General features: G+C 43.2%; 1 long non-coding RNA gene across 1 annotated transcript; it reads right to left on the minus strand.

Annotated features, from left to right (window-relative positions):
• Positions 1 to 14,703: 14,703 nt before the first annotated feature.
• LOC114679485 (uncharacterized) lies at positions 14,704 to 52,012 on the minus strand. Its single transcript, XR_003731423.2, has 5 exons — positions 51,742 to 52,012; positions 48,230 to 48,319; positions 44,813 to 44,901; positions 35,542 to 36,516; positions 14,704 to 15,633 (listed from the first exon to the last, which is right to left on the minus strand). It is a non-coding gene; the product is annotated as an uncharacterized LOC114679485 (long non-coding RNA).
• Positions 52,013 to 72,089: the final 20,077 nt, after the last annotated feature.

Here is a 72,089-nt window from a genome sequence, read left to right on the forward strand (position 1 = left end):
CGATGGTTACTGACAGCGGCATGCTGGAAGAATTTATTTCTCTCTCATAAGAACTTGGTCAGTTTTTTCCTACTCTTAAGATACCATCTTGCCCCCCCACCCCCACCAAAAGAAGAAAAAGAACCCCCTGGGAGTCATTCCTACATGTAGTTGTTTGGACTATTTGGTTGTCCAGGGTTGCTGATTGGGAAATAAATCCTCATCAATGGTACAGATGGGGCTAAGCATGGTGGCTCACACCTGTAATGCCAGCACTTTGGGAGGCCGAGGTGGGTGGATCATGAGGTCAGGAGACTGAGACCATCCTGGCCAACATGGTGAAACTCCATCTCTACTAAAAATACAAAAATTAGCCAGGCCTGGTGGCACATGCCTGTAGTCCCAGCTGCTTGGGAGGCTGAGGCAGAAGAATTGCTTGAACCCAGGAGGTGGAGGGTGCAGTGAGCTGAGATTGCGCCATTGCACTCCAGCCTGAGCAACAGAGTGAGACTCCATCTAAAGAAAAAAAGAATGTTGACAGATAGATATGCTTCTACCTGCCCTCTGACCAACCTGCTGAGGAGATACCGGGTCTAGAGATAGATTGCTTGTGCAAATACAAACAGGAAGTTCCAGGATGCCTGATCTGAAGCTCGACCTTCTCTCTGAGTGGACTCCAAACGACCTCTCTTTCTTGCCATTTTCACTGCTGGAGTTGGAAAGTGACTCTGAGGACATTAAATATGACATTTTTCCGGAATCGTTGATTTGAGTCATTCTACCCGTGGTAGAAAGGATCAGCTGACCGTCAAAGACAAGTGATCCCTTCCGCGGCGCACAGTCGTTGTGGGAAGGGGCTGCCCAGCCCCAGTTCTAGGCAGGACTAGTTCTTACCAAGGAAATGATGCTGTGCTCTTGTCTCCTGTGGGTCAAAGTGACTAAGAAACATGTGTGTCTTCCACACAATCGCTCTCCCTGACCCATCTGCTGAATGAAAAGAACTCTGGGGACAGAGCAGAGGGCAGAGCCACAGGATGGAGGCACCTGGGCTCTGAGTAGCCATACTGAACACTTCCCGACCAGTATGAACCAGGAAACTAAGGAAATATGTTTGTTCACTGAGATATGGTGTTAATCTGCTGCAGCAGCTAACATCACCCAATTAATACAGAAAACATATGCAGCTAAAATAGACATGAATATATATTTGGAAAAATCTGAATTCTTCCCTTCCATAAAGAAGTATACATATTTGCAATTCCCACATTCATAGATGCAGGATCCAAGGACCAACTGTCTTGAAAAGCCAACAGGTTGGCCAGGCCCGGTGGCTCACGCCTGTAATCCCAGCACTTTGAGAGGCTGAGGCGGGTGGATCACAAGGTCAGGAGATCAAGACCATCCTGGCTATGGTGAAACCCTGTCTCTACTAAAAATATAAAAAATTAGCCGGGTGTGATGGCGGGAGCCTATAGTCCCAGCTACTCGGGAGGCTGAGGCAGGAGAATGGTGTGAACCCGGGAGGCAGAGCTTGCAGTGAGCCAAGATCACACCACTGCACTCCAGCCTGGGCAACAAAGTGCGATTCTGTCTCAAAAATACAAAATAAAAATAAAAAATATATTAAAAAATAAAAAAGAAAAGACAGCAGCTTTGAATTTGCTCTTAAACCCTCTTGGACATAGGCTTCTGAGTCATGAAGGCTATAAAGTCACTGGCCCAGTGCTCAGTACTAATTGGTATCAATTAAATGTCAATTTCCATCATCTCCTCAGTTTTTGTTTTTTTTTTTTTTTTTTTTTTTTTTTTTTGAGACGGAGTCTCGCTCTGTCACCCAGGCTGGAGTGCAGTGGCCGGATCTCAGCTCACTGCAAGCTCCGCCTCCCGGGTTCACGCCATTCTCCTGCCTCAGCCTCCCGAGTAGCTGGGACTACAGGCGCCTGCCACCTCGCCCGGCTAAGTTTTTGTATTTTTAGTAGAGACGGGGTTTCACTGTGTTAGCCAGGATGGTCTCGATCTCCTGACCTCGTGATCCGCCCGTCTCGGCCTCCCAAAGTGCTGGGATTACAGGCTTGAGCCACCTCGCCCGGCCATCTCCTCAGTTTTTAATCTCTAACTGAATAGAGGGATGCTACTCATACACTCTACATTGCGGAGGCATAATCAAATATAAAGAATATAGCCACTAGCCACTTGATCAAAAGCAAAAACAGAAAAAGGAAGCCTACATGAAAGGAAGGCATAGAAACCTTTCTTGGCCACAAGTAGACAGAAACACCATCTGCTCTTGCCTGATACTGCTGTTGTCCTTCATGTATGGTTATTGTCAGACTTTGATACAGATGTTTTGTTTTGTTTGAGACAGGGTCTTGCTTTGTCACTCAGACTGGAGTGTACTGACACAATCTCGGCTCACTGCAGCTTGGACTTCCCAGGCTTCAAGTGATCCTCCTGCCTCAGCCTCCCAAGTGGCTGGGATTACAGGCATGCAAAACCATGCCCAGCTGATTTTTTAAATTTTTATATAGATGGGGTTCCACTATGTTGCCCAGGCTGGTCTCAAACTCCTGGGCTCAAGCAATCCTCCTGCCTTGGCCTCCCAAAGTGCTGAGATTACAGGCGTGAGCCACTGCACCTGGCCCTTGAAATTGTTTTGATCTCTTTAGAAATCATTTTAAGGAAGAAAAGGCCAGTTCACAATATAGTTTACATCACCTTATGAATTTTGTTTTGTGCTCCTTTAAAAAATAATTTTGTCCCAGCTATTCAGGAGGCTGGGGCAGGAGAATTGCTTGAACTCGGGAGGTGGAGTTGCAGTGAGCCGAGATTGCACCACTGCACTCTAGGCTGGGTCACAGAGTGAAACTCAGTCTCAAAAATAAATTTCAAAATATTAAAATAATTTTGATTCTGGATTATGTAACACTAGAAGTGAATAATTTTGATGCTTTTTCAATTTTTCTGACAGCCATCCTAATAAAGACATCACATTATCCCCCTGCTTTTTTCTTTCAATTGAAGCCTCTATTTCCAACCAACTTGCCAGCAGAATACGGTCGTTTTTAAAATCTTTATCATTTTTTACTATATGTAAAATGAATTCATACTCTTTATAACTGTACATTAAATTCAGACAATAGAGAAGTGCAAAAGAAAAAACAGGGAAATGGGATCATGTTATACATCTAGTTTGCCAATTTGTTTTCCCGACTAAACCATTTATCTTGGGTATCTCTTCATGTCCCTCCTTCCCATGGCAAACGCCCTCAATACATTTAAAGTCCTGAGGTTTGCCTTAAGAGGTGAAAGCGAACAAGTGATGTTAACTCCAACATTCCCTCAGCACTGACAGCTTTTTAATTCCAGCCCAGGTCTCATGAGTGTGGTCAGAAACATCCAGGCCCAAGGAACTCATCTGGGCAGGGATGTGCCCAGAGAGGTGTGAGTTTTCCAAGCTTTATTCAGAGCTGGTTCCCTACAAGGGCATCTTTGTGGCAGGAACCTGCAAGTGAATACTGCCAGGGAGAAGAATGCTAATTACTCGAGTATGGTGGCTGCATGTCTAGATAAATCACTTGTTATGGAGATTCTGGATGTGTCAACTGAAAGTTCAGAGTAATTAAACAGGGGAGCAAGACTGAGCCTCAGACACAGATGGGTACACCAGGGTGAGGATCCCTCCTGCACACACGATAGTCATCACAAGCCGTACTTAAATAAAAGTGGTGTCTCCACAAAGCTGAGATGGGCTATAGAAGCTGCTGCCAGATCTCTATATTCCACGGAGGTGCCTGCCTGGTTCTCTAAGATCTCTGGGCATTGGACCAGGAGGATGGCACCCAGGGGCAAGATTGCCTGTTTCAACAATGCCACTGTGTGTTAGGACAAGCAAAAACAGCCAAAACTCTTATACACCCTTGTCTTCCGGTTTTCTCTGCTGGAAGTGACAGCATCCAAGAATCCAGGAATATAGCTGAGGGAGGAGAGATCTTGGAGTTATCACAGAAGAAAGGATAGCAGGGGTAAAAATACATTCTCACTATAAGTTGTATGGGATAATAAAGTGAGTTAAGTTAAATATTAAGGTAAATATGTGTCTCAAGGTCGTGAATAATAATAGTAAGAATAAAAGCAGCTACCTTTTGTGATGTTCTCTCTTGACTCAGGCATATGAGATGCTTGGCTCATTCACTTTTCACAGCAGAACCTATTCAGCATTTATTTATTTTCCTTATTTGAGGAAACTGAAGATCAGAAACATTAAGGAACTTACCCAAGTTCCACTTGCCAAGCCATGGTAAAGTGGCTGCTCAAATGTAAAACTGTCTACTCCCAAATCCATGTTCTTTTCATGATTCCAGAGAATACGGAGGAAGTAAAACCTCCTCAGAACCAATGTCCTTAGAAGGGAAGGTCCCTCATTACACTCTCTGACCCATGTAGGTGTGGAGGCATCAGGAAAGATCTGAGATTCCTCAAACCCAAGGATAACATTCCTACCAATTGAAAATTCCAGTCTCCAACATCACCATCTCCCGTCTAAACCTTACAAAATATCTACTCATTTTCATCTCCAATTTTTTTTATTTCATCTGGTAAAAAATTTATGGCAAAGTGTATCAATTGAGAATATCCTTCTTGTTAAATGCCACACTAACTTCCTGGGCACAATGCCCACCTTGGTTTAATTGATCTTTACTAATTAAGAGAGAGCTTTGTAAAGTACAGTTGTTACATTTAATTGATATGACCTATCCATCTGCTACTAGCACAAATATTTGTGACAGTGGAAAGAGTTGTCAGAGAGGAAACATCCCTGGGTTTTACTACCACTGCTAAAACCCAACATAACCTAATGCAAAGAAGTCTCATCCTGCCGTTCAGTCTTCCTGCTGCTTACATTTCAGTCCCAGGAGATTTGATGGGCCTAAGGGTGTATTAATCTAGGATCATTTGGTTGCAAGAAAGAGAAACACATTAAACTAGTTCATGGGAAATTGTGGGTTTGCTCTAAAAGAGTATCTTGTCAGTTTTCCTCCATAGAAACCTGATGGACTTAGAAAGAAGCAAGTGTCCGAAAGTTCTGTTACAAACAAAATGTTAATGAAATCAGACATCTCTGTGTAAAAGCTAAGGTGTAGCTGAGGGAAAGCAGTTGTTGGAAAGTGCTGAGTGGACTGGAAGGAAGAAGAGTGAAAATAAACTTACGATACCAAATGGGGGCCAGATGCAGTGGCTCACACCTGTCATCCCAGCAGTTTGGGAGGCCAAGGCGGGCAGATCACCTAAGGTCAGGAGTTCAAGACTAGCCTGGCCAACATGGTGAAACTCCGTCTCTACTAAAAATACAAAAACTAGCTGGGTGTGGTGGTGGACACCTGTAATCCCAGCCATTCAGGAGGTTGAGGCAGGAGAATTGCTTGAACCCAGGAGGTAGAGGTTGCAGTGAGCCAAGACCACACCATTGCACTCCAGCCTGGGCAACAAGAGTGAGACTCCACCTCAAAAAAAAAAAAAAAAAAAAAGAGGGGGGGGAGAGAAGTGATGCCATCAATAATTAATGAAATGAGAAAGGTTAAACAGGTAACAATTAAGGAACAAAAATGGTGATATAACTGGAGAAGGAGGAGGGGGACTGGGAAGGTAGATCATGGTATGTATTGGTTAGCTACTGCTGCATAACAAACTACCCCAAAACTCAGTGGCTTGATACAATAATCATTTATGATTGTTCACCCATCTGCAGATGTGCTAGAATTCAGCTGATCTAGGCTGGGCTAGCCAGATTGCTTTGCTCCTTGTCTGCAAGTCTACAATTCACTGGGATGGTGTTGCCCTAGATCTTCTATCCTTCTCCCAAGACCAGCAGGCTAGCCAGATGATGACAGAGGTACAACAGAACAGACCCTACCTACTACACAAGCATCTTTCTTTTTTCTTTCTTTCTTTCTTTCTTTCTTTCTTTCTTTCTTTCTTTCTTTCTTTCTTTCTTTCTTTCTTTCTTTCTTTTTCTTTCTCTCTCTCACTCTCTCTCTCTCTTTCTTTCTTTCTTCCTCTCTTTCTCTCTTTTTTGATGTAGTCTTGCTCTGTCACCCAGGCTGGAGTGCAATGGCACTATCTCAGCTCACTGCAACTTCTGCCTCCCAGGTTCAAGCAATTCTCCCACCTCAGGCTCCTGAGTATCTGGGATTACAGGTGTACACCACCACGCCCCACTAATTTTTTGTATTTTTAGTAGACATGGGGTCTCATCATGTTGGCTGGTCTCGAACTCCTGGCTTCAAGTGATCCGCCCACCTTGGCCTCCCAAAGTGCTGGAATTACAGGTGTGAGCCACTGTGCCCAGAACCACAAGCATTTTTCTAACCCCTACTTACATCATGCCTGCAAACATCCCATTATCCAAAGCACATGATATGGCTGAGCCCAAAGTGAAAAACAGGATATGTAAGTGGGCATAACTGCAAAGCCACAAGGAAATTCTCCTGGAGATGGGTGGGGGTGGGGTGAAGCCTTGGAACTAATGGGGGCAGGAAAGATGGGTGGTGGTACAGGTGAACTAAATTCTCATCAACCAAAGCAGAAGCCAATAGATTGTCTCCTATAGGGTTGGTGGTGTAGAGGACTGAAAATTAAAATAGAGATGTTTCCTTCTGAAGTGTAGCACTCAGAGAAGGAGGGGGAAGTTAATGTTTACAAACCTTTTATTTGTTCTTTGAATTTTTTTTTTTTTTTTTTTTGAGACGGAGTCCTGCTCTGTCATGCGGGATGGAGTGCAGTGGCGCGATCTTGGCTCACTGCAACATCCACCTCCCTGGTTTAAGTGATTCTCCTGCCTCAGCCTCCCAAGTAACTGGGATTACAGTCACATGCCACCACGCCCACTTAATATTTTTTTTGTGTGTGTGTGTTTTTAGTAGAGATGGGGTTTCACAATGTTGGTCAAGCTGGTCTTGAACTCCTAACCTCATGATCCTCCCATCTCAGCCTCCCAAAGTGCTGGGATTACAGGTATGAGCCACTGTGCCCAGCCCTGAATTTTTAAACTGTATATAATTATTAAAGATGTTTTTAAAATTAATTAAAAATTTAAAAACACACTGTTTTTAACTGTATATAATTATTAAAGATGTTTTAAAAACTAATTAAAAATTTAAAAACAGACACTGTCCACTATGTACAATACAGCAGATCAAAGACTGAAAAGGCACAATCTTCTCCCATAAGGAATTCCCAGGATCATGAGGAAGATGGACTCTAAACAAAGAGCAGCAACATTGCGCCATTAAATAAGAGAGCACAGTGCTACTGCAGTGAAAAGGAGAAGGGCACTCAGTCCCCAGATTGATCACGCAAGACAACAGAGGCAGAGACATTCAAACTGAGTCTTACAGTACAGGAGCCTGAGAACAGCTTCTTTCTCCTGCCCCAAATCTTTAGAAATGGAGAACCACTTGTTTAAGCCTATACCCACCCTAGATAGGAAAAAGGAGTGCCCTTGGTGGGTGGGTATATTAGTCCATTTTCGCACTGCGATAAAGAAATACTTGAGACTGGGAAATTTATAAAGAAAAGAGGTTTAATTGGCTCATGGTTCTGCAGGCTATATAGGAAGCATAGCGGCTTCCGCTTCTGGGGAGCCTTCAGGAAGCTTCCAATCACGGCAGAAGGTGAAGGGAGAGAGAGGCACTTCAAATGGCCGGAGCAGGAGGGAGACAGCAGGGAGGTACTACACACCTTTAAGCAACTGGATCTCGTGAGAATTCTGTCATGAATACAGCACCAAAGGAATGGTGCTAAACCATTTATGAAGGATCCACTCCTGTGATCCAGTCACCTTCCACCAGGCCCCACCTCCAACATTGGGGATTACAATTTGACATGAGATTTTTGCAGAGGCATACATCCAAACTACATCAGTGGATAACTATGGTAAATAGCCCAAATGCAAGGGGTATTCAAGTGAAGAAGACACCCACAGCCTGAAACGTACTCAGAAAGCTGCTGCAGCACTTATGGGCATATACCCCAAAGAATGGAAAGCAGGAATTCAAAGAGATACTTGTACACCTACGTTCATAACAGCCTTACTCACAATAGCCCACAGGGTGGAAGCAAACTAAGTGTCCATGAATAGAAGAATGGGTAAACCAAACATGGTACATGCATACAATGGACTATTATGCAGCTTAAGAAAGAAATAAATCCTGGCACAGCCTACCACATGGAAGAACCTTCGAGACATGATGCTAAGTGAAATAAGCCAGTCACAAAAGGACAAATGCTGTGTGATTTCACTTACATGAAGTACCTAGAGTAGTTGAATTCATAAGACAGAAAGTAGAAGGTGGTTTCCAGAGGCCTGGGGAGGGGAATGGAGAGTTATTGTCTAATGGGAATGGAGTTTCAGTTGGGAAAGATGAAAAAGTTTCAGAAATGGATGATGCTAATGGTGGCACAGCAATTAAAATGTACTTAATGCTACTAAACTGTATACTTTAAAATGGTTTAAATGGCAAATTTTATGTTTTATGTATCCTGCCACAATGAAAAAAAAGCGGGGGGGAAGGTAAGCTATGAGGAAGCTGGACGAGGGCTGTGGGGAACTCGCAGCTGGGAGGCATGGTATACAAGCATGAGGGCACTGAGGGCATCTATTCTCGGGGATAACATGGAGCTTCCCAGGAGGGGCCTGGACAAGTCAACGTGCACCTCCTGCTGAGGCAGGGGAGTGTGGGCCGCTCCATTGGAACGGCAGCAAGATCCCATGCAGCTTAAGAAGGAAAGAAATTCTGGCACAGGCTACCACATGGAAGGACCTTCAAGACATGATGCTAAGTGAAATAAGTAAGTCACAGAAGAACAAATACTGTGTGATTTCACTTACATGAAGTACCTGGAGTATTCAAATTCGTAAAACAGAAAGTAAAAGGTGGTTTCCAGAGGCCTGGGGAGGAGAATGGGGAGCAAGATCCCATTCATGTAAGGGAGATAAAACACTAAGCAAGACTATGCTCCGATAGGAACACTTATCAGGGGAACCTACCCCCAATACTTCAATGTAGGTTCTTTCTATTTTTCCATAAGTGTCCATCAGCTGAGAAATAAAGAGAAAGAGTACAAACAGAGGAATTTTACAGCTGGCCTGCCCGGGGTGACATCACATATTGATAGGACCATGATGCCCCCCTGAGCATCAAACCAGCAAGTTTTTTACTAAGGGTTTCAAAAGGGGAGGGGGTGTAAGAACAGGGAGTAGATCACATGCTTCAAAGGACAAAAAGGGGAACTACTGATAAGGGTCCAACAAAGATCACAAGGCAAAGGGCAAAAGCAGAACTACTGATAAGGGTCTATGTTCAGCAGTGCACGTATTGTCTTGATAAACATCTTAAACAACAGAAAACAGGGTTCAAGAGCAGAGAACCAGTCTGACCACAAATTTACCAGGGCAGAGTTTTTCCCCACCCTAATAAACCTGAGGGTACTGCAGGAGACCAGGGCGTATCTCAGTCCTTATCTCAACTGCATAAGACAGACACTACCGGAGTGGTCGTGTATAGACCTCCCCCCAGAATGCATTCCTTTCCCAGGGTATTAATATTCCTTGCTAGGAAAAGAATTTAGCAATATCATCCCTACTTGCACATCCGTTTATAGGCTCTTTGCAAGAAGAAAAATATGGCTCTTTTTGCCTGACCCCACAGACAGTCAGACCACATGGTTGTCTTCTCTTGTTCCCTAAAAATCACTGTTATTCTGTTGTTATTCAAGGTGCACTGATTTCATATTGTTCAAACACACATGTTTTACAATCAATTCATACAGTTAACACAACTATCACAGTGGTCCTGAGGTGACGCACATCCTCAGTTTACAAAGATAACAGGATTAACAGATTAAAGGAAGACAGGCATAAGAAATTATAAAAGTATTATTTGGGAACTGATAAATGTCCATATTAAAATGAAATCTTCACAATTTATGTTTCTCTGCTGTGGCTCCAGCCAGTGCCTCTGTTCGGGGTCCCTGACTTCCTGCAACATCTCTCCCTTTCTTTTATATAAATGTGCCATGGTGATGAAGGCTTGTTCGTTCTCTCAGTTTTGATGAAGGATTCTTTGACTTGTCGGGCACACTAAAAACAAGCCGGTAGAAACATGATTCAAAATTTACTACAGTGGAGCCCTCAATAGACTTAATCCAAGTAGTGGGGTTTAGTCCAGAAAGACTTTCTGCCACCTGATCTAACGCCTCAGCTCCAGGCACAATGGATAAATGAGCTTGAGAGGCTTCAAAAATGTGTTTCTTTAATTTAGTTATGTCCAAGGATAATAGGGACACTTTCTTCCCTACCCAGAAAGTGTCCTTTGACCATCTCCCATGAATCATCAGTCTTGTTGTAGGAATATGGTGTCATACAGAAATCAGAAGTATTCCAATTGCACTGTATTTGCATGCGATGTTCTAGACTCATTAGCCAATCTCCAAGCCAAATAACAGACTGTCTTAAATCATTAATCTGATTAGCTAATTTTTGATCAATGCCTTGTTGAGAATTCCACATTTGGGTGGAATTGGCTTGCCAATCATTAACAAAATGAGCCGTTTGAATAGATTGGTGTAATGCCACTCCAGCAGTGGTGGCCAGCGCAGTGACTGTAATTAGGCCCATGATCACAGCGATTAAAGTGAAAACAAATCTCTTAGATCTTTTGAGAATTCATTGTAACACTTCATTAAATTAAATGCATTGAGGGGGAAGATTCCCAAGGTCTGGGTAAAGTTACCGGTATCCAGATTCCTTCTCCAGCTCGAACCAACGTTATACTTTTCCTGGAGTCAAAACGGGAGTTAACACAAGTGTATAAATGACAATTAATGCATTGGACAGTTTGATTGTTAGTCCAAATTTTGATATTTCCCACTAACGGCATGTAAGGAGGCTTAGCACAACTCTGTATAGGAATAGTCAGGTTGGTGGTAAACAAAGCAGAATGTTTGAATCAATGTTGATACTGAGGGAGAAGAGTGGCAGTGGCAACGCCCGACGTTCTCTGCCATAAAGAAGCAATCCGAGGTGCCCGGGGATGCTGAAGGGCTAGAGAGGGATACCTGGGTGGAGAAGAATTATCATAATGCAAACTAGAGTCCCACAATGGGGGCTTGGCATCAAAAAGAGGAAAAGGGTTCAAAGGGGATTTATCATGGGATTCAGAATCACGAATGTGAGGAGCGGTAGTGGGGACAACAGACAGAAAAGTTTCCCCTTCCCATACTTGCAGTCCGGACATGATAATAGCCAATTTCCAAAGTTCTGAGTGTTCTGGGCACAGAATGGAGAATATCACACGAGGCTTCAGGGGGTAATGTCCTTATCTTCCCATTTTAAGGGAAAGAACAAGCTGAACCACCTATGCAAAGTAGGATGATGATCCTCGTCCTCCCAATAAGAAATAAAATAAGTAGCCTCCAGGCATTCCCTTCCACTAGAGGAGCAATTGTTTTTTTTTTTTTTTTTTTTTTTTTTTTTTTTTTTTTTTGAGACGGAGTCTTGCTCTGTCACCCAGGCTGGAGTGCAGTGGCCGGATCTCAGCTCACTGCAAGCTCCGCCTCCCGGGTTTACGCCATTCTCCTGCCTCAGCCTCCCGAGTAGCTGGGACTACAGGCGCCCGCCACCACGCCCGGCTAGTTTTTTGTATTTTTAGTAGAGACGGGGTTTCACCGTGTTAGCCAGGATGGTCTCGATCTCCTGACCTCGTGATCCGCCCGCCTCGGCCTCCCAAAGTGCTGGGATTACAGGCTTGAGCCACCGCGCCCGGCCGCAATTGTTTTTTAAATAGCCCTTTGGTGCCCAGTCTATTACTAAACCATATGAGTCATTTTTTAATACTACTGCATGTGAGTTAACACAATCTTCCCAAATTAAAGTTTTAGATGGGCCCTCAAAATTTTTAGGACATGGTTTTCCTACAGGTTTATATTGAAAGTATGGGGTATCTCCTATTACTCCCCTTTTTATTTGTCTTAAAGGAGAAAGGGAGAGGCCAGAGACCAAATGTCCCCATTCTCCTGTGGCTAATCTCTCCGGAAGATAAGCAGCCCAGAGTTGAGTTTCTAGATGGATACCACCAGGTGCATGTCCAAGGCACAGAGGAAGGTATTTATAACCCATAGTAACATTAAATGCAGTGCCTTCTTCTCCTGGTTGAGTGGGGCAAAGGTCATCTGTAGCTCCAGACATCCACACACCATCGTTAGTATAGATTTTCACAGAAGCATCCATCCAGGTGAGAGGTCGAATAAGTGGAGGAAAAGGCACATAAGCCCAATAAGAATAATTTGTGTAGCAGGTAAATCAGTTTGGGGGAAACTGGTGAGACATAAAGTATAAGGAGGAGAATTATTAAATAAAACCTATAGTAAGCAAGATCCAATGCTGAAGGAGGAAGGAAGAGAAGAACAGGAGGATGTTATTTTCAGGCTAATAGAAATGGTGAGATTTTTAGGTTCATAAGGAGAAAAAGAAAGGGAATTAGGAGAAGTGGGATTAGTTAGAGGGGTCTCCACTGCCATTAGTGAGGATTGAACCAGACCCATTTTGATTTGGTGTGCCAGTTTCTGAGGAGTTGGCACAGATCTCACCACATATGAGGGTGGTCTCTGATGTGGACATCTCTTCCCTGTGGTTTTCATTGTCAGTATTCACACGAAGTTTAAGTCTCCTAGTGGGCACCCAGACAGGGTATTGATGATCTCCTGGTGAAACACAAGCATACCCTCTTCCCCATGTTATAATTTTTCCAGGTTCCTAGGTATTGGTTTGGGAGTTTTTCCATAACAATGTCTTGTCTTCATTTAGGGAGAATTTTTTGCCTGTATAATGGCGGTCAGTTGCAGTCAGAGTATTGTCTTTAGGAACACTTAGAAAGTTTAAAGTAAACAATGCTAAATGTAATTGAGGTAAATTTTGTCATTGGATGGAACACATGGCTATTTTACACTCATGGTTCGCATTCTCAAAAGCTAATATACAAAGGAGAATACCTTGAATGCACTCATCAGAGACAGATTTTTTCAACAGCATCTAGTAATGTAGCCAAAAAATCAGGATATAATTCATTGTGACCCTGTTTAACAGTAGTAAAAGAAACAGGAGCTTGGCCTGGGACGTGTAATTTATCCTAAGCTCTCATACATACCTTTGTTACTTGTTCCATGGTGAGAGCATCAAAGCCTAATTGGGTGGTAGTATCAGAGAAATTATCAGAGTCTGTGAGCTGAGCCTGAGTAATTGGAATGCCATCAGCCTGATTTAGCTGAGCCTGCAGACGGGCCTCCTCTGACCACCAGGTATGGAACTGTAAATGCTGAGATGGAGTTAGAACAGCTTTTGACAAAAGGTCCCAGTCTAAAGGAGGCAAAATGACCTCAGTACGAAGAGTCTGTAATACCATTTTAACACATGGAGAAGTAGGACCATACTTAGTACAAGCATCCTTGAATTCTTTTAAAAAGGTAAGACTGAGTGGCGCATATTGATGCATTTGTACCCCTTCAGCATTGGGAGGTTCCAGCATCACTGGATAAGCCTACGCCTCTAATCCACTTGTTTCTTTGTTGTGGTGTAATAAGCGTTGCACAGAAGTTTCAAAAACAGGCACATGAGATGGAGTTGGCACAGAAGTGACAGGAAAAGTATGCGTAGATAAGGGAAACTGAGGTTGAGGAGGTCAGACCGGTATGAGAGTGTGAGAAAGGGGCATTGGGGGAGCAGAAGAGGCAGAAGCATGCTGGTGATTATTGTCCCAATCCTGTGCAACCAGAGTGGCAGGGGCATCCATGCATGAAGAAGGGTACAGAGAAGCAGTTTGGGTGGATGGCAAAGTGACCAGTTCAGGGACTGAAATGACAGGAGGGTGAGGGGCTGCGGTGGATGGGGGAGGGCCTGCAGAATTACAGGTAAATTGTAGTTTGGTCCCAGAGCCATTAGATGGCTCCAAAGGCAAAGACTGCAAAGGTTTGGAGAGGGAAGAGTTAGCATAGATATTGTCCCGGGCTGTCCAAGTCGGGACTGTGAGTACTACAAATACCAGCTCTTTGTGAAAAGAAATAAGATCATCAGAGGGTGACATTAAGCCAAAGTCACTGGAGTTAAATATTGAATCCTCAACATCATCAGGTTGGGGAGGAGTAGGCGAAGGGAGAGGCTGAGCAGATAACCAAGGCGGAGCGGGAGAGGAAAGCTGAGGAAGAGGTAGAGGGTCACCAGATTCAGAAAACTGTGGTAACTGCAGGGGGTCACGGGATTGGTATGTCATTAGGATGGCACGTACCAAGGCCCAATCACCTCAAACAGTGATGGGAACATAATTCCCTGTTGGGACCAGTTCCCAGAATTTTGCACGAACACGATCCCATAGTTCCACATCTAATGTTCTCTTTTCAGGAAACTAAAGACAGTGTTCCTCCACTGCCCTGAATAGGGTGACCATATTTTCCATGGGCGCTCGAACTCCTCCCTGTTTTAACGAGAGTTTAATATAGCAGAGATAAGTATAATGTTTAGACTCCATGTGACCCATAGTTACCGGGGACAATACACAGATGACTCACCAATCATCAGGGAGCCGAACAAGCATTTCTGTGAACCAGCCTGATGCACCTACCAAAGGGAATCAGGTTCCCACATGCACTCAGGAAAAAGAAAACCACGCAGGCATGCCAGACATTGGGAGAACCCACTCCCAATATTTCAACATAGGTTCTTTCTATTTTCCATACATGTCAGCTGGCTGAGAAATAAAGAGAAAGAGTAAAAAGAGAGGAATTTTTTTTTTACAGCTGGGCCACCGGAGGTGACATCACATATTGGTAGGACCGTGATGCCCCCCGAGCCTCAAACCAGCGAGTCGTTTGTTAAGGATTCCAAAAGGGAGGGGCTGTAAGAACAGGGAGTAGATCACATGCTTCAAAGGACAAAAAGGGGAACTACTGATAAGGGTCCAACAAAGATCACAAGGCAAAGGGCAAAAGCAGAACTACTGATAAGGGTCTATGTTCAGCAGTGCACGTATTGTCTTGATAAACATCTTAAACAACAGAAAACAGGGTTCAAGAGCAGAGAACCAGTCTGACCACAAATTTACCAGGGCAGAGTTTTTCCCCACCCTAATAAACCTGAGGGTACTGCAGGAGACCAGGGCGTATCTCAGTCCTTATCTCAACTGCATAAGACAGACACTACCGGAGTGGTCGTGTATAGACCTCCCCCCAGAATGCATTCCTTTCCCAGGGTATTAATATTAATATTCCTTGCTAGAAAAAGAATTTAGCAATATCTTCCCTACTTGCACATCCATTTATAGGCTCTTTGCAAGAAGAAAAATATGGCTCTTTTTGCCCAACCCCGCAGGTAGTCAGACCTTATGGCTGTCTTCTCTTGTTCCCTAAAAATCACTGTTATTCTGTTCTTATTCAAGGGTGCACTGATTTCATATTGTTCAAACACACATGTTTTACAATCAATTTGTACAGTTAACACAACTATCACAGTGGTCCTGAGGTGACGTACATCCTCAGCTTACAAAGATAACATGATTAACAGATTAAAGGAAGACAGGCATAAGAAATTATAAAAGTATTATTTGGGAACTGATAAATGTCCATATTAAAATGAAATCTTCACAATTTATGATCCTCTGCTGTGGTTCCAGCCGGTCCCTCCATTTGGGGTCCCTGACTTCCTGCAACGGTCACTCATTTTTCCTAGAAGAAGATCTGGAAGCGTACCCCTGACTGTGGCTGTCTTTGGGGAAAGGCTTGAAACCTGTAGTAAAAGAAGTGATTAGCATTACCTGAATGTTTGGATTTTTTAACACTAAGAATGTATTTGGGCATTCATATAAGAATAACTTAAGTTTAAATGAGAAAAGTTGACTAGGTGCAGTGGCTCTCACCTGTAATCCCTGTGCTTTGGGAGGGTGAGACAGGAGGATTCCTTGGGCAAGATAGCAAGACTTTGTCTCTACAAAAATAAAAAGTAATTAGCCGGATGTGGTGGCCTATGTCTGTAGTCCCAGCTACTTGGGAGGTTGAGATGGGAGGATTGCTTAAGCCCAGATTTTCAAGGCTGCAGCGAGCTGTGATCTCACTACTGCATGCCAGCCTGGGCAACAGAGTAAGACCCTGTCTCCAAAAAAAAAAAAGAGAGAGAAAAGGATGGCACAATAGTTTCTTAGTCTTAACCACATACATTAACAAAAATAGCAGGGTCTATTTTATTTGACAACATCCATCCACCAAAAGTTCAAGTTCTATTGGTTTTCATATACTTAAAAAAAAATTTCCTTTGGAAAGTTCACCTTGACATATCTTGGGGGAACATAGAATGTGGAGAATCGTTTCTGTTGCTCTCCCCCACCCCACCCCATGCCAACATCCTGCATCTCTGTGCTGAACATCAGGGAGCCGCTAGCCTTGTCAGCCTTCACATTAGGCCTGCCCCGTCCCTGCTGCAGATCAGCAGCCTGTCTCGACTTGTTGGAACTCCCCCTTGGTGTGTTGGAGACATTGAGACATTGTGAGAAAAGTGTGGAACCAGGAGTCAAGGAAGTTTCAGTCCTGGCTTGGGCTACTTATTGTTCAAAATTGGCTTTTCATTTAAATGTCTGTGTTTCTGTTTCCTTGTTTGAAAAATGTTATAGTATATGGCTATCGTAAGGTTGTTGCAAAAACTCAAAGGAGAACACAGACATTTAAGATAGTCTGCTTGGGCTGGCATGGCGGCTCATGCCTGTAATCTCAGCACTTTGTGGGGCTGAGGTGGGAGGATTTCTCGAACCCAGGAAGAGGCTAGGCTACACTGAGCCATGTTCATGCCACTGCACCCCAGCCTGGAGTCTGGGTAACAAAGCAAGACTTTATCTCAAAAAAAAAAAAAAAAAAAAGACTTTTTGTCTTCTAAGTTCTGGGATACATGTGCAGAACCTGCATGTTTGTTACATAGGTATACATGTGCTATGGTGGTTTGCTGTACCTATCAACCTGTTGTCTGGGTTTTAAGCCCCGTATGCATTAAGTATTTGTCCTAATGCTCTCCGTCCCCTTGCCCCCTACCCCACAACATGCCCCAGTGTGTGATGTTCCCCTCCCTGTGTCCATGTGTTCTCATTGTTTAACTCCCGCTTTTGAGTGAGAACAGGCAGTGTCTGGTTTTCTGTTCCCGTGTTAGTGTGCTGAGAATGATGGTTTCCAGCTTCATCCATGAACCTGCAAAGGACATGAACTCATCCTTATAAAGGACATGAACTCATTTTGTCTTTGGGAAATAAATATTGAAGATTAGCCTCAAATGGACAGTGGTTTGGATGTGATACTTGCATCTCCAACTAAGTTGTAAACTTATCCAAGTCATTGTCCACCGCGGCTCCCACAAAGCTTTCAGACTTGTCTTCGCTGGTGATCTTGCTTTGATGTGCTATGAAAGGCTGTCCCAGCAGATGGCAGAAGAGAACTCAGTCAGGAAAAACCAGCATGGGCATTTCAGTGTGAACTGGGTAAAGCCTCTGCACCTTAATGTCCCTGCCCCAGTAGCTCTACGCATTGACTTCACAACCGCTACTGAAATTCCCTAATAAAGGTGGCTCAGCAAAGGCATGAGGGTTATCACTCTACCCAGACACCACGTCACTGAGACTCACTTAGGAAGAATATTCATTTCCTGAGTACTTCCGTAGTACTGGAAATGGGGATGAATACAAAACAGTCCCTGTCCCCCCCGGAGTTCACAGTCCATCTGAGATCAAATAAGGACAGAACAGTTTGCATTTTGCCGGGTTGTCCTCTAATAACAATGATTTCCTGAATGTTTTCAGGTTGCCTGCTTTAGCCATATGTTCTTCTCTGGCCACTTCTCTCCAGCCCCAGCCTCAAGTCCAACTCATCATCTCTGGCCTGGGCCAGCGCAACAACTTCCTAAGGGAGCTGCCTCTGCTCTTATCCACCTCCAATTTATTCTCACAGTATAGACAAGGTAATCTTTTAAAAATGCAAATGCAATTACAGTGTGCACCACCTACTCAAAAGATCTAATGGCTTTGTATTGACCTCATAATAATACCACTACCCTTAATCTTACTTACAAGGCTTTTTGTGATCTGATCCCTGTTTTTCTTCTAACTTATCTCACCCTGTCCTCCGGCAATCAACTCAAGAGACTGACTTTCAGTTTCCCATATGATTTTTATCCCCTCCTGGATTTACCCAAATTGCTTTTCTCTTTACCTACAATGCCTTAAAACTCAAACTCACTCCCTCCCATCTACCCATCCTCCTTAACTTGGCTAACTAGTATTTATTCTTCAACTCCCAGGTTAGATGTCCTTTCTTGTGGGAAACTATCCCTGACAGTACAAGGCTGGGCCGAATAACCTTCCTGGGTACTCCAGAGCACCCTCTGCTTCCATTCCCCTCGCATTTACCATATTTCTTCATAATGAGTTTGCATATCTTCCCCTGTCTACTGTAAGCTCCTGGCACATGAGGACCTCCTCTCACACAGCAATGTATCCCCATTTCTTGACACAATTCTTGGTACAGAGCAGCACTTGATCAAAACTTACCAAGTAAATGAATAAATAAAACATAAAACACAATTGATACCATCCAAGAAGTCACAAAATTCTTGGGCACAAGGTCTTAGGAGAGTAGATCATTCTGTGTGTATCAGCCATATCTTTTTTTTTTTTTTGAGATGGAGTCTCACTCTGTCACTCAGGCTGCAGTGCAGTGGCACAATCTCAGCTCACTGCAACCTCCGCCTCCTGGGTTCAAGCGATTCTCCTGCTTCAACCTCCTGAGCAGCTGGGACTACAGCCACACCGCATCACACCCAGCTAGTTTTTGAATTTTAAGTAGAGATGGGGTTTCACCATGTTGGCCAAATTGGTCTTGAACTTCTGACCTCGTGACCTGCCTGCCTTGGCCTTCCAGTGTGCTGGGATTACAGGACCACCATGCCTGGCCAGTCATATCCCTTTTCATCAAGATGTTGTCAACCATATGCTCTCGAACCAAGTTGTTACCAGGCGTGGTGGTTCACACCTGTAACCTCAGCACTTTGGAAGGCCAAGACAGGAGGATTGCTTGGGCTCATGAGTTCAAGACCAGCCTGGGCAACATAGGGAGATCCCATCTCTACAAAAATAATTTAAAAATACTAGCTGGATGCGGTAGCATGCACCTGTGGTCCCAGCTACTCAGGTGGCTGAGGCAGGAGAATCATTTGAGCCCAGGAGGTTGAGGCTGCAGTGAGCCATGATTGCACCACTGAACTCCAACCTGAGCGACAGAGCAATATCCTGTCTCAAAATAACAAAACAAAGACAGGTCATTATTGTTTTATGCAAACAGGCTTTGAACTTGGAGCAAGTCACCTAGTCAATCTTCTCATCCACAGCAAAGGGTTCTGAAACAAACAAACAAAAGCAATTTTTACTTTTCACAGTGTTTCTTGTGTCATCCCAGATGGTTAAAATGAAAAGGCTTTAATGAAGGGACTATTCACAGATTTTCTGGACTGGATAAGGTAACAAACAAGGTATGGTAGGACACCTAGAGACTAGCAGTGCTGAGAAGCTATTACCACCCTCCCCACTTCCAGGGCCTATTGAGACAAGGGAAAGAAACACTTATCAGAGCCCAGTGAGTAAGAGTGGTACCTGGGATGCAGCTACAGCCAGATATAGCATGCCAAAGCAGGAAGAGAGCTGGCAAGAGCTACCCCGACCTCTGTTTGAATCCCACCCTCCCATCTTCCCACAGAGCCTCCCACTGGCTGAACCTGAAAGCCAGCTGGGAAGAAAGCCTGGACAGTGCAGTCCACTGGACTTAGCAGAGCAGGGTAGAGCATGAAACTGGGAGGGACCCTAGGCGCACAAATAACCAGTATCAGACATTATCCATTGTCTTCCTGCTATGATAGATGAGGACTCGGCTCCCTTACCCGCCCCCACCCCAAATATAGTTCTGGCACTATTTTTGGAAGCTGTATTTTAATAAGCACCTCAGCCAGCACCTGTGAGAGCAGGACTGCATCATCTCTATGTCCTTAGAAAAATGTAATTAAGAAATAGAAAATACAGATATTTAATTATTAAATACTTTAAATGCACAGAAAAATCCAGAAATAAATATAACAGACACCCATTTGTGGTATCTGTAACACATTAACTTTTAGTTATGTGTTGTTTCAGAGTTGTTATTTTTTGTTTTTTCAAAGAAAAAATTGCAGATACAGTTAAGATCACTCTCATAGGCCAGGTGCAGTGGCTCATGCCTATAATCCCAGCAGTTAGGGAGGCCGAGGCAGGCAGATCACTTGAGGCTGGGAGTTCAAGACCAGCCTGGCCAACATGGTGAAACCCTGTCTTCACTAAAAAAAAAAAAAAAAAAAAAAATACAAAATTTAGCCCGGAGTGGTGGCACACACCTGTAATCCCAGTTACTTGGGAGGCTGAGGCATGAGAGTCACTTGAACTTGGGAGGTGGAGGTTGCAGTGAACTGAGATTGTGCCACTGCACTCCAGCCGGGGCAATGGTGTAAGACCCTGTCTCAAAAAAAAAAAAAAAAAAAAAAAAATTTACTCTCATCTCTTTCTCCCATTCCTCCCTTCACTCATCTTCAGAAATAAACGCTATCATTAACTTGGTGTGTATTCTTCCATGTATAATTTTGCTACATATATTTGTATCTATAAACAATATATAACATTTTTTATGTCATTTTTAAATTTTACAAACTGGTCCTTTACTATGATATCCTTTTGCATCTTATTTTATAAACGCAGTACAATGTATCCGAGACTTGTTTGTGTTGATACATATAGATCTGATTAGTTTGTTTTGACTTGTACATGATTTTCTATTTTATAGATACTTATATGCCCTGTGATTGCCAATATAGTAAAATGTATTTTCCCTATTTGTTTCGTGTATTTCTACTTATGCTGTTGGTTTCCTAGCCCTTTTTTGGAAAAGCAAGGATATCTTGTTTTCTTTATTCCCTCTATTTTCCCCTAACCATTTAAGAAGTTATAGATTTTTTTTTTTCTTATCTTAAATTTTAGAATGGACTTGGTGGCTCATGCCTCTAACCCAGCACTTTGGGAGGCGGAGATGGGCAGATGGTTTGAGACCAGGAGTTCGAGACCAGTGTGAGCAACATGACAAAACCCCATCTCTACAAAAAAATACAAAAATTAGCTGGGCGTGGTGGTGCACACCTGTAGTCCCAGCTACTCAGGAGGCTGAGGCAGGAGAATCTCTTAAGCCTTACAGGCTGCAGTGAGCCAAAATCTCACCACTGCACTCCAGCCTGGGCAACAGAGCAAGATCCTGTCTCTAAATAAATAAATAAATAAATAATAACACAAATTTAAAAATAAAAATTATCTTAAAATTTTAACATGCATTAATTACAAAGAAAATATTAGGATATTAGAATGTTTTAGTTCTGCAGCTGGGTGCGGTGGCTCATGACTGTAATACCATCACTTTGGGAGGCTGAGGTAGGTGGATCATTTGAGGTCAGGAGTTCAAGACCAGCCTGACCAACATGGTGAAAGCTCATCTCTACTAAAAACACAAAAAATTAGCCGGGCATGGTGGTGGGTGCCTGTAATCACAGCTACTCAGGAGGTTGAGGCAGGAGAACCGCTTGAACTCAGGAGGCAGAGGTTTGCAGTGAGCCTAGATTGCACCACTGCACTCCAGCCTGGGCGACAAGAGCAAGACTCTAACTCAAAAAAAAAAAAAAAAAATTTATTTCTGAACCACTTGAGGATATGGTATGCCTACTGTGCTCTTTACCCCTAAATACTTCAGTGTGCATTTCCTAAGAGTACAGACACTCTCTTGTATAACCCTCAGCTCAGTTATCAACTTTAATAAATTTAACAACAATACATTTTTATTAATCTTCCATTCTTCTCCTGGTTTCTTCAATCGGCCTGGTAATGTCCTTTATCACATTCTTCCCCGATCTCCCCACCTCAAGTACACAACCCAATCTCTTCTCAGATATTGCATTTAGTTGTTATATATTTTAAGCCTTCCTGAATCTGGACTATTTATGTAGCTTTTGACTTTTATTACACTGACAGTTTTATTATACTCCTTTCCCCCAAATTTTTAAATACAATGTTTCTCATTTTGTTTGTCTGATATTTCTTTATTAGATTCGGGTTATTCATTTTTGCCCAGAATATCACATAGGTGATGTTGGATCCTCAGAGTATCACAAATTTAGAGCCACATGATATTCTCGGAGGGGTTGCGGGGGGCACGCAGGAATTTATAAAATGTATTCTCTTTGTGATTTTACCTAAATGTTTATTTTTTCTTAGTTGTGACTTGTTATGATTCCCCAATCTGAAGATTTTTATGTGTGTGTGTGTATATATGTATATACACACACATACACATATATATATATATTTTGAGATGTTCTCTCACTCTGTCACCTAGGCTGGGGTGCAGTGGCAGGATCTCTGCTCACTGGAACCTCCACCTCCCAGGTTCAAGCCATTCTCCTGCCTCAGCCTCCTGAGTAGCTGGGATTACAGGTGCGTGCCACCATGCCTGGCTAATTTTTGTATTTTTAATAGAGATGGGTTTTCACTGTGTTGGCCAGGCTGGTCTCGAACTCCTGGCCTCAGGTTATCCACCCGCCTTGGCCTCCCAAAGTGCTGGGATCACAGGGGTGAACCACTGCACCTGACCTGAAGATTCGTATTTAACCAGTGTTTTCATTAAGCAGGACCCAAAGGAATATAAGAAAAAAGAAAACTTACTTTATTATTTCTCCCCACTCCTTCAAACTTTCTCTGCAGTTTCTTCCCTATTCCTGCATAAAATCTCAAATAACCTAATAATTACATAATTTGGGAGTAGTCCAATGTAATATGAATAATATAAATTTATATTATATCAAATCTTCCTTTCCACAGCTCTAAAAACAGGCATCTTGGCCTATCATTAGTGAAAGTGCAGCTCAGAGTACAGCCATCACCTGTCACTCTGTTGTCAGGCAGGAACAGCTCCAACCACGGCCTCCTGATTTTAGACTTTTCAGGTATGAGTCATAGAGCTGCCCTAGACCCTCCAACTTCAGAAGACAAATGTCAAGCTAGCCAGGGAGTATCAGTGAAATCACTTTCTTCTGACTTAAAATGACTCCTGCTCTTCCTCCACAACTGTCATAAGAACATAGTACATCAGTAAAACAAACTTCTTAAAATTCCATCCAGGCGACCCATACTAGATGACCTCAAAGATTTCTTCCACCTTCACGTGTTATTACCGGATGAGAAAAAAGAAAAGTAGGGAACATTTGTGTTTCTTTAAAACAATTCCCTAGTCTGGTACGTAAGTATGTTGCCTCTTCCATCAGAAGGTTTAATTTTTAATAATCTAAGCTATGGTAAGAATTTCAATAATTCAAATAAACTTTCAGGTGAAAGAATATGGGACGAGAACAGGCTGAAGTTCCCCTTTCATTTTCCCCAAAGCCTATCATCACGCTCACAGCACCAGCCATGTGGCTTGCTCATCATACTTAATGACAGCGGCGTTCCAGAAGGTTTTGGAGTAGTCTCTGGTTCTCCAGTCTATGCCCAGTAAGCTCATCAGGAATCAAAACTCCTCAAAATTAGCCTGATTTGCTCATTCCACAATGCATACATGTATCAACATATCACATTATACCCTACAAATATGTACAATTATCATTTGTCAATTAAAAATAAAGCCCAAAAAAAGGAAGAAAAATAAACACTCTAGTTCTTATAGCTGTTCTCTCAGTGGTCCAGACACTGTGGGCCACCTCTAAATTTCCTCATATATTCCTATGAAATAATGTTAAGTGAAGAAAATAGAAGAGGCACCAAGACAGAAAAACAGGCCAAGAGAACAGAATAAAAAGCCTAAAAATAGACCCACCCACATATAAATGGCAACTTGAAACTAGACAACAGTAGCATTTGAAAACACTGGGGAAAGAAAACACAATTGAAAATATAGTACCAGGACAATTGGCTTCATGAAGAAAATGATAAATGAGACCCTATCTCACGTGTAACAACTTGCAAATGTGAAAAACAACACTTCTAGCACTTTGGGAAGAAAATAGAGGAAAATGTAATTTTATGATATTACAGCAAAAAAGCACTTCATAAGGCGGCAAAAACACAAAGAGAACAATTGTTCAATTTTACAAATTAAAATTCTAATATCTGTATAAAAAAGGAGCTCATAACAAAAATAAAAGACCAGTCACAGATAAGAATATCTAATCAACTGGGATGAAGAAATCTTACAAAATAATAGGAAAAAGACAAACAATGCAATTAAAAATGGGCAAATAATATGATCATGGAATTTACATAAACGGAAACGTAAATGTCCAATAAAGATACAAAAAGATATTCAGGGCTGGGCACAGTGGCTCATACCTATAATCCCAGCACTTTGGAAGGTCAAGGTGAGCAGATCACTTGAGACCAGGAGTTCGAGACCAGCCTGGCCAACATGGCAAAACCCTGTCTCTATACTAAAAATATAAAAGAAATTAGCCAGGCGTGGTGGCGGATGCCAGTAATCCCAGCTTCTTGGGAGGCTGAGGCATGAGAATTGCTTGAACCAGAGAGGTGGAGGTTGCAGTGAGCTGAGATGGCACCACTGCAGTCTGACGTGGGTGACAGAGCAAGACTCTGTCTCAAAAAAATAAAAATAAATAAAAAATAAAATGTTCAGGGAAAATGTAAATTAAAACAACAATAATTTTACACCTATAATTTAGCAGCAATTAAGAGTCTGATAATACTAAGTGTTTATGAAAATGTCATGAATTAGAAATTATTATTCACTGCTAGTGGAGGTGTAAATCAGTTTAACCACTTTAATGAACAATTTGGCAATAGTAATATTGAAAATTCCTTTTTCTTGTGGGGCATGGTGGTCACACCTATAATCCTAGCACTTTGAGAGGCAGAGGCAGACGGATCAGTTGAGGTCAGGAGTTTGCGATTAGCCTGGCCAACCTGGTGAGACCTCATTTTTACTAAAAATACAAAAATTACGCAGGTGAGGTGGCAGGCACATATAATCCCAGCTACTTAGGAGGCTGAGGCAGAAGAATTACTTGAACCGCGAGGTGGAGGTTGCAGTGGAGATGACACCACTGCTCTCCAGCCTGGGTGACAGACTGAGACTCTTCTAAAAAAAAAAAATTGCTTTTTCTCAACTCAGAATTGCACACTGAGGAATATATTATGAAACTCACATGTTCACAATGTCATGTGTAAATATGTTTATTGCAGCATTGTTTATAATAATAAAAACTAAAACCAGTTTTTCTATCATTTGGGGAATAAGTAAACTATATAATGGGATACCACCCAGTAAAAATTAATGAATGTTAATTTTTAATTTTAAAAAGTAAATTAAAAAAAGGATACATGATGCCATTTATATACATTTAAAAACAAAAGCAATTCCATTGCTTCAAACCCATTCAAGTCTGAATCTATACACATATTTGGTGGTACATTTAGCTATACTAAGAAGTATTAAAACAGGATGGAAGTAATACACACTCACTTTAGGATAAGTGGTTAGCTTCAAGAAGAAAAACTGGGGTGAGTAATATAGTTGATGTCTTCTACCTCACTGTTTCTCTCATCTCCTTCTGGTATTCTAATTAGACTTATGTTAGACCATTCAATATTGTCCCATAGCTTTTGGGTGCTCTGGGGTTTTTATTTTTTTTCTCTTTGTGTTTTGGTTTGCATAATTTTTAACGACCTGTCTTCGGGTTCATATATTCTTTCCTCAGCAATGTAAAGTCTCCTGAACTGCTCATTGACATAATTCATCTCTGTTACCTTGTTTTTTATTTCTATCAATTAAATTTGATTCTTTCATATATTTTATCTCTCTACTGAAATCCATCTATTCATACATGTTGTTTACATTTTCCAGTGGAGCCTTTAACATGTTAATCATAGTTATTTTAAATTACCAGATAGTTTCAACATCTAGATAGCCTTTAGAATTGCTTTTATTCTCCAAGATGACAAATTGGAGGCAGTGTTAGCATGTTTCTCCCACTTGGAAAGACAAAATAACCTGTAGATACTCACACTGTGACTTTTTTCCCAAGAAACAATGCAGGAACTAAACAGGAAAACTAAAATCCACAGATTATTTTATTTTATTTTACAGATGGAGTCTCACTCTGTCACCCAGGCTGGAGTGGAGTGGCATGGCACAATCTCGGCTCACTGCAACCTCTGCCTCTCAGGTTCAAGCAAGTTCTCCTGCCTCAGCCTCCCGAGTAGCTGGGACTACAGGCATGCATCATCACCAGTTAATTTTTGTATTTTTAGTAGAGATGGGGTTTCACCATGTTGGCCAGGCTGGTCTCAAACCCCTGACTTCAAGTGATCCACCTGTCTTGGGTTCCCAAAGTCTGGGGTTACAGGCATGAGCCACCACACCTGGCCCATAGATTATTTTTTTAAAGTAGCAGGCTGCAACCTATGGCATGAGCTAGGTAAAAAAAAAATCAAAACAAACAAACAAACAAAAAAATACACACAACTGTAAGTCCCCAGAGTGTGAAAGGGGGAGAGACTGCCTCCAGGGTATACATCCCCACCAGGGAACCTGGTAATCCAGGCCACAGGGAAAGGCCTTAACCCTACCCAACACTGGAACTGATTTTCGGAGTGGAGAGGAATATAAAAGCACAAATGGCAGCAGGAAGAACTTTGCATGCACTCCCAGTCTCCAGCATGGACCAAGGGAAGCCATTCCTTATTCTGCCACCAGGAGATCTCACAAAAGTCTGCCAAATTACACAGGCAGCAACCATTGCCTGAGTTAATTAAAAGAAGCTCCCCGTGCTGCTATAAAGACACATGCACACGTATGTTTATTGCGGCACTATTCACAATAGCAAAAACTTGGAATCAACCCAAATGTCCATCAGTGACAGACTGGATTAAGAAAATGTGGCACATGTACACCATGGAATACTATGCAGCCATAAAAAAGGATGAGTTCATATCCTTTGTAGGGACACGGATGCAGCTGGAAACCATCATTCTCAGCAAACTATCGCAAGAACAGAAAACCAAATACCACATATTCTCACTCATAGGTGGGAATTGAACAATGAGATCACTTGGACACAGGAAGGGGAACATCACACACCAGGTCCTATTGTGGGGAGGGGGGAGGGCGGAGGGATAGCATTAGGAGATATACCTAATGTAAATGACGAGTTAACGAGTGCAGCACACCAATATGGCACATGTATGCATATGTAACAAAGCTGCACGTTGTGCACATGTACCCTAGAACTGAAAGTATAATAAAAAAAAAGAAGCTTCCAAATGAATTTTGCGATATAACCTCAAGTGGGGAAGAACTCCCTTGGCCAGAACCCAGGAGTGAATGGGAAGTGTGCTGCAGCCACGAGCAAATGAGCTGTGCAGGCAGACTGGGAGGGGCATGGCCTGAAAGCCATGGTTCTTGTCTCTGCAGGGGAAGGCTTATGGTCCAAGGAAGTTTTGAGTTCTAAGCATAGATGGCCAGGAACTTAGCTGGCTGCTGCTAGCAGAATACTGCAGGTAAGAGGTCTGCCTTGCCAAGTGCACGGGAGCTGGGTGGGGCTTACCGCTGCCTGTTACTCCCCACTCCCTGAATGAACTCTCCTGTGCAGGAGAGGCAGTTATGCTCCTCTCTGGAACATTATCCCAAAGGCCTCTAGAGAACTGCCCCCCAACTCCCACAGGGGCCACTGCTAGCACCGCATGTGAAGAGTCAAAACATGGACCTGCCTGACCCAGCCCCCACCTGGCTTTGCCCACCACCTACCCTGGTAGCTTAACACAAAAGACAGAAACTTTTTTTTTTTTTTGAGACGGAGTCTCACTCTGTCGCCCAGGCTGAAGTGCAGTGGTGCGATCTCCACTCACTGCAAGCTCCACCTCCCGGGTTCACGCCATTCTCCTGCCTCAGCCTCCCGAGTAGCTGGGACTACAGGCGCCCGCCACCGCGCCGGGCTAATTTTTGTATTTTCAGTAGAGCGGGGTTTCACTGTGTTAGCCAGGGTGGTCTCGATCTCCCGACCTCGCGATCCGCCCGTCTTGGCCTCCCAAAGTGCTGGGATTACAGGCGTGAACCACCGCGCCGAGCCAAAGACAGAAACTTTTAGGAGCACAAAGGACAGACACTTTTCGGAGCTGTATGGCCCCACCCATTGCCTGTTAATCCAAAGTACCAGCCCTGGGTAGCATAAGGCAAGCACAAATCCCATCACTTCTGCTACAGTTGGTGCTCTTTGGCAAGCATCACTTCCTGGCTGGAGGCCAACTCACACAGTCCATTACAGCATCTGCAGGTAGAATAACACTGTGCCCAGGAAGGAGAAAATTTGTGTGTGACCCCAGCCATCACCATTGCCTGCACCACTCTGGTTAACCAGGAGGTCCTGAATCTGCCCATGTGACCTATGTATTACTACCCAAATGGGCATTTGAGGAAGCCAATACACGAAGACTATCCATAACCAAGGAATCTCTGAGTCTACATCACTCCCCTGCCACTCCTATTAGAGCTGGTGCTGGCACCCGCTGCTGGGAGACTTGAGGGCAGGTCACAACTCTGGATCCCTTGCAGATATTCCCTAGTAGCAGGCTGCAGTGTGGCAGCCACATTGGGTGGCTAGACCCAGAGGAGTAACAGCATTCACAGTAGTCTGGCTCTCAGGGCCTCCCACTCCTAAAGGAAGGAGGAATGCACCCCTTCAAGGGAACACCCTGTGGGACAAAAGAACCCAGGTGGCAAGCCTTGAGTCCCGGGTCTTTCTGCTGGTGGGAAGTTTCCTTCAGCAGAGGCACAATTGCAGTACTGGGATCAGCAGGGAAAATCTGTAGCTCTCCCCCGACGAGTCAGGCAGTGCTGGTGTTTGTGAAGGGCCTTGGAGAGGGGGATTTCTTTTCCACCTCATTCACCACTGCAAACACAGCTGAGGCTTTTCCCATGGGAACTCAGTGTGGCTGCACCTCTAGACAGCCTCTCTGGAACACTTCAGGGTGACTGCATCCCTACAGGAGGAGCACCCTCCAGGTGCAGGCTTGCCCAAGAGACAGAGTCACAATTCCTCTCTACTTGGAACACCAACATTCCTGCAGATGAGTAGAGGTGCCTACCTGCTCTGACTAGCCAGAACACTGGGTCAAGAGTGTGTCTGGGAGGTGGATAGCTTTCCTGCTGGCCTGGCAGAAGAGCTGAGGTGGCTCCAGTCCTTCCTTCTGATAAGACCTCAGCATGTTTCACTGAGAACTCCCCCAGCCACTTCTGTCAAGGCAGGGACCTCTGCCCATCATCGGTTATTGCATTTACCCACCTGCCTTAGCCACAGCCAATTTTCACCCATGGATAGCTCCCCTTTTGGTCTGACACCTGGACTATTCAACCCAGTAAATAAAATACTGGGGAAAAAATAAAGACAGAAAGAAGTACATAATATGGGGGAATGAGATAAGCTTAAAGAGACCTCTGTCATTCCAATCCTATGGGAGACAGTGAACTTGCTCACACACTGAGCACAGTGCTACTACAACCAGCATCTGAAAAAGCCGTCATCCAAAGACTCTATAACCAAGGAACTCATACAGAGCCTTCACCCCTGAAAGCACTCCTGAAAGCATACAGAGTCTTCACCCCTGAATTAGGCTACAATAAACTATAAACATTTAAGTCACATCCTTAAGGGGGGGAAAAAGAAATCTTAAAAAATACAGTTAGACTGGGCACAGTGGCTCACATCTGTGATCCCAGCACTTTGGGGAGGCCGAGGACAGCAGGTCACTTGAAGTCAGGAGTTCGACACCAGCCTGGCCAACATGGTGAAATCCCATCTCTACTAAAAATACAAAAATTAGCCAGGCATGATGACAGGCACCTGTAATCCTAGGTACTCAGGAGGCTGAGGCATGAGAATCACTTGAACCCAGGAATTGGAGGTTGCAGTGAACCAAGACCATGCCACTGCACTGCAGCATGGATGACATAGTGAGACTCTGTCTCAAAGGAAGAACAAGAAGAAGAAGGAGAAGAAGAAGAAGGAGGAGGAGGAGGAGGAGGAGGAGGAAGAAGAAAGAAGATAAATAACAAATATGAGAGCAGAACTAAATGAAATTGAAACCAAAAAAATACAAAAATACAATGAAACAAAAAGCTGATTCTTTGAAAAGATAAACAAAATTGATAGCCCGTTAGTTAGATTAACCAAGAAAGGAAGAGAGAAGATTCAAATAGGCTCAATTAGAAATGAAACTGGAGACATACAACCCACACTACAGAAATACAAAATGTCATTTTGAACACCTCTATGCACACAAAAATGTCATTTTGAACACCTCTATGCACACAAAACAGAAAACCTAGAGGAAATGGATAAATTCCTAGAAGCATACAACCCTCCTACATTAGATCAGGAAGAAACAGAAACCCTGAACAGACCAATAACAAGCAGCGAGATTGAATCAGTACATTTTTTTAAATGCCAACAACAACAAAAAATCCCAGGGCCAAATGGATTCATAGCTGAATTCTACCAGACATTCAAAGAAGAGTTGGTACTAATACTACTGAAACTATTCCAAAAGAATGAGGAAGAGGGAATCCTCTTTAAATCATTCTGTGAAGCTAGTATCACCCTGATACCAAAACCAGGAAAAGACATAACAACAACAACAAAAAACTCCAGACCAATATTCCTGATGAATACACATGCAAAATCCTCACCAAAACACTAGCTAACTGAATCCAACAGCACATCGAAAAGATAATACACTGTGATCAAGTTGGTTTCATCCCAGGGATGCAGGGATGGTTTAACATATGCAAGTCAGGCCGGGCGCGGTGGCTCACGCCTGTAATCCCAGCGCTTTGGGAGGCCGAGGCGGGCGGTTCACAAGGTCAGGAGATCGAGACCACGGTGAAACCCCGTCTCTACTAAAAATACAAAAAATTAGCCGGGCGCAGTTGTGGGCGCCTGTAGTCCCAGCTACTCAGGAGGCTGAGGCAGGAGAATGGCGTGAACCCGGGAGGCGGAGCTTGCAGTGAGCCGAGATCACGCCACTGCACTCCAGCCTGGGCGACAGAGCGAGACTCCGTCTCAAAAAAAAAATAAATAAATAAATAAATAAACATATGCAAGTCAATAAATGTAATACATCACATAAATAGAATTAAAAACAAAAACCATATTATCATCTCAGTAGATGCAGAAAAAGGATTTGATAAAATCCAGCATCACTTTTTGATTTAAAAAAAAACCCTCAACAAACTAGGCATAGAAAGTACTTAATACATTTTCAAATTAATAAAGTACTCAAATTAATAACAGCCATATATGACAAATCCACAGCCAAAACCATACTGAATAAGAAACAGTTGAAAGCATTTCCCTGAGAGCTGGAACAAGACAAGGATGCCCACTTTCACCGCTTCTATTCAACATACTACTGTAAGTCCTAGCCAGAGCAATCATACAGGAGAAAGAAATATAGGGCATCCAAATTGGAAAAGAGGAAGTCAAACTATCACTGTCCACTGATGATATTATCATATACCTAGAAAGCCCTAAAGACTTCTCCAAAAGACTCCTAGATTTGATAAACTAATTCAGTAAAGTCTCAGATTACCAAATCAGGGTACACAAATCAGTAGCGCTGCTATACACCAACAATGGTCAAGCTAAGAATCAAATCAAGAACTCAATCCCTTTTACAACAGCTGGAAAAAACAAAACAAAACAAAACAAAAAACCAAACCTAGGAATACACCTAACCAAGGAGATGAAAGATACCTGCAAGGAGAACTTCAAAACACTGTTGGAAGAAATCATAGATGACACAAATGGAAATGCATCCCATGTTTGTGGGTTGGAAGAATCAATCTTGTGAAAATGAACATACTGCCCAAAGAAATCTACAGATTCAATGCAATTCCATCAAGATACCAATATCATTTTTCACAGAATTAGAAAAACAATCCTAAAATTCATATGGAACAAAAAAGATCCAGAATAGTAAAAGCAATCCTATCAAAAAGAACAAATCTGGAGGCATCGCATTACCAAGACTTCAAGTTATACTACAAGGCTATAGTTACCAAAACAGCGTGGTACTGGTATAAAAGCAGGCACTTAGGCAAATGCAACAGAATAGGGGACCTAGAAATGAAGTCCAATACTTACAGCCAACTGATCTTCAACAAAGCATACAGAAACAAAACTTGGAGAAAGGACACCCTATTTAATAAATGGTGCTGGGAAAACTGGCTAGCCACATGTAGAAGAACGAAACTGAATCGTTACCACTCACATTATATAAAAATCAACTCAAGATGAATCAAAGACTTAAATCTAAGACTCAAAACCATAAAAATTCTAGAAGGTAACCTTAAAAAAAACTCTTCTGGACATTGGCTTAGACAAAGAATTCATAACTAAAACCCCAAAAGCAACTGCAACAAAAACAAAAACAAATAAATGAGACCTGATTAAATTTAAAAGCTTCTGCACAGCACAAAAAAATAATCATCAGAGTAAGCAGATAACCCACAGATTAGGAGAAAATATTTGCACACTGTGTATCTGAGAAAGGACTAGTATCCAGAATCTAAAAGGAACTCAAAGAAGTCAGCAAGAAAAAAAAATAGCCCCATCAAAAAGTGGGCAAAAGATATGAATAAATATTTCTCAAAAGAAGATATACAAGTGGCCAACAAATATATGAAAAAATACTTAACATCAGTAATCATCAGGAGAATGCAAAACCACAATGAGATATCACCTTACTTCTGCCAGAGTGGTCATTATTAAAAAGTCAAAAAAATAGATGTTGTCATGGAAGTAGTGAAAAGGGAAGGCTTATGCACTGCTGCTGGGAATGTAAATTATTACAACCTCTATGGGAAACACTATGGAGATTTCTTAAAGAAATCTAGATCTAAAAGTAGATCTACCATTTGATCCAGCAATCCCACTCCAGGGTATCTACCCAAAGGAAAATAAGTCATTATGTGAAAAAAACATGTACATGTATGTTTATTGCAGCCCAATTCACAATTGCAAAGATATAGAACCAATCTAAGTGCCCATCGACTAATGAGTGAATAAAGGAAATGTGGTATATATACACCATGGAATACTACTCTGCCATAAAAAGGAACAAAATAATGTCTGCAACAACTTGGATGAAACTGGAGGCTATTATTCTAAGTGAAGTAACTCAGGAATGGAAAATCAAACATCATATGCTCTCACTTATAAGTGGGAGCTAAGCTATGAGGACACAAAGGCATACAGAGTGATATACTGCACTTTGGAACCTCTGAACAGGGAGAGTAAGAAAAAGATGTAAGACAAAAAAACTACATATTGGGTTCGATGTACACTATTCAGGTGATGGGTGCACTAAAATCTCAGAATTCACCACCATATAATTCTTCCATTAGCCAAAAACCACCTGTACCTTAAAAGCTATTGAAATTTTTAAAAAATTAAAAATAAAAATAGATAAATTGGTTTTATTCATTCTTTAATAATGGGTTGGCTTTTTTTTCTTATGTGTATATCTTGTAATTTTTTTTTTTTTTTACTGACTATTGGACAGTGTGTGTAGAATAAAGATGAAGATAAATAGTACTTATGCCTGAAAATGGATACACTTCTTTTTATTTTTTTGAGACAGAGTCTTGCTCTGTCACCCAGGCTGGAATGCAATGGTGCAATCTCGGCTCACTGCAACCTCTGCCTCCTGGGTTCAAGTGATTCTCATGCCTCAGCTTCCCGAGTAGCTGGGATTACAGATGCACACCACCACACCTGGCTAATTTTTGTATTTTCAGTAAAGACAGGGTTTCATCATGTTGTCCAGGCTGATCTCGAACTCCTGACCTCAGGTGATCTACCTGCCTGGGCCTCCCAAAGTGCTGGGATTACAGGCATGAGCTACTGCACCCTGCCACATTTACACATTTTTTAAATTGGTTATTAGTGGGGCAGGGAGGGTGAATCAATCTGGTCAGGAACTGAGAAGGAGATTTTGTTGCTATAGTTACCTTCAGTGTAACTAGTGAACCAGTGGCTTTAAATTCCTCTGGTGTGACCTTGTGCTTGGTGTAGGGGCTGGATGCTGGAGGGTTTTTCTAAATATCTCTTCTCCACCCTTAGCTTTCAGCCTTCCCGTGTGCATGCACTCTACACGGAGGATCTCCTCCCATGGTCTTGTCTCTTCCGCAGTAGTAAGCTGTGTTGCTTGTAACTCAGTGCTTGCTTGCCTGATTTTGTGGGGCAGGGGGAGGGACAGAAGGGGAAATTCTCTGTTGGAAGGAAGAGGATTTTCTGTTAAACTGGTGAGCTGTTTGTGCCTGGGTCTCAGAGGTGTGACTTTCTTACTGATCCTGCCTTTCTTCCCCACTGTAAGCCAAATTCTGCTTTTTTGCTTTAGGTCTTGTGCAAGACATAGCTTCCTGCACTTTCCCCACCAGTAGGAGGCTGCTGGTTGTATTGGTATAGCATTCATACTCAGAATGTTTTCCTACCCCTTTCCCTGGCATAAAAAGAATGTTGTCTTTGACCCTTCCCCCAGCTCCCTGGGTCCTCACTGTGGTGCTACCTCTCTGTTGGCTGCTTCTCCTTCAATAGCTCATGGCTTTGGTTCCAAAGGGGAGAAGTCTCCTGTGGCAGGGACCAATTTCCTCCATCCTTCAGGTCTTAACCAACTAGAGAACTTTCTGTTCTCCCTCCTTGACTCAATCTTTCTTGTGAGCACTCAACAGAAGTCCATGGAGAAGAAACTACCAATAACTGTGAACTTCCCTGGTGTCTGGGATCCCAAGGTTTCTATACTGTCACTGTAGCCCATACTCAGCTTTTACCAAATCATTAAAAATTTTACTTGACTTCTTCTTACCTATTAATATGGCACCTGATGTTTCTACCACCCATGCTCTGCCCAAAGGGGAGCCAATGTGTGGATCTTCTCTCTTCTCAGAGGGGCCGGTCTTTGCTTGAATTTCAGATGTTTAGTCACCCTCCAAACTCAATTCTCAGATGGGTTTAAGAAAAGTTATAATGTTGTAGTTTATCTGGCTTTTTCTTGTTATGTGGGAGTAATACTTTTTTAGCTTTCTATATCCTTGGTGAAAGTAGAGTCTATCTATATTTTTAACTCTTCTTTTTTTAAATTTTGAGATAGGGTTTCACTGTCACCCAGGCTAGAGTCCAGTGGCGCTATCACAGCTCACTGAAACCTCAAACTCTCTGGGCTCAAGAGATCCTCCCATCTCAGCTTCCCAAGTAGTTGGGATTACAGACACGTGCCACCACACCTGGCTAATTTCTTGCATTTTTAGTAGAGACGGGGTTTTGTTATGTTGCCCAGGCTGGTATCAAACTCCTGGGCTCAAGCGATCTACCCCTCTCAGCCTCCCAAAGTTCTGGGATTACAGGCATGAGCCACCACATCTGGCCTAACTCTTCATTTCTTAATTTAAAAATTTTTTGAAGAGATCCAAATTAGCGAAGTGATATCATATGTTAAATCTGGTTGATGGCTCCATGGCCTGGCAAATAATTTTTTAGCTGGTCACATCATCTTGAATTAAAATTTCATTTCCCACCTATCATGCAATTAGATGTGGCCATGTTACTACATTTTAGCCCACAAGATATGAATGAAAGTGTGGCATAAACATTCTTGGGAGTTTCTTTAGAGAGAAAGAGGATTTCCTGTGGGGTAGGATGTGGGTGAGATTTCTGGAGTTCCAACAACCATCTCGCAAACACAAAGGCATCCCAGGAATGGCACACCAGAGAGTTGGAAGTTATATCCCCAGTGATGATGATGCAGAACTGCCAAACCAGCCCTGGACTGACCATCTACAGACATAGTTTAGGTGAGAGAAAAATAAATGTCTTTCTCGTCTAAGCCAAAGTTATTGCCTGGAATGAAGGGGAACTCATTCTATTGCCACCCATCTTAGTCCAAACTGCCACACTTGGTGACATATTGTTTTGGTATGTTTGAATTATTTCATAATTTAAATGTTTAATTAAAGCAAAATTGCACAGACAGTAAAATATCAACAATATGTAAATATTCATTGAAGAAGAGAAATATATCAACATTGCTTCTCTCTGGGTAGTGAGATTATGCGTATTTTTTTTCTTTTATCCTTAGCCATGTCTATTCAACTTTTCCACATCGAGCATGATTCACTGAAGTTTTTGTTATACTGAAGCGTGGTTCTCCTCCTCTGCTGACACTGGTATGTCATCGCCTCTGGGCTGCTTAGAAGACTCCTTCAGCATGTGCTATTTCCACAGCACCTCTCTGCAACCTTCATCTTTCTTTGTGAGTCTCTTCCTCCTGACCATGTGGTAGCCCCATTCTGAAACCAGAATTATAAATAAATAAAGACTTGGATTTGCCTCTGTCTTTCCCCACACTTCATACTTCCTGCTCCTGTTCACCAAGGAGGAGATTTTCTCCCAACCAGTGACTTCAGCTTCAATTAGGAGTCCCAAAGAAATCCTGGCGCTCTTGGCTTTAGCATCCTTTCTCAAATGTCTTGGAATAACTGCCAGGCACTGTATTGGAGACCATAACATTACCTAGGATCCCTCAGGGACCAAGAACCACTGTCTCCTTGAAATCTGGATGATCTGCTACTTCACAATAAGTTCCAAACTCACAAAGGTATCCAAAGGTCAGTAGGTCTGGCCTGAACACAAGGCGAGGAGCTTACCTGAAGAGGTAAGGACCAGGAGTTGGAGAGCACTGAGATATATCTTAGAAGTCTGCGTACCGCACGAGGCCTCACCATCAGGCCAAAAGTCCCTTTCAGTTTTTCCCAGGAGACCCAGCAGGACCTCAGGAAAACTGGACTCCAAATGACCCCTTTTGCTATCCCTACTTCTATATGTAGCAGCCCAGACACATTAATTTCTACTTTCCAAAGTCATTCTTCTGTCCTCTATTTGTCACACCATCAATTTTAGCTTGGGCTTTCAGAGAATGAAAATGGCAGACAGACAAAAGGAAAGCTTATCTGAAGTTTAAGATTTTAAGGATGCTGCCAGTTTCCAAAAGCAATTCTACCCTGGTAAAATAAAATCCTTATTCTGCTTGTCCAGGATACTTGACCCAGAGCCCAACAAGGCAGTATTCCCGTTCACACTCACTGAAGCCACTCTGTCTTCCTGAAAGGGTTATCTTGGCCCTAGTCTGTAGCTCAGCTCCTACAGAGGGACTTAAAAGGAAACAACAGTTCTTGGTCCAAAGCAGTAAAGAGACAAGTGAGTCATAACAGTCTGGGTTCTTCACCAGCATAAGCAGTTCCATGAATCGCCTCTATAAAAACCCTGCCCTTCTAGCCCAAGCCGTGTTCCAAGTGCCAAAACCTTCCATTCAAGGGTTTTATAACTCAGCCCTGTGCTCAGAAATGTCACTGCACATAAGAGGGCCTTTGATCTCTGGCCATACCCAAGCCCACAGTCTGCAGCGAAGCATGCTTTGATAAGTATCTAAAGAGAAAAGCACTTTGGTTTCCTCTCATCTATTTCTATTTTACTTTTAATAAGCTGCTTAGCTTCAGGCATCTGCCCTCTGCCCTCCAAGCTTCATCTCAACCAGAAGTAAAACAGGCCTGTGGTTGTGTGCTTTGAGAGCTCATGAAATAACAATACTGGTAGCAAACACCCATAAAGGGCTTACTATGTGCCAGGCACCATCCTAAGTAGGTTATCCTATGTAGGTTTTTACAGATGAGGGAATGGAAGCATAGAAAGGCACTGAGTGACTAGCTTTCTGACGAAGTCACAGTCAGAGAAACAGAGCTAGAAGTTAAAATCAAGCAATGCATCTCCAAAATGCATCTTACCCCTGCGCAATGAAAGAGAATACAAGTCCCCTCAGAGACGGGGAACTATGAAGTCAGAAATGCGAGTATTCCTTTAATAAGAGAGAACATTTGCAGCAAACTCCTTCAATCTAGAAACACTTTCTTTTTCCAGGCACTGGGTTAGAAATCCCTTCAGTAAGAAAACTAAATGGGCAAGCCTTTAAACCAAACCAAAATGTGTCCTGAGCTTTCAATGAATCAAATTGAACTCAAGGCCCCAAGTCTGAATCAATTATACCCTAAGATCTGTCAGAAGCAGTAGATTTCTTCTGTTGAGTTTTTCTTCCATTCAATAGAAAGACATAAGAGCTCTGCTGCGGCCGGGCGCGGTGGCTCACGCCTGTAATTCCAGCACTTTGGGAGGCCGAGGCAGGCAGATCATGAGGTCAGGAGATCAAGACCATCCTGGCTAACACAGGGAAACCCTGCCTCTACTAAAAATACAAATAAAAAATTAGCCGGGCATGGTAGCGGGCACCTGTAGTCCCAGTTACTGGGGAGGCTGAGGCAGGAGAATGGCGTGAACCTGGGAGGCAGAGCTTGCAGTGAACCGAGATCGCGCCCCTGCACTCCAGCCTGGGTGACAGGGAGAGACTCTGTCTCAAAAAAAAAAAAAGAGCTCTGTTGCTGCCCAATTGCTTTATTAATATATATATGTATGTGTGTGTGTGTATATATATATATATATATATATATATATTTTTTTTTTTTTTTTTTTTTTTTTTTGAGACAGAGTCTTGCTCTGTCACCCAGGCTGGAGTGTAGTGGCAGGATCTTGGGTAAGTGCAACCTCTGCCTCCCAGGTTCAAGTGATTCTTCTGCCTCAGTCTTCCAGGTAGCTGGAATTACAGGCTCCCACCACCATGCCCAGCTAATTTTTGTATTTTTAGTAGAGACAAGGTTTCACCATGTTGTCTATGCTGGTCGCAAACTCCTGACCTCAAGTGATCTGCCCACCTCAGCCTCCCAAAGTTCTGGGATTACAGGCATGAGCCACCACGCCCAGCACAGAAACTTTCTTACTCATTTGAATTGAAAACTTCTATGTTTTTAAAGCATGTTTTCATTAAGTGTGGAAATTCATAAAATATGGCTAGGGAGGAAGACGGTGTTCACAAACTAGATTTATAATCTATCATTTCAAACATCACTGTATTCAAAAATTAGTAAACTAAAATTCACTCCAGAGAAGTTTGTATGTACAAATAGTTGTTATAACAAAAACTACCTTTCTTTTCTCAATCCATGTCATGTGGATCTAAGCCCCTCCCTCAGAAATGGGGTGGGCATGTGTGTCCTCTTGGTGAGACCACTCTATCGCCCTAGCCAATGCGATTGCTTCAGAGATGGTTACATAGCCCTAACTGGACCATTAAAAGTCTCCATACGAATTATTGAGAGACAGAGAATTCAAAAAGAACTCAGTATATAAAAACTGCTGGAGTTAATAAGCAAGTAAAATGTTAATACAAGACTGTAACTGCCCCAGGTCACCAGATGGGGGAGAGTGCACCTGAAAAGAAGCCAATACAGAAGAAAGCAGATAGAAATAGCTTCCAGTGATCCTGTGGGGGCCTGGATCCAGCTGTACCTGAATCTCCTCCAATGCTGTGCAGTTAAGTATGCCAGTATGTTTTTTCTGCATTTAAATCTGTGCATTGGGCTTCTGCTTCTTGTAACCTAGGGAGTCCTGACTAGTTCCTAGGAGCAGGTGTGGTTCCAGATCCTGTTCAGTTACTACTGACCACAGCAGGTAGTGTGAAATGACACCCCAGAGAGCTGTATATTTCAAAGCCACACCCACATTCTGGGTGTGCCTGTGAAAGCAATCCAGCAGCAGTGTGCACAGCTGGGGCTGACTTAAGAGCTCCTAGGAAGGCCCAACCCTACAGCTAAAGGTCATGTAAAGACGTTGTGGAGAGATGATAAACAACACACACATGCGCACTCAGTAGGCAAAAATACCACATATATTCTTCTCTGAAGAAATAACCATGAGCAAAGTATGGATATGAGTCAGTCACTGACTATAATTAGGGGCTTCCCTCCCACTCCAGTAACATCTGAATCAAGGCAGAGAATATTCCAGCAGTCCAGCAGTTGGAAAAGAACTAACCACATCTTTCTTGATGTTTCTCGTGACTCGGTCCTTGCAGAACAGGCCACTGCAAGTCAGAAAACAGCTTCCTAGGAGAATTTAATACTGAGGAATTGGGAGTTTCCTCGCCCCTATCAGAACCAGAATAATTCTATCTTAAGCCTTAGGGTTTGGGGCTCAACATAACTCAAGCATCCACTCTAGGAATCCCCCCATCTGCTGCATAACTTTGGGTCCATTTGTATTTCAAAACTCTACTATGACTAGATATCCATATGCAGAAGAATGAAACTAGACCCCTATCTCTCACCGTATATAAAAATCAAATCGGCCGATTGTGGTGGCTCCCACCGGAATCCCAGTACTTTGGGAGGCCGAGGCGGGAGGATCACCTGAGGTTGGGAGTTCGAGACCAGCCTGACCAACATGGAGAAAGCCTGTCTCTACTAAAGCTACAAAACTAGCCTGGCATGGTGGCACATGCCTGTAATCCTAGCTACGTGGGAGGCTGAGGCAGGAGAATCGCTTGAACCCAGGAGGCAGAGGTTGTGGTGAGCTGAGATCATGCCATTGCATTCCAGCCTGGGCAATAAGAGTGAAACTCAGTCTCAAAAAAAAAAATCAAATCAAAATGGATTAAAGACTTACATCTAAGACCTGAAGCCATAAAACTACTAAAAGAAAACACTGGGGAAATGTTCCAGGACATTGCCCTGGGCGAATGTTTCCTGAGTAGGACCTTAAAAGCACAGGCGACCAAAGCAAAAATAGACAACTGGGAACATCTCAAGCTAAAAAGTTTCTGCACAGCAAAAGAAACAATCAACAAAGTGAAGAGACAACTCACAGAGGGGAGAAAATATCTGCAAACTGCCCATCTGACAAGGGATTAATAACCACAATATATAAGGAGCTCAAACAACTCTACACCAAAAAGAGAAAAATCCGATTTAAAAATGGGCAAAGGATCTGAATAGATATCTCTCAAAAGAAGACATACAAAATGAGGCCAGGCACAGTGGCTCATGCCTGTAATCCCAGCACTTTAGCAGGTCGGAGCGGGCAGATTGCTTGAGGTCAGGGGCTCAAGACCAGCCTGGCCAATATGGCAAAATCCCCATCTCTACTAAAAATACAAAAATTAGCTGGGTGTGGTGGCACGTGCCTGTAATCCCAGCTACTCGGGAGGCTGAGGCAGGAGAATTGCCTGAACCTGGGAGGCGGAGGTTGCAGTGAGCCGAGATCATGCCACTGCACTCCAGCCTGGGCAACAGAGCAAGACTCTGTCTCAAAAAATGACATATAAATGACCAACAGTTATATGAAAAAATCCTTAGTCTCCTTACTCATAACAGAAATGCATATCAAAACTACAATGAGATATCATCTCGCCCCAGTTAATATAGCTCTTATCCAAAAGGCAGACAGTAACGAAAGTTGGCAAGGATGTGGAGAAAGGGGAACCCTTTCTCACTGGTGGTGAGAATACAAATTAGTACAGACAAGGTGGAGAGCAGCATGAAGGTTCACAAAAAATCTAAAAATAGAATTACCATATGATCCAGCAATCCCACTGTTGGATACATACCCAAAAGAAAGGAAATCACTATGTTGAAGAGATATCCACTCTCTTATGCACTCTTATCTGCACTCATGTTTATGGCAGCACTATTCACGGCCAAGGTAGAGAATCAACCTAAATGTTCACCAACAAATGAATGGATTTTAAAATGTGATACACATACACAATGGAATATTATTTGGCCATGAAAAAAGAATGAGATCCTGTCATTTGCAACAACATGGATGGAACTGGAGGACATTATGTTAAGTGAGATAAGCCAGGCACAAAAAGACAAATATCACGTTATCACTCATATGGGGGAGCAGAAAAAAAATTGAACTCTTGGAGATAGAGAGTAGAAGGATGGTTACCAGAGGCTGGGAAGGGTAGTGGGGTCAGGGACAAAGAGGAGTTGGTCGATGGGTAAAAAATACAGTTAGGTAAAAAAAATGAGATCTAGTATTTGACATAACAATAAGGAAACAATAGTTAACAATAATTATTTCATATTTCAAAATCAATGAAAGAGTAGAATTGGAATGTTCCTAACACAAAGAAATGATAAATGTTTGAAGTAATGGATATTCCAATTACCCTGATTTGATCATTACACATTACATGATTGTATCCAAATATCACATGTATCGCCATAAATACATGCAACTATTATGTATCCATAAAAATTTAAAAAATTTTTTTTAAATTGTGTTACAATATAGAGAAGAATGTATAAAATGTATGTGTACACTTTTATTTGAGACAGTGTCTCATTTAGTTGCCCAGGCTGCAGTGCAGTGATGTAACCTTGGCTCACTTGCAGCCTCAACTTCCTTGGCTCAAGTGACCCTCCCACCTCAGCCTCCCAAGTAGCTGGGACTACAGACACTTGCCACCACACACAGCTAATTTTTGCAGTTTTTTATAGAGATGGGATTTCACCATGTTGCTCAGGCTGGTCTCAAACACCTGAGCTCAAGCGATCTGCCCTCCCCGGCCTCCCAAAATGCTGGCATTACAGGCGTGAGCCACCAGGCCCAACCTACACTTTCAAAATAGTAAGAATTACACAACGATGTACCCACCACCTAGGCTGAAAAATATTAATACATTACAAGTCATTTTAAAGTGCACTCCCTGCCCTTCCCGAATTGCACTCTGTTCTCCCTCACTCCCCAGAGAATTAACCGCTGTTCTGACTTTAATGCTACGCATTCCTTTGCATTTTATTAAGTTGTAGCACAAATGTATGTACCCCTAAGAAATAATTGTTTCATTTTGAAAAACTCAGTAGTCAGCACAACCCTAGCCCTGTACAGAACAGATAATATCGGCCGGGCGCAGTGGCTCATGCCTGTAATCCCAACAATTTGGAAGACCCAGGTGGGCGGATGAGGAGGTCAGGAGATGGAGACCACCCCGGCTAACACGTTGAAACCCCATCTCTACTAAAACTACAAAAAAAAAAAAAAATAGCCGGGCATGGTGGCAGGCGCCTGTAATCCCAGCTACTCGGGAGGCTGAGGTAGGAGAATGCCATGAACCCGGGAGGCAGAGGTTGCAGTGAGCCGAGATCCCTCCACTGCACTCCAGCCTGGGCGACAGAGAGAGACTCCGTCTAAACAAACAAACAAGCAAACAACAACAACAACAAAACCCAGATAATATCACAACTTTTAGATGAAGGCTTCCAAGAAAAGAAAAGCTGAAGATGTCTCCAGGTCACACTTTGTCTCCAGCTGCCCTGAATGTTTATGAGAGCCCCTTCCAGTGAAGTCGTAGGGCCAGGCATACCAGTGAGTCCTCAGTAACATAGGGCTTGCCACAATTGGGCCATCAGATAGGACTGTCCTGTGGGCCAGGCAAAGGATGTCTAGCATTCTAAATGGATGGACTATACTCTGAATTGAGTATTTTCTTCTTCTAAACCTGCCGTAACCTGACCTCAGTCCTTGCCAACTAGCCTTCAGGAGTCAATGAAAACAGAAAAAATCTGTGGGGTGAAATAAATGACCTTAGAAGGTCTAAGCAGCAGTGATGTAGGAATTTCATCAATATGTGGTCAAGACAAGATTAGAAGCTAGTATGAAACCCAGGCATGCTTTCCTAAAGTTGAAAAAAAAGTAAATGTCAGCAGAGGAATTGTTGATGACAGCACTCAGTCTGTCTCTCTAGTCAACTCCTCTAATCTGCACCACTGGCACAACTCTCATTCTGGGATCTCCTCATCCTCCAGGGGACTCTCTTCTAACTGGATCTCCTAATTCCTCTTAAGAAAGGTTGCATAAGACCCAGTTTTACAGATTTTACACATCTGAAAATGTAGTTTTCCACCTCTCAAATTGAAGTGATAGTTTATGTATAGAAATCTAGAATGGAAATAATTTTCCTTCAGAATTTTGAAGGCACTGCTCTTATTTTCTTGTCTTCAAGGTTGTGACTCAAAAGTTCAAAGCCACTTCTGTTACCAATCCTTTGTATGATAAATACAAAAAAATGATATTTTTTTTCCTTTGGAAGGTTGTAGAAACTTATTTTTTCCCAGTGTTCTGAAACTTCACAATATGGGCATTGTTGTAAATCTGTCTTTACTCATTTTGTTGTAAATTCAACAGACCCTTCCAATCTGACAACTCGTGTCTTTTAATGCAGAGAAATTTTCTTGAACTATTTCTTTGATGATTTCCTCCTCTTTGTGTTCTCTGTTCTTTCACTCTGGAAACTCACATTATTCAGATATTAGATCTCCTGATCCTTTAACTTTCTTACGCTTTTAGCTTAGTTTCTATTTCTATATTTTTTATTCTACTTTCCAGGTGATTTCGTTTTCTTCTACTGAGTTTCTAGTTTCTAGTATCAAGTTTTTAATTTCCAGAAGCACATTTTTGTCCTCCAAATATTTCTTTTTATAGATAGCATCTTGATTTTTTTTCCATAGATGGAGTATCCTTTCCTTTCTTTCTGAGGGTTTTAATAATAGGTTATTTTCTATTACTTCATTTTCTCCCTGTCTTGCCTGTGTATTCTCTAAGCTGTTGTGGGTTTTTTGCTTGTTTCATTCCAACCTATCATGTTAGAGACTTTCTCAGATAACTAGTACTTCTTGGCCATCTACTTATACTAACCAGTAGAGAAGAAAACCTGATTTGAAACTCTGAGCACATGATGAGCTTTGTTGACTTTGAACTTCATTCTAGGATTGTATAGATGGTACCTGTTGGGATAAAACACTGATGTCAGTATATTCAGGCATTTTTTTCTTGATCTTGTCAATTTCTTAAAGAAAAGCTTTCTATCCTCCTGCCTAGAGATAATGTCCTTGGTACTAATGTTCTTGTTGGAGGAACAAGACAATGAGTCCCTTCATTCTGGATTTTTTTTTTTAAGACAGAATCTCCCTCTGTCACCCAGAATGGAGTGCAGTGGTACAATCTCAGCTCAATGCAACCTCCACCCACCAGGCTTAAATGATTTTCATGTCTCAGCCTCCCAAGTAGCTGTGATTACAGGTATGTCCCACCACACCCAACTAAGTTTTGTATTTTTAGTAGAGACAGAGTTTTGCCATGTTGGCCAGGCTGGTTTCCAACTCCTGGCCTCAAGAGATCTGCCCTCCCAAAGTGCTGGGATTACAGGCATGAGCCACCACACCCGGCCTCCATTCTGAATTGAGTGTGCATATAGCCATTCAATCCCTGTTTTTGGCATGGCATTCACTGGTATTGTGCTCACACTTGAGACAAATAAGTCTCAAGTATCCCATCCAGAGGCTTCTCTGTTTGATCCCTTCAGAGACTAAAACTTCAGACCTCTGGACGGGCAAGGGCAGTCATGAGTGACAGGACAAACATAATTTTACTGTTTCACTAGGTTCACTTTTGTATGGCTTTGCCGTTTACAGTTTTTCAAGTTCAGATTCTTCAACTGTATTTCTACTGCCCTAATTTATTCTCACTAACTGTTGAAAAGTTCCACACAAATGCCCTCTGCAGAAACTCCCCTAAAACCACCTGTGAGAAACATACATGAACACCTTCTCCAGCTATTGAGAGTCATTGGCTGTAAGCAGGAAAAAGGGTTAAATATTGGCTGGAAAAATCTCTCTCATTATGCAAGTCCATTCCATCTGTGGTTACTTCCTGTTCATTCTGCTATCAGAAGAGCCCCCTGTGGTCAAAAAAGCTCCACTTGATGACTTTCTAGGTTTTTTTCCTAGATCAATATTCTATGTCCGCATAGACTGGTTAAGATATTCATATACATCGTCTTATTTGTTCCTTACAACAATAGCCCTGAGAATTAGGAAGGTTGAGTATCATTAGTATTATTATTACCCCTTTACAGATGTGAAAACTTAGGCTGAAAGAGGTTGCATCACTTGTCAAAGATCAGATCATGCCAGGCGCGATAGCTCACACCTGTAATCCCAGCACTTTGGGAGGCTGAGGCGGGGGAGGGGGGTGGGTGGGTCACCTGAGGTCAGGAGTTCGAGACCATCCTGGCTAACACGGTGAAACCCTGTCTCTACTAAAAATACAAAAAATTAGCCGGGCGTGGTGGTGGGCACCTGTAGTCCCAGTTGCTTGGGAGACTGAGGCAGGAGAATGGCGTGAACCTGGGAGGCGGAGCTTGCAGTGAGCCAAGATTGTGCCATTGCACTCCAACCTGGGGGACAGAGTGAGACTCGGTTTCAAAAAAAAAAAAAAGTTAGCTGGGCGTGGTGGCTCACACCTGTAGTCCCAGCTACTCTGGCACCTGGGGCAGGAGAATGGCTTAAACCGAGGAGGTGGAGGTCACACTACTGCACTCCAGCTTGGTCAACAGAGCGAGACTCCATCTCAAAAAAAAAAAAAGAAAAAGAAAATCAGATTATATGCAAGAAATAAGGCCAGGGTTACTCAGACCTCTGCCCCTCAGGCACATGCTACCTACTATACCACACTGCTTCACACAAATTGGCAGTCTTTATTTAAATTTTCACAGACCAATTTTGTTGTTGTTGTTGTTAGAGACAACATCTTGCTCTGTCACCCAGGCTGGAGTGCAGCCGTGTGATCACAGCTCACTGCAGCCTGAAACTCCTGGGCTCAAGCCATCCTCCTGCCTCAGCCTCCCGACTAGCTGGGACTACAGGTCCCTCCCGACTAGCTGGGACCACGCCTGGCTCAGGCCAATTTTAAAGAGGAGAAAACTTACAGATCTAGAACAAAAGCTGAGCTCTCTTTTCACAAGTTGTGCATTTCCTCTTAGAAAAAAAAAATATGAGTGGTTCATTTCAAAAGTCTAGAGCTCTTGCCCTTGAATTATAGCATTGAAGTCACCTTATGATGTGATGGCTAAGGTGCTAGGAGGCTCAGTGAGAACTTACCCTGCAGACAATGGATGTGGCTTCATGGCCAAACAGGTGCCCAAACTCTGTGTTTCCATTTTCTTCTATGCCTCAGTCAGCCCAGGTTTGCCCTACTGTCTTATTATTCCTTTTCAGTTGAGCATAGTCAGTACTGAAAACAAGTCACAACTTTTGAGTTTTACTTAGTTACAAAGACTATTTACTAGTTTTGAGGAAAGATACTAATTGTGTGGAGCTTCCAAATCCCTGCTCCTTGAGTTTGACTATCTGGATTACATTAAAGATACAACGGATGCATAGAGACATCCAATGAACAGAAGTTATACGTAAATTACATTTTTGGAACTTGGAATATATTTCCCCATAGGGAAATTGTATTGTGCTTTTTTAAAAGGCATGGCTAAATGATTAAATAAATGGATAATAAAGTTCCCAAGCTAGCATACAAAAGCCTGTTAAGTGTGTTTTTAACTCATAATATACCTAAAGTATAATGCCAAGTTAGTATTTCAGATACATTTGGTTCTGGGCACTAAATGTGGTTTTCACAGGAAGACACATTTTTCCAAGTGGAAACACTTCTAGTGCCTAAACAATGTAAGGGCAAGAGACCTAACATTTAGCTTCTGCAAAGTATTAAGGACACTGAGTCACAAAATGGTTAATGACATTTAGGGTGTATTAATGCTATGCTCAAAGACATGTAGGCAGAGCCAGAATTTAAGCCGAGGTTTATCTCAGCCTGTGTTGTTTCTGCTAAGCTTAGTTATCTCTGTTGGTTTATATTCCAAATGTTCTGAACTGAGGACTACTTGTCTCCCCCACCCCCACCCACTTCCTGTGGTACAGTAAGGGGTGAGATAAAGGACGGTACTCCAGAACAGCCAACCTCAAACTTGAACAGGCATCAGAATCACCTGGCAGTCTTGTTAACCAAGATTTCCGGGCCCCATTCCTTGTGTTTCTAATTCAGCAGGTCTGAGTGGGGCCTGAAAATTTGCATTTCTGACAAGCTCCCAGGTGATTCTAACGCTGCTGGTCCAGGGACCATGCTCTGAGAATTCATTAGGGCTTCCCTAATAAGTCATCTCGACAAATAACCAATCCTTGAAACAATCAGTGATTTTCATAACTGGTAACAAGGAATGATGAAATTCACTGAATCTTGAAAAGCTATAATTATGATTAGTACCTGAAGGGAACGAGCAGGCCATGGAGAGACAATATAGAAAGGAAACAAATATTCTCAGCAAGGTTGCACTCCATGCATAGATTTCATTTTCTGCAAACAAGAAAAGAAGCAAACAATACAGAAATCAGCAGGGAACATTGGGCTTTGAAGATCAAAGCAATAATCGAGCATGGTGGCAACAGCATGACAACTGCAAAACAATTGAGTTTACCCCATTTTTATCCCCATGCCTAGAGGGAAGCTTAATCAGCAACACATATTTATTGAGTTCTTACAGTGTGGTCAAACAGGAGTGGGTAAAAGCATGGGGAATGGTTCTTGACCTCAACAAGTTACAGTGATGCCTCATTGATCAGTTTCTTTGGGGAAGGAAGCATGCCACGAAGTAAAATTCCCAAATAAGTAAAGCTAACTCCTTAACGTACTCAAATGTTATTTGAAGTATATTTTTTATTTTAAAAAAAGTCTTCTGGCCAACCGCAGTGGCTCACGCCTGTAATCCCAGCACTTTGGGAGGCTGAGGCAGGCAGATCACCTGAGGTCAGGAGTTTGAGACCAACCTGACCCACACGGTGAGACCCCATCTCTACTAAAAATACAAAAATTAGCTGGGCGTGGTGGCACACACCTGTAATCTCAGCTACTCGGGAGGCTGAGACAAGAGAATCACTTAAACCCGGGAGGCGGAAGATGCAGTGAGCCGAGACTGCGCCATTGCAGTCCAACCCGAGCAAGAAAAGCAAATCTCTGTCTTAAAAAAAAAAAAAAAAAAAAAAAAAAAAAAAAAAAAAAAACTTTCTGAAATCTATACCATCCTACCACTTTAAACCGAACACAAAAACATGGTTTAAGTTTTTCTTGATGATTCTAGGCCAGCACTACAGATACTCCCTTTAGAATATTAAGTAATCATCATAGGCTATTGAGGAAGTATGTTACTGTTTACCCTACATTTAAAGAGCTTAAGGCTGGACTTAGTATTTGAATTTTCTCCATCGATTGCCATCTTATCTCTGCCTTTATTGGTCTACCTTCTAATAGCTCCACTTCACTTCTTATATGCTGTTTCTTCTCTGCTATGGATTAAAAGCATCTGAAGTTTGTAAGAACCAAGCCTATGAGCGAGGGCCTGAGTATTTTACCTACAAATCGATTGAGTTTTAGGGGCTGGCCTTGTCATTTCTTTTTTTTTTTTTTTTTTTTTTTTTTGAGACGGAGTCTGGCTCTGTTGCCCAGGCTGGGGTGCAGTGGCCAGATCTTAGCTCACTGCAAGCTCCGCCTCCCGGGTTTACGCCATTCTCCCGCCTCAGCCTCCCGAGTAGCTGGTACTACAGGCGCCCACCACCACGCCCGGCTAATTTTTTGTATTTTTAGTAGAGACGGGGTTTCACCGTGTTAGCCGGGATGGTCTCTATCTCCTGACCTCGTAATCCGCGCATCTTGGCCTCCCAAAGCGCTGGGATTACAGGCATGAGCCACCGCGCCTGGCCAATGGCCTTGTCATTTCATTCCTGACAAGTTCTTACGTGATCCTGATGCTGCAGGTCAAGGAACCACACTTTGAGAACTTATTAGAGCTTCCCTAATGAGTCATCTCTACAAATGCAAATATTTCTTCCCTTAGTGCAGGAAGCCAGTTTGAAGGCTTCTAAATATACCTTCACTTCGAGAGGATGTTTGGCCCAAAGGAAAGGATGCTTCCTTTCTCCTGAACAAGCCCGTATAGGGCCCTATTTTCACCTTCAGAAATTTTCTCAGTATTCAGTACAGGATCATATTACCTGCCCCAAAATTTGTGTTACTTATTGGATGATAAATAAATAAGGGTTGTATAAATGCACATAAATGAGCACTCCCCATAAGCCGGGTACCAAGTAGATGCTTTCATCTGTCATCTCCTCTAACCCTCACACACACCTTATGAGCTGGGAATGAATAGCTCATAGTCCAAGCTCAGGAGGGGACAGTCAATGACCCACTCATTCAAGGTCATAGTAAGTGGCATAGCTGAGATTCCAACTCAAATCTTCAGACCCTGAGGCCAACATGCTTTCCATTAGACCACAGCTACTGCCTTATTGAGAGCAAACCAAATGTTGGGGTGCAAGGAAAGATGGCAATTCAGTTTTTAAAAAGATGAATCCACAGCAAGCATAATGGCACCTCCACCCACACCCAAACCCATGGTAGACAGTGTTCTTTCCTGCTGCATATAGACAACCTCAGATCTCTTTCTCTAGAAGCCAGAACGAATTAGTTAGAAGAGGCGTAGAATACAAACCCACATGCCTTAGCTTCACTTATCTGGAAATTTCACTTGGTGGTGTCTCACTGAGAACCAGTTCACTAAGGGCCAGGCGTGGTGGCTCACACTTGTAATCCTAACGCTTTGGGAGGCTGAGGTGGATAGAACACCTGAGGTCAGGAGTTCCAGACCAGCCTGGACAACATGGTGAAACCCCGTCTCTACTAAAAATACAAAACTTAGCTGGGCACAGTGGCAGGCGCCTGTAATCCCAGCTACTCAGAAGGCTGAGGGAGGAGAATTGTTTGAACCCAGGAGGCAGAGGTTGCAGTGAGCCGAGATCGTGCCTCTGCACTCCAGCCTGGGTGATAGAGGGAGCCTCTGTCTCAAAAAAAAAAAAAAAAAAAAAAAATATATATATATATATATATATATATATATATGTATATGTGTGTGTGTGTATAGATATATATATTTCTAGCATAAGAATGATGAAACTCTTCTTAAAATATTTTATTTTTTTTCCAAATAGTTGTTTCTAACTATAAAAGTAAAACATGTTTATTACAGAAACATTTGGAAATTACCACAAGTATGAAGAAAAAACTTTCTTCCCCTATAGGGAAGGTAGACTTTCTGTAGAACTGACAAATTATACCTTATCCCATCCTACACCAGTGGTTCTCAACCAGGGGGCAATTTTGCCCCTCAAGTTGACACTGGCAATGTCTGGAGGTATTTTGGGTTGTCACAGCTTGGGAGTGCTGCTGGCATCTCGTGGGTAGAGTCCAGGGATGCTGTTAAACAGCCTGCAATGCACAGGACACTTGGCCTCCCCGTCAGCAAACTATGAGACAGCCCAAGACGTCAGCGGCGCCACGGTTGAGAAACTGTTTTAGATTGCAGCACACGTAAAGGAAGGATTTCTGGTTCCTTGCAGATGTTTGCTGCCTCTCTATCACATTAGTAAAATAAAGTTGAGGGAACTGAAACCGCTGGCTTTGGGTCTGTTTCTGGGTGTGCACACACAGGCTACAGAAGTCTCACTAGTTTCAGTTATCACTGGCTGCAGAACGTTTTTGTTTTCTTCCAGCCCAGATGACCTGAAGAAGCATAGATGCTACCCATAGATGAATGTGGCCTTTGGCTCTGCTCACACAGTTTCTCTTTAATCAAAGAAAGACCACAGTAAAGGATATTTACAAGGAAAGGGAAAGTGAAAGGGCGAGGAGAGAAGAGCAGAATCACCAAGGAAAACTCCTCCTACCATGGTCTCTGCAGCCAGCCTCCTTCTCACTGATGTCGGTGTTCTCACAATCCTTTCGCTCCTATTATTTAGTGACCTCGCCACTCTAAGTGTGGTGTCCAGTGCAGCAGAATTGGCACCACCTGGCATCTCCTTAGAACTGCACAATCTCAGCCCTCCCCAGACCCTCAACTCAAAACTCTGCATTTTAACAAGATGCCCACGTGATTTGGCATATGCACATTAACATTTGAGAAGCACTACTCTGAGTTTTCCAAAAGGCAAAATAAAACCGCAGAGTGAACAGCTGCAAAACAGATGCAAAGTTAATCACGTGGGGTCACATACGACTCCTCCAGGGGATTTATGCCTCTCTGTGGATAGTAGCTGGTAATATACAAAACAGAAATTTGAAGGAATATGTGGAAAAAAGTAAATGCTGTGCTACAGTCCTTTGAGTGCCCTAAAGGGATTCACTCTGGGTTAGAGGAAATGCCGTGCCTAGCCCCTGAAATAGTTTGACGTACCTGATGAGAGCTCAAATGTTTGGTGTTTTTGTTTGGGGGCTTTGTTTTCATTAGGGAACAGAGAATTTATACTGGTCTTCCATGAAACAAGAGAGATCTATTTGATTAGTATTTCCAACATAGCATTCCACAATACCAAAATTTGTAAGAAGAGTTGATGTCATAAGTTTTTAAATAACCTAGAAAATAGATTAAGGCAAATGGGTCCGGTTCAACTTCAGGTCCGCTTTCAATGTATTCAAATTGCATTGATGTTGTTCATTCAACAAATATCAAGTCTCAGGATCTGTGCAAAGAAGAACTTCAAGGAAAGCAGCCACTAACAGCTGCAAACCCCTGCCAACGCTGCAGACAGCCCATGACAATTGAGGTGGGAAGGGGAACAGAGCTGGTGGGGAGGTTGGGAGGGCCAAGGGCGCAGCTAAAGGAAGGAGCAAGGGGGAGTTCTGCACGCCCTTGTGGGTTAGGAAGCTGAGCTCACTGCAGAGATCAGCCTGGTCCTGAACCCTGGACCTGAGCTGTGTGGGGTGCAGGTTCAGTTTGACTCACGCACGGGCCGGCGGAACAGACCACAACCCTGCCTGGTGAAGGTTTTCAGAGAACCATGTCACCAAGTCCTGCTGCCTCCTCGGGCTCCAGAGCTGTGGCCCAGTTTAAGGTGAACAAGTCCCACAAGTTCCACAGTTCTGACCCTGGAGACCATGTCCAGAAGCAGCCGCTAGAGGCTGCACTTGGTCCCTTCAAGGAAGAAATGAAAGGGCCTGAGCAAATTTGCAGCTGGCTTTGTTCCGCCCGGAACACTGTGTTCTTTCCTCACATCCTCCCGCCCCGCTGAGGGCTCTCTACACAGGCATGCAGGAGATCACATGCCAGCCTGGAAGTTAGAGCACCCCGGGGCCCCTCAGTTACCAAGGGAGCGCTGGATATGCCAGGTGGCCTCCTAAGGGAGACTGCCTGGGGGCAGAAGGTTTTGGTTATCCGATAAGAGGCAACTGTCCTCTGACTTCACTAGGATTCTGAAGCCCAGAGAACTGATTGAGAGAGGGCAATCGGGCGAGATGGAGACAGAATGGACCCAAATACTGTCCGAATGTTCAGTGTTCAGTGAAGCAGCTTCCGTCACAGTGAGGTACCTGAGGTGTGGACTGCTCCCTGGGAGGGTGAGTGGGAGTTGACTCTGCAGGGGGAGCTGAGTGGGAGAAATCAACCAAGCAGGAAAATGAAGCAGAAGTTTCTAGAGGCTTGCCCCGCCTAGCAGAGGAGTGTTCAGAGGTGCTTGAACTCTTAAGGTCACTGGACATTTTTAACTGGGGTGAGGATTCGGACAGATTCACAACAAGGCAAGCAGCAGAAAGTGGCTCCTGAAGTGCTTCTTGAGAAATGTTAGCCAACACATCACAATTATGCCCAGGCCTGAGAGACGCTGGCATTGCTATAGGGAAGGGGTATGACCCACCCTTTGGGAGCACCCGTTCCCCCGCACCCCGCCCTGCTCTGTGTTTAGTGCTTTCTATGTTCCATTGTTCAGTGATATTTAGTGACCTCACAGCCCTGTGGGGCAAATATAAATATCCCCATTTCCCTAATGTGGAAAGTAGGACTGGAAGATGTTAAGTAACTTGCCAGGGTCAGCTGGTAACAGTGACAGAGCTATGATGCTTGTTTGTTTGATTTGGCTTGTAAGTAGGTAATACAGTCATATGATTCAAAAATCAAAACCGTAGAAAGGGGGCCAGGCACGGTGGCTCACGCCTGTAATCCCAGCACTTTGGGAGGCCAAAGTGAGCAGATCACCTGAGGTCAGGAGTTCGAGACCAGCATGACCAACATGGTGAAACCCCGTCTCCATTAAAAATACAAAAATTAGCCTGGCGTGGTGGCATGTGCCTATAATCCCAGCCACTGGGGAGGCTGAGGCAGGAGAATCTTTTGAGCCCAGGAGGTAGAGGTTGCAGTGAGCCGAGATCATGCCACTGCACTCCAGCCTTGGTGACAGAGCATGACTCTGGCTCAAAAAAAAAAAAAAAAAAAAAAAATCAAAACCGTAGAAAGGTATACAATACGAAGTCTCCTGTCTACTGACCCCCAGATTGTCAGTTTCCCCCATCTGTCTCCTTGCCACAAACACAGGTAACCACCATTTGTTCCTTGTATACTTTTAGCATTTCTTTATGCATATTCCAGTTAATAAAGTACAAAGTCTTATTTTTCTCCATTTTTACACAAAACATGGCATACTATGCATACTGTTCCATGCCTTGCTTTTTTTTCTTTCAGCACATAAAGAACTTGAGATCAACAAAATATCTTGAGATCTTTTCATTACCAGCACGTAAAGAGTTTCCTCATTCTTTTATTTTGCAGCTGCACAGTATTCCATTGTATGGACATACCATAATTTAATGGAGCAGTCTTCTATTGGTGGGCATAGGGTTGTTTCCTGTCTTTTGCTACTATAGACAATGTTACAGTGAATAACCTTATACCAACATCAGCATGCGCATGCCAGAGCCAGGAGCCCACATCTATCTGGATCTAAATGGTCTAGGTTCTCTCCACCCCAAAGCTGACACAGGACTGATCATATGCCAGCTCTGGTAGATAAATGTTCATATCTCTGTCCCCACCCCCACCCTCTATCTTCCTATTTTCTTTTCCTGTCTATTCATACTTGAAACAACTACAAAGACTCCAGACAGAGAGTTCTTCCATTTTATCTCTTTCTGTGGTTGCTTTGCTTCATTCTTTAAATACCAAGTCTGGCTGTAACTGGGCTGTACTAGAGACAAAATCTACAGATGTTCTTCTGCATAAACATGGAATTTCAGCTACCAATTGGATCCATGTGCCAGGGAAGTGCAAATCCTGCATACTGTAGCCCACAACAGGCTTGGATCCCAGCTTAGAACTGGAAAAAGATTCCGTAGCCTGCTGCTACGGAAGCTAGCATCTGTCTCCATTTCTGGCTGTTGACCTAAAGGGACATAAAATGAATAGTGACAACATTAGGCAGGTCCAAGGAAGTCTATCTCTGGGAAAGAGAAGATACATCACCCAAACTTTCATCCTTATTATCCGAGGTCATTTTGTCATTTATCTATATCTATTTATATATCTATCTATATATATATAGATTTTTTTTTTGAGACAGAATATCACTCTATTGTCCAGGCTGGAGTGCAGTGGTGCAATCTCTGCTCACTGCAACCTCCACCTCCCGGGTTCAAGCGATTCTCCTGCCTCGGCCTCCCAAGTAGCTGGGAGTACAGGCGCCTGCCCCACGGCCAGCTAATTTTCGTAGTTTTTTTAGTAGAGACAGGGTATCATCATATTGGCCAGGCTGGTCTCAAACTCCTGACCTTGTGATCTGCCCGCCTCAGCTTCCCAAAGTGCTGAGATTACAGGTGTGAGCCACTGCACCCAGCTCATCTATATTTATACCTAGATTTTCATATTCACCTTTCTGACTTTTCATCCCTCAAAATAAGATTTCGCAATTAGAGAACACTAAAAATAATAAATAAATAAATCTGGATGTAGGTTGTTTTTAGTCATGTGATTCTGACTATCGCCTGCATGGTGGACTGAGAGATGGGTTCACTCTGTTTTGGAGGCATTTTCATTGGACTCCTCTTTCCTGAGCACTTACTGCATACCAGTTGCTCTGTTGGTGAAGGGTATAAGGCCCAGGTACTCCTCTCCGAAAGGAGATTCAGACACTTACCAAATATTTTCAATGCAGAAAGAGACGTCACTTCAAAGTAATATGAGCTATGGTATAGGTAGAGAAGCATGCCCGGGATCTCCTTGAGAGGCGGTACTTAGTCCAGAGTGGGAAGAGAGAGGAGGAGAAGCAGGCAGTTCAGGGAGGCTTAAGATGCTTGAGGCCGGGCGTGGTGGCTCATGCCTGTAATCCCTAAAACTTTGGGAGGCCAAGGCAGGCAGATCACAAGGTCAGGGGTTCAACATCAGCCTGATCAACATGGTGAGACCCTCTACTAAAAATACAAAAATTAGCTGGGTGTGGGACCGGGCGCGGTGACTCACGCCTGTAATCCCAGCACTTCGGGAGGCCGAGGCAGGCGGATCACGAGGTCAGGAGATCTAGGCCATCCTGGCTAACACAGTGAAACCCCGCCTCTATAAAAATACAAAAAATTAGCCAGGCGTGGTGGTGGGCTTCTGTAGTCCCAGTTACTCGGGAGGCTGAGGCAGGATAGCGGCGTGAGGCTTGGAGGCGGAGCTTGCAGTGAGCCGAGATTGCACCACTGCACTCCAGCCTGGGCAACAGAGCAAGACTCCATCTCAAAAAAAAAAAAAAAAAAAAAGCCGGGTATGGTGGCGCATACCTGTAATCCCAGCTACTCAGGAGTCTGAGGCAGGAGAATCGCTTGAACCCGGGAGGCAGAGGTTGCAGTGAGCCGAGATCGTGCCACTGCACTCCAGCCTGGGCAACAGTCAAAGAAAAAAGAAAAATAAGATGCTTGAGTAAGCCCTGAGAAGCCAGCAGGAGGTGCTCAGGCAGGGAAGGTAAACAGCATGGCCAAGAGCAGGGGCCAGAGGAAGGAAATAGTCACCAAAATGTAACTTATTTTTCTAAACACTGGAAAAATGAAATAGCAAACCAGTAGCCCACATGAAGCAAGCTTCAAGGGGGAAAATGGAGATAAAAATTCCTTAAATATCAGCCGTTCCACTGATCTTTTAGACAGGTCTTCAGTAAGAAGCTCCCCCTGATCCTCTCCACCAACCTTGGGAATGCTTTAGCAGAGAGGGTTCCAGGCAAGCTTCCCACAACGGACTCAGCCCTTCTGTTTCTTATCTCTGACCTATGACTGTTTTCTGCTAATTACAAGGAAGGCCTGAGCTTGCATTTTTACAACTGCCACCAGCGCTCAGAACTCATACAATCCCTCTATCTCTCCTTCCAGCTGTTGACTATCAAAAGACAAGTCAATAGCCTCCTGGAATCCTATAGGATGGTCTGTTTCCTCTAGGAATGGGAACACCATGGAAAGACTGCAAAGCCCAAATCATTGTGTAAATGTAACCTGCCAGTGTTGCCATCAGAATAACGATTGCTGTCATATCTCCAGGTATTCATTCATCTGCCAGATGTGGTTGAAAATTAATACACCAGAGATTCTCTTTAAAATGTGGTCTTTGGTCGGGTGTGGTTATACACCTATAATCCTAGCACTTTGGGAGGCAGAAGCAGGAGGATCACTTCAGCCCAAGAGTTCAAGACCAACCTGGGCAACATAACGAGACACCATCTCTACAAAACATTTTTTAAAAATTAGTCAGACATGGCAACATGCTTCTGTAGTCCCAGCTACTCAGGAGGCTGAGGTGGGAGGATCGCTTGAGCCCAGGAGGTCAAGGCTGCAGTGAGCTGTGATTGCACCACTGTACTTCAGCCTGGATGACAGAGCCAAACCCTGTCTCAAAAAATTTAAAAAAACATTTTAAGGTGGTCTTACAGCTCATCTTTCAACAATAGTAACACCAGTAACAATACTTAACATTTATTTAAAGCTTACTATGTCCCAGATATTGTCCTAAGCTCCTTAAATGTCTTTTCTATTTTAATCCCAAGACTTCCTCCTTAAAGCCTGACATGTTGCCTAGTCAAGATTCAAGTGTCCTTGGGTTCAAATCCCAGCTCTGACCACCTACTATTTTGGTCATGTCTCTGAACCTCAGTTTCCTCCTCTATGAAGTGGGCATAGTAATACCTTCCCCCTAGAAGTGAAGGAAATCATCTGGATTAAAGCACCTGACACAAACAGGCTCACAGTGAATGTTAGTTACTTTCCCCTAAACAGCCATTGTTATTAAAAATGCTTCTATTTTCAAATAATTTAAGATGAAAGATGTAATTAAATGTTTGTTTGTTTGTTTGTTTGAGACGGAGTCTCGCTCTGCCGCCCAGGCTGGAGTGCAGTGGCCGGATCTCAGCTCGCTGCTAGCTCCGCCTCCTGGGTTCACGCCATTCTCCTGCCTCAGCCTCCCGAGTAGTTGGGGCTACAGGCGCCCGCCACCTCGCCTGGCTAGTTTTTTGTATTTTTTTTTAGTAGAGACGGGGTTTCACCGTGTTAGCCAGGAAGGTCTCGATCTCCTGACCTCGTGATCCGCCCGTCTCGGCCTCCCAAAGTGCTGGGATTACAGGCTTGAGCCACCGCGCCCGGCCGTAATTAAATGTTTTAACAAAGATAGAAATCAATCATACCACATCATTCCTCCAAATAGCAGAAGGAAAATCTATTGAGTGTGTTCATCTTCTGGGGTCTATATTTCTTAAATGTCTATGAATATAAAGAAAGAAATATACAAGCACAGGCCTTAGGGCCAGTTAAGGAAATATTTCCTAATCTGGACTCTACCCACTCAGGGATCCCTGCCCCCACACCTCATGAAATCATCAGAAAAGGAAAGAGATGCCTGGGCCCTGAGATCCTGCCCAGTTTTAGCTCTAGGTGTTAGGGTCATGTGGAAGTGGCAGGTTTTTGAAATGCTGACATGCTGACACTTAAGCGCATGGCTGGATCCTGTTATAGCTCAGCGAAAGTATATAAAGAAGTTGGCCCTAGGTGAGATTTCAAAAAATGAAACGATGCCCAGCATGACGTAAGTGGTGAGGCTTGAGGACAGAAAGGCTGGGGTTTGAATCCCAGCTTCACACTTTCTCACGTGTGACCTTGGGACAGGGATGAATAATGTATTGTCACTGTATACTCCATCTCTTTGCTCACTTGCAAAATGGAGGTAAGAGCATCCTCTTCACAGCATTATTGTGCTCAACAAATGTGCCTTCTCTTCTCCTTTGTGGTCAAAGGCTTGGTCCATTTGAATCTATCGAGACTCCCAGCTCAGCTCGGCTGCAAACCTGAACCCCTAGTCAGTTGCTGGAAATGTACCTGCACGCACTGTTTGGTGGGCTTTTTAAAAGGGATCTGTATTGGGATGATTCCCAGGCTCTGCAGCATGTGTCTGCCCATGTGGAGGATGTTTCCCTTCTCAGCTCCTGCTCTGAGGATTTTACCTCGGCTGGCATCTAGCTCATGAACCAAGGCAGGGCAGTCACCCCACTGTGCTCTCTACTTCCAAAATCCTTTTTGTTTCTAAAGTTAATAATGGGCTTTAATCTTTCTAGAAAATGCTTCCATCTCCAACTGAGACTACCCCAGTCCCTTTAGTGCCCATGCTTGGGACTCTCAGTCTCTATTTCCTACCCCTCACCCTTTGCTTTCTCTTGCATTTCCTGAGGCGTTTCCCTCTCCTTTCAATGACTGTCTGGATTTCTCATTCTCTTTGTGTTGTTTTTCCTTTGCTGCCTCTTGGGGGCCAAGATTAAAACCCCACTCCCTCCTTTTTCCATTGCTCATTCTGCTATTTTTGTTCCCTTATCCTTTCTCTCAAAGCAATACGAGAAAGAAGTACCTTGAAAACACCTCGCAACCACTCAGCTGAAGGTTAAGAACTACTGAGCAACTGGATCTGCAGCCACCTTTGTGTTTTACACCAACTGGTATGCAAACATCAAACAGAATAATGGAATTATTAGTATTAAAGATTTCAAGCTGGGCACGGTGGCTCACACCTGTAATCCCTAGCACTTTGGGGAGGCCAAGGATGGCAAGTCACTTGAAGTCACTTGAAGTCACTTGAAGTCAGGAGTTAGAGACCAGCCTGGCCAACATGAGTGTCAAACCATTGACACTCAAAAATGGTCCACCCTGATCAACACTTTAAAAATGCCAGGTTGCAGTGAGCCGAGATCGTGCCATTGCACTCCAGCCTGGGCAACAAGAGGGAAAACTCCATCTCAAAAAAAGAAAAAGAAATGCCATGCCCACCTCTGCAGTGCTTAGCAGGAATCTTATAGGACGAGCCTTTTTCTTGGTCTTAGTTCTTAATCGCTGTATTTGACTCCATCTTTATGCTTCATTTCATCCAGGCCCAAGATTACATCTATGGGAATAAGGATCCACAGGAAGTAGTAAGAGAACAGAAACAAACTTTATGAAACTTGGGATTTAGAGGCTGGAACAAGAGAGGTTAGGTTCAGTTTATTTTGAATGACCAGAAGCTGACTGTTTCACTTTCACTGTCTAATAAGTCTCTGAGTTAGGAAGCCTTTCACTTTCCTATTCTCAAGGGCAACAGTGAAGGATTCTAGATTATTATTAGAAAAGGTGTTGATGGACTGGGCACGGTGGCTCACGCCTGTAATCCCAGCACTTTGGGAGGCTGAGGTGGGCCAATCACTTGAGCCCAGGAATTCAAGACCGACCTGGGCAACATGACGAAACCTCGTCTCTACTAAAAATACAAAACTAGATGGGCGTGGTGGCGCGTGCCCATAGTCCCAGTTACAGGAGGATCACCTGACCCCAGGAGGTCAAGGCTGCAAAGAGCCCTGTTTGTGCAACTGCACGGCAGCCTGTGCTACAAAGTGAGATCCTGTCTCAAAAACAAAAGGTATTGATGCATCCAGGACTAGCCTTACCAATAAATGTGTGGTGCATGGATAGATCAGCTGGTTTAAAGGAACAAGGTCAAGGTGGACACTGCTTGATTTCATATGGGTTGCCTTGAACCACCCTTCAGATTAAATACCTACTGTGACCTTGGCTCACACCTAGAATCTTTGTACTCTAACTAGTTATATTGCCTCTAGTCCTTCCCCGTATTTCCTGGACCCTGAAACCCACCATTTTCCCACACCCTATCCCATGGACGGTGTTCTCACTCAACTTGCCTCCCAAGTGGGACCCTGACACCAATCACAAAACACATACACTCACAGTCCACCACACACACACACACACACACACACACTCTTCCCTCCTTCCCCTCTGAATCCCTTGTACCAGCATCGACAGCTATTTCATTCACTTTGTACCCAAATACTGCCTTATGACAATCTTCCATTGTTAAATGAAACTTATTTATGAGCTGTTGTGCTCTTTACCTCATCACGAGGCTGTGTCATGATAACCTTCCCGTCCTCCACAACCTCAACACAGCATTCCTTGCAAATGGCAAGTAATTGATGGATATTTGTGGCTAGTCACCTATTCATCTGATGAATGACTCTCTGGCTGCACTGGGTCTGGCCTCTCTTCAGAGAGGGTCTGGCAGTCTCTAAAGAGGTAACTGACACTTGGGGAAAAAAAGATGCAACTAACTAATGCTTTAGGACTCCTGTCATCTGGGGGAGGTGAGGGCCTGATGGCAGAGCCTCCACAGGAGTAACTCCCTGTTTATCCACTGTGTACCAGGAGGCTGAAAGAAGCAAGGCTACAGAAACAGGAGAAGAAAACAGGAAAGGGCATCGTTACATACTGTAACTCCAAAATATTTATTTACTCAGACAGGCCTCCCCTCTTATCCTAGAGACCAGAAGGGAAGTTCCTCCTCCCTTTGGAAAACAGGACTCCAGAGTGGGGAGAAACCCATGGCCTTGGCACAAAGCTCTGCAAGACATAAATGTACTCTGTGTAGAAGGCCTTACACACTGAAGGTTGCCTATAAAGGGTGAATGAAAGAATGAATGAGAGAGGGAGTGTGTGTGTGTGTGTGTGTGTGTGTGCGCGCGTGTGGCAGAGAGATAGCGATTGAGATTGGCAAGTATTCTCTAAATAGGTCATAGGTCATAAACTTCCAGCTTCTATACAAGTTTGATTTCCCTAGAGAACTATAATAATAATGTTAGAAACTGCAAACATTTGTTCTTTTTATGTGCAAGGCATAGTTATATATGCTTTACATGTACTAATTCATTTCATTGGCACAATTTTTTGATGTTGATTCTTTTATTACCTTCATTTTGTAAATGAGAAAATTTAAACACAGAGAGGTTAAGTGACTTCCCCAAGGCCACACAGCTAGTGAGTGGTGAACCTGGGTATATGATGGGGGAGATGTGGAAATTAAAGTCAGAGAAATTTGGGTTGGAACCTTGGCCCTATTATCTATTAACTGTGTGACCTTTTGCAAGTTATTTAAACTCCCTGAATCACATTTGCCTCATTGGAAAAATCAAGTTAATTGCATCTACATCATAGTGTTGTTGTGAAAATTGGATGAGTCTTGGTACTTTGATTTCCTGTAGTTGAGTTTCCTGTAGTAATTTAGACCAACTCTCCTGCTGGAAATAACTAAGCATGTTGGATAATTCTCTTTTCATATTCATAAAAGCATTAAATTGCTGACAGGATGGTAAGAAATTCCAGCCTCAAGTCTAAGAGAAAGGAAGAACACAGAGAAGTAAGTGGAACATCAAAGCCATCTTTCCTGTGAAGGCATTTATCCATCTGAATTCTCCAAGCTGCAAAACTGAGCTGTGGTTTTGATGGATTCTGGAAGCAAGAACACAGAAGTCAAGGCTAGGAATTACCAGGGATTCCACAGTCACCTCCTCAAGTCCGTGTGAACCAGAAGTAAACTGGCCCCTCCCACAATACCCCATGGGATGATGGAAAGTGAGGTCTTGGCACCAGTCAGAGTCAGAGAGAAAGAAAAGAAAAAACACTGATCTCTAAGGGGTTATAACCATGGGCTAGCATTTTTTTTCAGATTTGGAGCCCAAGTCTGCATCTGTAGTGTGGTTCCAAAGCTCAAGCTAGGTATTTAAAATAGTACTGCGTAGAGAGAATGATGAGAAAAAAGAAGAGGCACAGAGGTTGGGAGAGCCACTGAGGTAGACACAATTTGTATACCATGTTCCAGCTGCACTGAAATGCTCTCAATCCTTCACATAAACACCCATGCATAACTTCTCATCTTTGTACCAGTTGTTCCTTCCATTATCAACCATATGATCTCTGGAGTCAGATGGCACAGGTTCATATCCTGACTCTGGGTGACTTTGAGTAAGCCACTTAATCTCTCTCGTCATTTTCCTCATCTGAAAAATTGGGGACATACTGCAACTCCAAATTATTTATTTACTCAGACAGGCCTCCTCTCTTATCCTAGAGACCAGAAGGGAAGTTCCTCCTCCCTTTGGAAAACAGGACTCCAGAGTGGGGATTACAATACCTCCTTGTGGTTTGCTGAGAGGATCAAATGAGTTAATATATACAGAAGGCTTAGTAGAATGTCTGGCACATCGGAGGTAATTACAGAGTGATGGTGGTGGTACTGATGATGATGGTGCTGATGATGATGATTTTCTCAAATGATCATGTACCCCTTATTTATTTGGCAATTTTTATTAATTGTTTACAACTCAGGTAAAATATGACTGCTTCAGGCTGGGTGTGGTGGCTCACGCTTGTAATCCCAGCACTTTGGGAGGCTCAGGTGGGAGGATAACTTGAGGTCAGCAGTTGGAGACCAGCCTGGCCAACAGGGTGAAAACCCATCTTTACTAAAAGTACAGAAATTAGTTAGATGGTGGCATGTACCTGTAGTCCCAGCTACTCAGGAGGTTGAGGTGGGAGAATCACTTGAACCCGTGAGGTGGAAGTTGCAGTGAGCTATAATTGCACCACTGCACTCCAGCCTGGGCAACACAGTGAGATCCTGTCTCAAAAAAAAAAAAAATCACCTCTTCTGTTAAACCTTCTCTGCTTCTATGTGCCACAAAACTTTGTGTCTCTCCTGGGGCCCTTATCACACTCTATTGCAATGACTTATTGACATCTCTACCTACCCCTGAGAACTGTTAAGTTACCTAGTGGGGACTAAGTCTTATTTGTCATTGGTCCTTAGTTGCTAGTACAGAACTTGACACATAACAGATGCTTAGCAAATACTTGGTGAATTAAAGAATGTATTGGCCGGGCGTGGTGGCTCACACCTGTAATTCCAACACTTTGGGAGGCTGAGGTGGGCGGTTCGCGAGGTCAGCAGATTGAGACCATCCTGGCTAACACGGTGAAACCCCGTCTCTACTAAAAATACAAAACATTAGCCAGGCGTGGTGGCGGGCACCTGTAGTCCCAGCTGCTTGGGAGGCTGAGGCAGGAGAATGGTATGAACCCAGGAGGCGGAGCTTGCAGTGAGCCAAGATTGCACTACTGCATTCCAGCCTGGGTGACAGTATGACTCTATCTCAAAAAAAAAAAAAAAAAAAGTATTGATGATTTTAACTTGCCTTAGTGAAATAATTTTTCCATAAGAAGTTTTTTTTTAGTCTATTAAAAATTCTGCACTGACTTTAAACCAAAATCATAAAACATTGTTCTCTCATTTTTTCTGGAATGAGAAAGAATGTTTCTCTGGAATGTAAACTTCTCAAGAGCAGCTCCAATATCTTATCTGATTAATTTTGTTGTGCATGAGCCATACTGTGTCAGGAAAATGACTAAACGGCTATAAAAATGATATTGTCCAGAAAATTGGGCTGATGAATCACAAGATCATTGACCAAGAAGTATTCACGGAGTTCTTCCTGCTTATATGGGGATGTAGGTTTGAATTGACTTCCTGGTTCTGTTGTATTGATGGTAAAAACACTGAACTCAGGGTCAGAAGACTTGAGTTAAGGTCCCAGACTCACTCTTTATCTGTTATGTGACTTGGGGCAATAATTAGTCTTACTAAACTTCACTTTCCTCATGGGTAAAATAGGTTTAATACCTGTCATTACAATGAGCCATGATTGCACTGCTGCACTCCAGCCTGGGTCACAGAGTAAGACCCTGTGTCTCAAAAAAAAAAAAAAAGGCTGGGTGCGATAGCTCACGCCTGTAATCCCAGCACTTTGGGAGGCCAAGGCAGGCGGATCACCTGAGGCTAGGAGTTCAAGACCAGTCTGAGCAACATGGTGAAACCCCGTTTCTACTAAAAATTACAAAAATAAGCTGGGCGTGGTGGCTGGAGCCTGTAATCCCAGCTACTCGGGAGGCTGAGGCAGGAGAATAGCTTGAACCCAGGAGGCGGAGGTTGCAGTGAGCTGAGATCATACCACTACCCTTCAGCCTGGGCAACAGAGCAAGACTCCATCTCAAAAATAACAATAATTAATTAATTAATTTTAAAATAATACCATCTATTAGATAGAGTTGTGGTGAGGCCAGCAAGTTGATGCAAAGCATGCAAAAGGGCTTCATCAATGGGCAAGGGCTTTAAAATTGTAGCAATGGTGATTATGCTTGCTTGTGCTAGTAAGTGCCCAGTTATATTCTGGGTAGCCAGTTCTCATCACTCAATGGGTGGTTTTTCTCAGAAGAGACCTTCTATCCATTATGTTTACCACCAAATAAGGTACTTTGTCTGGGAACAAACAGTCCTCCTGGAATTTTAGAGACATCTCTGTTTTGAAAGCTTGGCAAGTGACTAAGCTTGGTTCCAGAGAAAATAGCCCTGGAGGGACCCGCCTGGGGAGCAGGTAGGAGAGCTCATGCCTTTCCCATGACTCAACTTGCTCTGACACATGCATCCACAGTAACATGTGGAGAGAGGGTGTGACTGAGAACCACTCTGCTGGGTGACTGAGAACCAAGGGGAGTCTCTCCGGAATGACAAAGACTTGAAAACCAGCTCTGAAATCCAATAGAATAACCTTGCCAAAGAGTAAGAGCAATTCCTCCCAGCCAGGAGCCCTGTGTCGGACCACTGGAGTGGGGGCGTTAGAGAGAGCAGAGGGCATTGCCTCCAAGTTATTAAAGACCAGACTCTGCATCCTGGATTTAGAGACATGTTTGCTCATCATTATTCATCTGGCTGAATCCCACCCTACTCCTTTTAGAAAGCCAAAGAAATTGCATAACGGAATGAGGCGATTTCATTTTGGCATTGCCTTCGTCTAGTATGATCATGTTCTTCAGCTAGAAAGTAAGTTACACATTGATAGAATTATGAGATACTAGAACTTGGAAAGAGTTTAGAGAACATCAGTTTGAACCCACAGAAGCTGAGACTCAGAGATGAAGTGATGTGCCCATGGGCAAGCAGTGAGTGGGGCCAGAATCCAGGTGTCTTCACTCTCAGCCCAGATCTCCACCCTCTCCTCCTCCCAGACCAGTGAACCTGGAGTATCCAGATGTTTCCCTTTATCAACTGTGGTCCAGAGAGAGAGGGTGGATCTAGGTCAGAAGTACAATCTTCTAAGCAAACAACCTAGCACTGCTGCAGAGGAAATTTATTTTGAAACCTTCTACCATGACAAGCTGCATGACTACCATCATCTGTCTAAAGGAGGTTTAAGTTGCCATTACACATATTGGAGTTGCATCAAGGATCAAATACGTCCACCCAGCCAGTTCTCCTCTTCAAGTCTTCCCAAAGCAGGCTGTCTCTTATGTGTAATTTCTTCCAAACTATCCCAGAGAGTAAATAAGCTGGGTAAGAAACAAAGACTTTGATGACAATGCTCCACGTCTCCATCAAACTCTCATTTAACATCTGTGGGCCAGGCACACTCCATTTGGTATCACGTTTAATCCTCACGATAAGCCCCTGAGTTTGATAATAATAACAATTTATAATTGAGGAAACTGAGCTGGGGGTTAAATAACTTTCTCCAGATCACATATTTAAGTCTGTGGTAAAGCCATGCTGAGTCTTTCTGTCTTCAGTGGCATCAGATCCATCATATTGAAAATTAATAAACTTACTTATATGTGTAAAACTATATATGTGTTTATTTATATTTTCATTTATGCATAACATAGACACACACACATCCATCTCTAAGCAATGCCCTGAAAAAGTTACTGTACTTTGAACACTCAAAAAAAAAAAAAAAAAAAAGGCATACACACACTCCACTGAGTCTTTCCATTACCCTTCCCACCGAAGAGTGCTTCAAACATTCAAATACGCTGGAAGAGTGAAGGTGGAAGATTCTCCACTCTACCATGCTAGATTCACCTCTGGGTTTAAATCCATTCCTAATGAATGGAGCTCCCCTCCATTCTGGGTCACATAAATCTGCCCTTTCTGCTCTAGAGAAAAACAGTGTCCTAACTTCAAGCTAGTTTAAGATAATAATAAGTACTATTTAGTAAGTGATTACTGTGTGCCAGACACTATGCTAAGCCTTTTAAATTAATTACCTCCCAATTAATTACAATTACAGGAAAGAATTACCATTAGTAGTATCATCCTCCTATTTAGCTGGCTAAGTTTCACACAGCCAGTGAGAAACAGAGCCAGCTCATAGCCATCATGCCGCGATGACACCCAGCTGTAGAGAGGAGCACAGAGGAGGATTTTATTCAGACACTAAGGTGGGCTTGGGAACATAGAGCAGCATCCAGAGGCAGGAGAGCCACCTTCAGCATCCTCTGTCCTTAAATGTGGAGGTGGGAAGATCCAGTGATTTAAGCTCCAGCAAGAAGTGGCACCATTACTATGCTGACACGCGGCACCTGATGGAGTTCCAGGTCTTGTTCAAGGCAACCCTACACAGAGACGTGTAGTTTTGCCCCTATGTAAGAATTGCCAAAAAGTTCAGATTTAGATTAAAAAGTCACAAGAGGAATGGTCCCCACGTTATGGTGGATGAAAGTTTCAGCTCTTTTTCCAACCAGTCAGTTTGGGAGACTGGATTTGTTTGTGTTACCAGCACTAGTAACAGGTAATAACATAGACTTGTGATTGACCTCATTCAATTGCTCAAGAGCCTCTTGACTTGTTATCTCATGACCTCTACACAACGCCTTCCTGGTGTGCAGATAAGTCAGTGAGGTCACTATCCCACATGCAGGAGGTTTTTCATTCCACCTCTAGGCTTCTGCTGGGGGTTCTTCTCCCTGCTAATCTCTGTCCTTAGAAACCCTCCTGACTTTTCACACTCAACCTTGATCACTCCTTCAAGGTCTACTTTGGCATTTGGTCAGCAGGCTATTCATAACCAGTTTAAATAACCTCTTTTGCATGTTATATTTCCCCTAATTAAGTCAAACCTTCTCAAAGACAAGATTATGTCTGATTTGGTTTCCCACTGATAACACATAGTTTTCTCTTCGGGCATGGCAGGTTGTCAGTATGGTTTTGTTGACTGACTTTTATTTCCCAGCCTCCAACATAAGGGGAAAAAATTGCTCAAGCAAAAATGGAGGAGAACAAGCAAAAGTCTGGATGTTTGAGCCTTCAGGAAAATAATTTTCTCTGGGCATTTTTGTGTGTAAGTGTCTTGATTATCAATCACTTTCACCCAGGTATTAAATTACTTTTGCAAAAAAAAGAGAACTAAGACTCATCGAAGGCCGACTGTGTGCCAGGTTACATTATTTCAACTAACCCTCACAACCACTGTAAACAACAGTAATTGTTTTTCTCATTGTGGGTATTGAGACTCGGGAATATTAAGTAATTTTCCCAAGGCCTTCTATCTAACAAGGGATGGGGCCTGTATTTAAAATTAAGTTTTATTCCGAAGCCTATGATTTTTCCACTGAACTACACATCCCCCAGCTCTGCCTCAGGTTTCATTTACCCATCCCTTTCATTCCTTTCCTTTTTATTTGACAGGTTTATCTGCAAGTTTCATAACATGGACTCCAGGGAAGCCTGGTAATGGCTTCATGGAAAAAGGGAGCAGGGAAGTGGAAAAAAATGAAAGAAATGTTCTGAGCTCCCGCTGTACTCCAGGCTGTTACTAGATTCTTTATACATGGTCATTTATTTACTGATTTTAATGACCTAATTATGCAAATATGAAACCTGAGGCTCAGGAAGTCAGTCAAATGACTTGCTCAGGGTCCTGCAGCAGGTAAGTGATAGAGTCAAAATCTAGCCCCAGGGTTGTCTAACATCAAAGCATAAAAATGGAGTTTCCTAGAAAAACACCAAGATTCTACTCAAGCAGTGGACTAGGTTTTCAGAATTTAGGACTATGTCTCTAGAATGTTGTCAGGCCCCATAGGTAACAGGTCAGTCTGAGTGGAACTAGACTCTAAAAGCCTTGAGCTTCTGACACTGGGGATGTCGGGCACTTGTGATGTGGCTCACTAAAGCCCACGGAGGAAGCACAAGAGGTCACAGTCTAAAACCACACATCCAGCCACCCTTGAAGGTCTGAGAGCTTGTGAATGTGCTGCTCACATGTCCTATGTAGTGACAGGAGACCCCAGAAACCCAGGAGCCCCACTGAAGGAGCTTATGCTGTCTGTAGATCGTCTCTTAGGGAGAAATCTGTAATCTGTTATTAACCACCCTTTGGGCATAGAGCAAACTGCATCAACAATTTACACAATATCGCAAAAGAAGTTATTAGATCAGTAATATCATGAATACTTGCTGCTTTCTCCACTCTGCAGTCAACACCCCTTATTTCCTCAGGGCCCCACCTTCCATTACTGTCAGTATGTTGACTCTCCCTATGACTCCAGGGTTAGGCAGGTGACTGGGCCCAGCCGATCAGAACCATATGTTCCTGATCATAGTCAAGTGTTCAGATGAGCCCAGATGAGCCTGTGACCCAATAAGATGCACTGAGACTTTTGCTTGGCCTGCTGGTAAAGAGGCACTCTCTCTTCCATTCTGGGTTTAAACTCTGCAGGATGTTGGCCTGGGGTTGCTGATCCCATTCTACCTCCATATGGAACTAGAAAATAAACCACCACAGAAAAAGCAGAAATACAAAATGAACTAGGTTGTGTCCCAATGACGTTGTTTGACCCCTGAATCCAGGCTGACCTGGACTTTTCAATTCGTTGAGCTAATACATTCCCCCTTCTTGCTGAAGTCATGGTGAGACTATTCTCCTATCATTTACAACAAAAAGAGTCCTGACACAATGGCTTTTCAAACATTGTCACTCTCCCATGAACCTTTGGAGCCTCAGGGTTAATGACATTCTGATACAACTTACTGTTTCCATGTCTTTGCTTAACTGTCTCTTTCTCAGTAAGGTCTTTCCTAACAACTATATTTTAAATTGTGATTCCTTCCAGCCCGGTCAGCCTAGTTCCTCTCCCCTGTTTTTTTTTTTTTTGTTTTTTTTTTTTGTTTTTTTTTTTTGTTGTTGTTGTTCTTGGATGTGTGTATGTGTTTGTGTGGTGTTGAGCCTGGGTCTCACTCTGTTACCCACCTGGCATGCAGTGGTGCAATCATAGCTCACTGTAAACTTGAACTTCTGGGCTCAAGTGATCTTCTTGCTTCAACTTTCTGAGTGGCTGGGACTACAGGCATACACCACCATACACAGGTAATTTTTAAATGTTTTTGTAGAGATGGGGTCTCACTATGTTGCCCTGGCTTGTCTCAAACTCCTGGGTTCAAACAATTCTCCTGCCTCAGCCTCCCAAATTGCTGGGATTATAGGCACAAACTATTGTACCCCACTCCGCTGCCCTGCTTTTTCTTTTACTTACCACTGTATGATACGCTACTTATTTTACTTACTTGTTTTTTTTTTTTTTTTTTTTTTGAGGCGGAGTCTCGCTCTGTCGCCCAGGCTGGAGTGCAGTGGAGGGATCTCGGCTCACTGCAAGCTCCGCCTCCCGGGTTCCCGCCATTCTCCTGCCTCAGCCTCCCGAGTAGCTGGGACTACAGGCGCCGCCACCACGCCCGGCTAATTTTTTTGTATTTTTAGTGGAGACGGGGTTTCATTGTGTTAGCCAGGATGGTCTCGATCTCCTGACCTCGTGATCCGCCCGTCTCGGCCTCCCAAAGTGCTGGGATTACAGGCTTGAGCCACCGCGCCCGGCCAACTTACTTGTTTTGTTTATTATGTCTCCTATAGTAAGTCATAAGGGCAGGATTTTTTTTTTTTTTTTTTTTTTTTAAGACAGAGACTCGCCGGGCGCGGTGGCTCAAGCCTGTAATCCCAGCACTTTGGGAGGCCGAGACGGGCGGATCACAAGGTCAGGAGATCGAGACCATCCTGGCGAACACGGTGAAACCCCGTCTCTACTAAAGAAATACAAAAAACTAGCCGGGCGAGGTGGCGGGCGCCTGTAGTCCCAGCTACTCTGGAGGCTGAGGCCGGAGAATGGCGTGAACCCGGGAGGCGGAGCTTGCAGTGAGCTGAGATCCGGCCACTGCACTCCAGCCTGGGCTACAGAGCGAGACTCCGTCTCAAAAAAAAAAAAAAAAAAAAAAAAAAAAAAAAAAAGACAGAGACTCATTGTGTCACCCAGGCTGGAATGCAGTGGCATGATCTTGGCTCACTGCAACCTCTACCTCCCAGGTTCAAGCAATTCTCATGCCTCAGCCTCCTGAGTAGCTGGGATTACAGGCGCCTGCTGCTACGCCCGGCTAATTTTTGTATTTTTGGTAGAGACGGGCTTTCACCATATTGGCCAGGATGGTCTCGAACTCCTGACCTCAGGTGATCCACCTGCCTCAGCCTCCCAAAGAGCTGGGATTTCAGGCGTGAGCCACTGTGCCCAGCCTGGAATTTTGTTGTTGTTGTTGTTGTTGTTCTATTTTGTTCATTGCTATTGCTACATAGAGCCTGGCACATGTCAGGAAGTTCAATGAGTGAATGAACATTTGGCAAGTAATACATCTAAGTTCTCTCGGAGCCCTTATATTCAGACTGACTCGGGTTCAGATATGAGCTCCTCAATTATAGGTTGCTTAATGCTTGGCACATTACTTAATCTTATTGAGACTCAATTTCTTACCCCAAAACACAGTGTAATAATTTCTACTGTCAGGATTGTGAGATTAGATGAGGTCATAACATCCTACACTTGCCTGCCACGTTGTAGGCTCTCATTTTATACACTTGGGGTGACCAACTAGAGTGAGGAAGAGAACCCACTACATTGATATGTCAGGAGATCTTGCTTATCTTTTGTGAATCAGTGATGGCTGATGAACAACTAGGGATATAAAGGATATAAACTTGGCTCCATATGAGAACCAATATTTGTGGCCTGTTGTTAGCACACTTGCCTATTTTTACAATGACTGATCAAAGAAAGAAGA

The sequence above is a fragment of the Macaca mulatta genome, chromosome 7 (genome assembly GCF_049350105.2).
Source record: "Macaca mulatta isolate MMU2019108-1 chromosome 7, T2T-MMU8v2.0, whole genome shotgun sequence".
NCBI classification, from domain to species: domain Eukaryota; kingdom Metazoa; phylum Chordata; class Mammalia; order Primates; family Cercopithecidae; genus Macaca; species Macaca mulatta.